At 37.2% G+C, this 72,089-nt stretch overlaps 1 protein-coding gene across 1 annotated transcript; it reads right to left on the bottom strand.

The window, feature by feature from the left end:
- Window positions 1-12,228: 12,228 nt before the first annotated feature.
- TAB2 (TGF-beta activated kinase 1 (MAP3K7) binding protein 2) lies at window positions 12,229-49,098 on the bottom strand (the record flags this gene model as incomplete). The annotated part of the gene is made up of 6 exons (XM_079716242.1): window positions 12,229-12,371; window positions 22,327-22,407; window positions 23,663-23,756; window positions 23,972-24,132; window positions 39,937-41,437; window positions 48,997-49,098. 6 exons carry the CDS (start codon window positions 49,096-49,098, stop codon window positions 12,229-12,231), a joined length of 2,082 nt encoding a protein of 693 aa, XP_079572368.1.
- Window positions 49,099-72,089: the final 22,991 nt, after the last annotated feature.

Genomic DNA, 72,089 nt, shown 5'->3' with positions numbered 1-72,089 from the left:
AAAGCAACTGGGCAACATACAGAGAAGGCATGTGAGAGGCATTCCAGGGCTGTGAGAGATCCCGGGGGACAGGTGGGCACAGTGGTAACTGTAATGCCGAGTCTGTGTCCCCAGAACCCCCAGAAGAGTGCTTGGCACATAGGACTGCATTTTTTGAATGAATAAAAAAGAAATGACATTTCTAAATCAAGGTTTAACTCTGGAAAGCAGAAGCATCTGATAGTTGTTCGGGATTTGTCAGCATAAAATGTTACATGGTGAGTGTAACCAGAGATGTTAATTTTATATACAAGAGAATTACTAGAATTAAACAAATAGTTTAAGAAAAAGGCAGTCAGAACTGGGAAAGTTAAACATGGGTCGCTCCCTGAAGAACATCTGTTTGTACTGCAGAATTCAAGCTGCCAGAAGGCCAGAGGCTGTGTCCTTGGGATGCTGAGGCTGTGTTCCTTTATGGAACATCCAGTGGTGGCTGCATGGGAGTGAGGACCACCAGGACAAGGCAGCTCTTCCCTCCCTCACAAAGAATGATCCTTTGGAAGGACCTGAGGACTCAAAGTCCTAGGACGGCACTGATCTTGGTGCACATGTGGCAGAGTTCACCCAGCCGCTTTCACAGCGTCCTCACGGTCACTGACCTCATGCTGAGCTCCCAGAACAGATGACAACACGAAGCTTCTCAGCACAGGTTGACCTCATCTTGCTTAGCATTAATTCAGGCAATGGTTTGAGAACAAAACTGACCAGGTATACCGATTATCTGATAGACAGTGGTGATAGCTTTCAGAGGAATTCATATATACCCTACTACTATGTACCTGTAAGTAAGACACAAGTTAGTGACAGTATAGATAATTGAAATTCTCACATAGGGTGATGTCTGTGAGTCTTTAACTTCAGATGTGACAAGGTTTCACCTTATAGCTGATAATTACTAAGAGGGCACCTAGCTGGCAACTTGTTTTGTGTTTCTGCTTTTCCCCTTATTTGTCTTTCTCATGGGTGTTTGTTCATCAGCTTTCCCCCCAAGGTATTAAAACCGATGTTTCCTCCCCTAAAGTTTCTTTTAAGATAAATGTATTAATTTATTTTAATATGTACTGTTTTAATACAATAAAGTACACTCACATAAATTGTGTAATTTTTATACAAAAATCCCCATTTTTAAATGAGTTTTGACAAATGGATACACCCATGTAACTTTGCCACAATCAAGATGTAAACACATCCATCACCCCAAAGGTTCCCTTGTGCCCTTTTCAGTGAATTCTATCCCACTGCTCTGTTTTCTGTCACTGTAGATTAGCTTTGCTGTTTCTGTAATTTCACAATAATGAAATCATACAAAATGTACTCCCCTGTCTGGCTTCTTTCACTTAGCATAATGCATGTGAGATTTGTCTATGTTGTTGTATCAGTATTTGTTCCTTTTTAATCCTGAGTAGTGCTCCAACGTATATATAGATCACATCTGTTTATCCCTTCACCTATTGATGGTCATGTGGGTTGTTTGCAGCTTTTGGCTATAATGAGTAAACTTGCTATGTGGACTTCTGTTTTCATTTCCTTGGGCAAGTTACCCCAAAACCTTCCATGGCTCATTATTGCCTATTAAATTAAGCACACTCTCAATCATCCTCCACAGAATGGTCCAAATTACCTTTCCTGTCTTTTCTTCCCAACCTGTACTCACCTTTCAGCCAAGCGAGGTTCCCTGCAGATCTCTGCACAGCCCCTGTAGCTTCTAGACTCCACTGGGGCTCACACTGTTTCCCGCACCTGGAATGTCTTCCCACCTCTGTCAGATTCCCGCCTACCATGAGTCCCATTTCAAATGCCTCCCTTTCGTAAGTTGTCTCTGACTCAACCATTAGAAGTCATCTCTCCCATCACTGGACTTTGTACCCCTCTGTACAGCACTTGCCTTATAATTATAGTCGATTCTTGTTATTTATGGTAGTTGTGTTCTATGAAGTCTCCACAAGCACTGTATTAGTGAATACTAAACTCCTACTCCCAGGGGAATACAGGGTTATGTTCCCATGAGCCTCTGGTCACAACGTTTTCATCAACCAAGTAATACATGACCTTGTTTCTATGTGTGTTTCATAGGTGCTCTTGACTCATTGACTCTGACCTCCCTGGCAGCACCATGACTCATGCCTGAACGAGGCTTACCTGACACACCGTCTCTTCTGCTTAGGCACATCCTGGGCTTCCTGAACTCAGGAACACTAGACAGCACTTCAGCACTATGCTTGGGGGTCATCGTAAACAGCAAAATCACCAATAAAAAGCACAAAAATGCAAAAACTATGGCACTAAATAGACCCTAAAAAAGGACAGGTGTTTATAGTAGGACAGCTGAAACAGAAAGGCAGGGTCCTCACCTTGTCTGTCTGACCTGAGTCCGAGTGTCAGGAAACTCAAAATTTTCATCGGTCTGTGCATGTCCATGAATGACTATAGTGAGTAGACAAATTCACAAAGTTTATGGAATTCCAAGAATAATGAGGATTGACTGTACTGATCTCCCTTTTTTAAGCTCTAGGGCAGTGACTGTATCTGCCATGTCATCTAACACAATGCTTGGCCTATGGGAGGAATGTGATATTGAGAAGCATTTGGGGGAAAATGATAGAAAAATAAAGTTACACTAGGTCACCAAATTTATCAGGTAACTTAAAATTTGTTATGCACCTCAAGGTGCCAGGCCCACATGGGGAGCAGGTACACAGTGGTGAACAAGAGACCCTGTCCTCACTCGCAGGAGTAAGAACAGGAAGCCTAGCAGAAGGATTAGCAAAACTTGAAATGTAAAATTTCTCCTCAGATGGAAAGAAGATTCCAGAGACTGAGAGCTGATCACTTACTATAGCTACCTTGGAATAAATAGCAATAAAAATCCATCTGCAAGCCCCTCAGGAGAGCCTGAAGGGAGCTCACTGTAGTGGTTAAAAGCATGACTGGAGTCAGACTGCTCGGTTTTTAATTTTGGTCCTATTAGCTGTGTGACCTTGGGAGAGTTATTTAACCTCTCTGCTTCACTTCTTCTTTTGTAAATGGGAACACCATATCCTCTACCTCTTTGGGTTGTTATGGGGATCGCATGAGTTAATATTTGTAAAGCATTTGGAACAGTGCCTCACGTAGTAAAAAGCAGGTGTTAATCATATTTTGAAAATTACACAGTGCCCAATTCATCTGCCGAAGAAGCAAACCTTGTCAGATCGACGTGATTACCTTTTAAAGAGAAACAGGGAAGTGGAATATGAGGTAGATAATCTCCTGGGCGTCTCATTATCAAGCCGGGAAAGGTGGTCTTGGGCTCTCAGGTGAACTGTGTAGTCTGAGGACGTGTAGAGACGTTCCAAGATGTTATCAGGACTGAGTCACGGTTGGTCCTGAGGCTAAGAATCGTCATCCCATTCTGCTCGTCTCCTGGTGAGTCACATACAAACCTACTGAGAAAATGCTCAGTACGTAGAAAAGGATTAACTTTGGATGGATGGTTAACACTGAAAGAGAAATTAAAGTTTAAATACTATAAAACATTAGAAAAAAAAAAAGCTTCTATAAAAACAGCATAACGAATTCCCTGGCAGTCAAGTGGTTAGGACTCCATGCTTTCACTGCAGTGGCCTGGGTTCAATTCTTGGTTGGGGCACGTGGCACAGCCAAAAAAACAAAACAAAAAACCAAACAAAAAAAACGCAACAGCATAAAGTCAGTAGCCATGAAGTAAAAGCACTGATGGATTAAGAAAACAAAATGTAACAAAAGCAAAAGCCGGAGTGAGTAACTGGGTAGCACAATTCTAAGGCCAACTGAGTCCATGAAATCACCCTGAAGAGCATAGGCAGAGAGCTGTGTGACAAACGCCACAGGAGGAAACCTCCCACATGCCCCAAATGTGTAGCCCAAAGCACAGGACATACAAGTGCCAGAAAACAAGCATTAAGCCCATTTTCTTTCTTATTTTAGTCAATTAATTATTAATTAATTAATTAATTAAGTTTTGGCTGTGTTGGGTCTTCGTTGCTGTGTGTGGGCTTCCTCTAGTTGTGGCAAGCAGGGATTGCTCTTCGCTGTGGTGCACGGGCTTCTCATTGCAATGGTTTCTCTTGTCGTGGAGCACAGGCTCTAGGAGCGTGGGCTTCAGTAGTTGTGCCACGCGGGCTCAGTAGTTGTGGCTCATGGGCTGTAGGGCGCAGGCTTAGTAGTTGTGGTGCAAGGCTTAGTTGCTCCGCGGCATGTGGGATCTTCCCGGACCAAGACTCGAACCCGTGTCCCCTGTATCGGCAGGCGGATTCTTAACCACTGCACCACCAGGGAAGCCCTAAGCCCATTTTCTGAACGAATAAAGATGCCAATGGTTCTATGTCCAATTATAATTCATAAAGCGTGGTAGAGGAAGCTGGGGCCTTAGGAAAGGAAAACAGAGTGTATGAGGAAAGACGGAAGGTCGTTATTCTGTCTAGAGGAGAAAGCTGAAGGGTTACTGAATTGCATTCTTTGAGAACGGAAGGGCATTTTTTCCCTCTGTATCCTTGTAGAAACCTGAGAAAATAGAACCCAATGACTCAATATAGTAACAAAATCCTTTTACTTGTGGACTCATGACTATGTAAAAATGCCATGAAAAATGAAAGCTTCATACAACTCAAGGTCTCAAGATTTCTGCACCGTAGCGAACATAGATGTCAGAGCACATGTGATCAGAGGAAAAAAAATGCCAGTTGGCTGAAGGTTTTCAGCGAGTCCTGCTTATTCTTTACTTCATTTGTCTTGGAATGTGGAGGCCATTTGTTTCATGTAATGTGAAGTCAGTGTCTTTAACTATGGTACGTTAATGGTTGTGAATGGTAGAAAAGAATAAAATTGTGGTTGATAAAGAAATACAGTGACAAGTTTAAAAAACTTTGCTGTATGTTTTTACCATTCAATAGTAATGCAGTTATGCTCTGGGATACTGAACCTGGTGCTTCAGTGAAAGGGTTTGTGAAATAATTGATTAAAACCCCAAAAGATAGTCATTATGATTTCAAGCCAATTCGTGTAATAAAATGTTCCCTTGTTTCATGGTGCCCATCACACAGGCAGTGTCTTGGTTATACGTGCCTGAGTCACAAATATACACCTAGTCCCTTCTCTCTGCTATTGTTCCTTAAGTCGGAAGCCCGTCTTTCCACCCACTTCTTGGGAAAGGGGAGGAGTTATTTCACATTTCACTTTCTTCTTTCTTTTCTCTAGACCAGTTTCCTCAGGAAAAATATTCTCTCATGTCCTTCTCTGCTTCAACTGTGAATTTTTAAAAAACTGATCCTTGTTATGTTTAAGAACAAGCCACGCAAACATCTTTATCGAAGAAAAAGGCAAAATTCAAGCTCTAAAGTGAAATCAGATGTAACAGAATCAGGAGACTCAATTTCAAATGCCAAATTTCTGAATTTTCCAGAATAGCCACAAAGGTCTCTAATTCTCCACCCTCTTCCAGAAACGCACATAGGAGATTTGAAACATTTTCACTTAATTTCGTTGTTAATTTACTTACCCCAATAGTACTGCACCTTATTTCAGTATTTCAAATGCAAAGCATTCCTGTTAATCAGCGATCTGGCCTGGGAACCTCTCACTTATGATATTGGTCCTATGAGAAATACATATCAAGTTCAAAATGGCTGTACCCACTGATTAGCTTGGAATTAAATGTTAGAAATTAACTTGGTCGTCAAGAATCATTACCACCATCAACAATTATTGACTTTTTGCTGTACATAAGGGTATTTACTGTGAGGACACAAAGGGGGTGTGTAACAATACCTGCCCTGTCAGGATGTAAATGGAGAGGTCAAAGTAGCAATGAATGACCAGTGGGCAGAAAATATAGCAAGTGCCATGAGAAGGTGCAGTTTGGAAAGTTCTCACAACCTTGACCCTTGACCTGATGCTTGAAAGGTTAAACTTAAGTAGAGACAGGGGAAATGGGATGGACAAAAGTACATTGGGGTGATGTGGGGCGGTGCAAGATCTCTTCAGGGAAGTGATTAGGCCAATTTAGCTGGAAGAGTATTCTGCTGGAAAGTAACAAACCATCCTGAAAAGACGACAGAATTGTACAAGTTAAGCCCAGTCAGCAATGGGGAAACAGTAGAGGTTTCTGAAGAGAGCATGGAGATGATGTTCTCTCTTTAACCTAGCTGCAGGTGCAAGGTAAGAGGAAGAAGCCAGAGGCAGAACCAATTAGATCACAGTGCGAAAGGCACTGAGCCTACTAGGAACGAATGGGTGGTTTCACAGGTGGGAGGGAGCTTTTTTCTTTCTTTTTTTTTTTGCGGTATGCGGGCCTCTCACTGTCGTGGTCTCTCCCATTGCGGAGCACAGGCTCCAGACGCGCAGGCTCAGCGGCCACGGCTCACGGGCCCAGCCGCTCCGCGGCATGTGCGATCTTCCCGGACCGGGGCAGGAACCTGTGTCACCTGCATCGGCAGGCGGACTCTCAACCACTGCGCCACCAGGGAAGCCCTCTTTTTAAAAAAAATTTTATTTATTTACTTATTTTTGGCTGTTTTTGGGTCTTCGTTGCTGCACGTGGGCTTTTCTCTGGTTGCGACGAGCAGGGGCTACTCTTCGTTGTAGTGTGCAGGCTTCTCATTGTCGTGGCTTCTCTTGTTGTGGAGCACGGGCTCTAGGTGCGCAGGCTTCAGTAGCTGTGGCACGCGGGCTTCAGTAGTTGTGGCTCGCTGGCTTTAGAGCACAGGCTCAGTAGTTGTGGCACACGGGCTTAGTTGTTCCGTGGCATGTGGGATCTTCCCGGACCAGGGCTCGAACCCGTGTCTTCTGCATTGGCAGGCGGATTCTTAACTACTGCGCCACCAGGGAAGCCCAGCTTTTTTCTTTTTAAACTCTCTGGGAAGCATTGCCACGTTGAAGATACCACAGTATTTATTCACTATGCTATGAGGATCAATAAGCATTTTTGGAATGTAGACTGGTAAGTTGTAATGGTTCTACTATGTAAGTCGTCCCTTGGTATTCACGGGGGATTGGTTCCAGGACCGCCCCCAAGATATTCAAAATCCAAGGATGTTCAAGTACCTTATATAAAAAGGTGTAGTATTTATTATGCTTTAAATGATCTCTAGACTACTTATAATACCTAATACAATGTAAATAGCTGCTGGTGCACAGCAAATTCATATTTTGCTTTTTGGAAGTTTTTGGAACTTTTTTCCCCCCCGAGTATTTTTTTCCCAACATTTATTTATTTATTTGGCTGCGTTGGGTCTTAGTTGCGGCACACAGGATCTTCCTTGTGGCATGCGGGATCTTTCATTGCTGTGCGTGGGCTCATTGCGGTGCGTGGGTTTCTCTCTAGTTGTGGCACACGGGCTCCAGAGTGCGTGGGCTCAGTAGTTGCAGCGTGTGGGCTTAGTTCCCCTGCAGCATGTGGGATCTTAGTTCCCAGATCAGGGATCGAACCGTGGCTTTGGAAGGAGGATTCTTAACCACTGGACCACCAGGGAAGTCCCTTCCTGAGTACTTTTGATCTGCGGTTGCTTAAATCCGAAGATGTAGAACCTGCAGATATGGAGGGCTGAATGCAGTTGGGATCAGAGGAAAGATGTATTTCTGCCCTCAGAAGGGGGGGGGGGGGGTGGGAAAGAAAGAGGTATAAAAGAAGTGTATCTGTAAAGAGAGGCTAGAATGAAGTGGACCTTGGGTCAATTTTAGGCTTAAAACAAATATGCAGATGTGCAAACACTGGACTAAGTCCTTTGAAGAAAGTGTTTATTTTCCTAGAGAAATAATTTGCTATTCTCCATCATAAAACGTACATTCTTTAGAGAGCTGGACATGCAAGAGAAATATAAACACACTTGATCTCTAGGTCAGCTTTGTAACCTTTGCAAAGCAATCAACCTTTTGACTTTAAAAGAGGGAAAGAATTATTACAGTGACTGAAATACCAAATTCTGATCGACTGAGATGTCCCTAGACCAATTCAGAGAAATAAATGGTAAACTTACCATTCTGTTCATTAATACTGTTGAGAAAAATGCCTCAAAACCCATTCATACAGAAACATAACCCAGTTTTAGGATAATCTGGTTCCTAGAGAGAAAAGAGGCTGGCTCAGATAGTTTCACATTAAGCCCCTCAACACCTCTGTGAGGAGGTTTTAACATTAATATAATTATCTCCCTTTAACAAGGCAAGGAAAGAAAAGCAAAGGACTATCCCAGGGTTACAGAGTAAATCTAGGGAGATGCCCGAATTGGATCCCAACTGTCCTAAGATTTGAGGGGTTTATCTGGGGAATAAGGTGGCACAGTATTAAAAATGCAACTGCTTTCATAACCTTCTTAAATAACTAGGTAAATTAATGAACTATTGTACTGTAACATGGCAATTCTATTTTTGAACTTGTAATACAGGAAGAAATTTATAGTTGCAAAGACAATGCATTACCAAGCATTTTTAATGACTAACTACACTCCCTTAAAAAACAACAAGAGCAACATCAAGAAACACCAAACAGCCTACTACATATCGAGGGGGGGAAATCCAACTTAACAAATATAAAGCTACAAAATTGTACTTTCTTTAGAGGAAGTCTTTTCTCTCAGTTGCCTAATTATATTTTCAGATGGAAACAATAAAAATTAAAAGGCAGGAGTCATTTCATCTTCAAGTGAAATGGATACAATTATAGTTTCTAAAAACTAGAATCAAAAAAAAATATGTTCACTTGTCACAGAGAAATATAAGTATTTTGTAATATTATATAGGAAACTATGCTAATACCTGGCATGCAGATATCAAATCTGGAATGGCGTTTGGTGCCATTTAATATTATTTTCTAAGGCAACACAGTCAACTTCAATTACTCACAGACTGAGGATTGTATCTCATACCATTTACTTAAACTTATCATTGTTCACTATAATTTCCCATCAACATTAAACCGGGATAGAGGAAACTGATGAAATGTCAGTTAACCTTGCTATTTATACATGCTTTGATTAAAATATAAGTTAAAAGTTAATAGCTAATATAGTTTTGAGCTATCATAGATATGAGTTTATGTACAATTTCAATTCTCCAATATAAAGTCAATTAATATGACACTGTAGTTTGGCCCTGCTTGTCATTTAAAAAAATGGAAAATTTAAAAGAAAAATAAATGTTTATATTTTTTCCACAAAAATTCTCAATACAACGTGCATCTTTGTATAACATACTAGTTATATAGTAGATACTGGCCAACATTTTGTTAAAAATAAAAGTTTGGGGGCTTCCCTGGTGGCACAGTGATTGTGAGTCCGCCTGCCGATGCAGGGGACATGGGTTCGTGCCCCGGTCTGGGAGGATCCCACATGCCGCAGAGCAGCTGGGCCCGTGAGCCATGGCCGCTGAGCCTGCACGTCCGGAGCCTGTGCTCCGCAGCGGGAGAGGCCACAACAGTGAGAGGCCCGCGTACCGCAGAAAACAAACAAAAGACATAGGAAAAAAATAAAAAAAAATAAAAAAATAAAAGTTTTCCTGAGAAGTCCAGTTTCCATGAACCGCTAACTGCCCACCTCCCCTTTCAATATAAAGAATGTCAGCACCCGAGGATGATCAGCAATGAGAAACGAAGTCCATCTTTCCATCTGAGGCTCTTAGTACCTGTAATTCTATTTTAGTGCAATAATTCCTGAAGGTAAGTCTCCAGACCGCCAACATATCCAGACCTCATATTCCCTGGCAAAGAATATTTATGTCCTCCTAGGTTTAAACCACCAGTCAAGGCCAGGCAGAGCTTTCTGTAAGTTATGTCATGACAAGCTCAGCAAGGGCTACTCTGCTCTTTTCAAGCTCAGAAAAACGGAGTCATAATGTTTTGAAAACTCAATGTAAAGGTTCTCTTCAAGAGAAGCACCACCGTCCTCAGTACTTACACATAATACGGGAGAGCAAATAGTAACTAAATGACTCCTCAGGCTAAATGGCCCAAGAAATCACATTTTCAACAACGGGGTAAAGTTTAAAAACCCCCAAATAAAAGAAAAAGCTATAATAAACTCTGAGAAAAGCAATATTCATTTTTCTGCCTTAGCTTAAACATGATTGCTTTCATTCATTAGTTAAAAAGAAGCCTGTGGAAATTGATACAAATAATCCAAGAAATGCAGTGGAATGCCATGATGTCATGAGAAGACTCTAGAGAATGAGTTTTCTCTGGTTTATATTAACTATCAAATGTTCTGCTGGGGCATAAATTAGCTCCTGTCCCACAAACTTTAAAAACAAGTCACAAAATCCACATTAGAATATAAGTTTTTTAATTTTTATAAATAACTTATCTGTTACAAAGATAGTTTTTACCCAGCTAAATCACAAAACCATCAACTCAAGATATCCAAATTACGTTTTATTAATAAAACAAGTAAAAACTGATTTATCAATCTTCACATAGAACTGCAGATGAAGCTGAAAAACAAGGCCTATTTTTAAAACAAAACGCATCAAATGTAAGGGCTTTGAGTTTATTGTCTAATTAACTAGGATTGTCATAGTTCTTCCCATATACAAGATGCAAAGCCTGGAAGTTAAGGCTTTGACATTCATATAGAATCACCTGTAATAATCCTGTTTATTTAAAAATATTCATTTGCAAACATTTACAGTGGGTGACAGTCTACATTACCTCCTATCTTTTGCTACATTTCAGCACTTCCCTTAGCCCCATTCTAAGCACTGATATATAATTCCATAATTGTTTTTTAAAATGCATACTGTTCTTTCTTTTTCTTGATTTCATTTAGTTATATACATTCCTGATCATCTGAATATTTATTTTCCTTATAAAAATATATCATCAAAATAAAGAGATGCTTGAGGTTGCTTCAGTGTTCAAGTTTGCTTGTTTTTCTTTTTTCCAGCTCTTCTTCAGTTGTCCTAAATATGACTAGCCTTGTTTTATAAATATACATGATACTGCCACCAAGTCAGGTTTAGAAACGGATGGCCCCAACAGTAAAGCATTTAAACTTCTCTCCGAAAAAAGGGCTGTAGGTACTGCTGCTGTTGCTGGTTTTGAAACTGTACTTTCCCAATAGTAATCTCTTGTGAGAGTTCTGTGGGACACGAGGCAGATAAAGCAAGCTTAACCTTGTTGCTGTCAGTGGGTTAAAAATATCTTTTGTTTTAAGCTTCCCTGTGGAAGATAAAACACTGTGTTGTGTTACCCACCGCTGAAGTCAGTATATAGTGTGACCTATAGATGTAAGTCTTGTAATATTTTCTGCAATTCACTGTGCAGCATCTGTATGTCTTCACAGAACATCGGCACTCATGAGGGCAAAGTACAGAATAAGTAGAGGAAAGTTATTGTGTGCATAGTTTCATTTCATTAATGCTTTTTTTTATTTTAAGGCGTTGCTTCTCTCAGGTAAGGCTTAAAAAGGGACATGATCGTGCTTAATCACTAAAAGGAAAAAAGAAAATTAGTTAACAAAAGACTATTACGCTATACATATAGAAATACAAGAAAATAATAAGGAAGAAAAGAAATCACTTAAAGCAGACTCGAGAGATCTGTACAGTAGGAAAAGCTTTGGGATATTTCACTCCATGTTTGTACAGACAATGCATGCTGCTTTTCTTTTCATCTTTAGACCCTAGATGCTGGCTTCACAGAGTGGAGACGTTTTCAGGGAAGACAAAGACAAGGCCAAGAGTACCACAGATTTGTGAAGTTCTTCCCCTATCCATTGGCACTTTATGGCAGCAAACAGTTTTTAAATAGTTAAATCTTGTTCCTTTTCTTCATGTTTGTAGTGTTTCACCGAAAGCTTTAAAAAAAAAAAAAAAAGCCATTGTTCTATTCCTTCCTCCTGTCAAAATTCAGTAGTGACATGAGGGGAAAAGGTACTGGGAACACCTAGGTATTAATATATTGAGAATTATCCTTAACGGGCTACTGGTAACACTGTACATGGTTAGGCAGTGGGCAACCAAGTCTTTCAGCAGATTACCTTCATGTGATGAATTTCAACTGCCCATGACATTAGACTGAGGTATTATTAGCTCTGTGGGTTGACATTTAACATTAGCACAACACCATCTTGCCACACCTTCAATTTGACAAAATCCTATGTAGCAGTGAAACTTTTCCCCTGATGACAGACTAGTTTCTTGAACTTCAGATGTGGTTTTAGGGAAGATATAGTGCCTCTTGGCTCAGAAATGCCTTGGCATCTCACACTGTTCACAACGGATTAAGGCTGGATGGTTCAAAAAAGTACAGGCAGTACAATTCCACTGAGCCCCCTCATCATCTTCTGTGTCTTGAGTCTTTGGTGTTTTGATGGTGGACCTTTGATCTGTAAGGAAGCAAAAATCGCAAAGTCATAAATTATTGGCAACTTTAAACACTATTTGTACTGCACAGCATGAAACAGCTTGTTAACCAAGTGAAGCATCTAGCTGAAACCGACACACATGCTTGATCCTTACAACCTGTCTCTATCAGGCTGGCACTTCTCCGCTGGGGAACAGCAACATGTACATGACATAACCACCTCAATATCTCCTCAAAGGGGAAAAGAGCATCATTTCCCCCAATTCATAGCAGGTGAAAAGGGAAATCAATTCATATGGTAACTAATAGCCAAGATTACCATAATGTCACCTAAGAGGAAGAAAAGGTGTCCAACTACAATGCAATACTGCTAGTGCATTTATGTCTGATTAAAGTTTGAGTTTCATTTCTCACTGAAGTAGTATTTATATTTTTGTTTTCTACCAGGAATGGAAGTTTTTGTTAAATGTTCTCTATCTGAACAACGCAAATAAAATATAAAGATGAACTAATTTCTAAAATCTTATTTATTTAACTAAATATCGACAATAGACCTTGGAGGAGTAAATCAGTATAAAATTTTACCAGACTTTATTTCTCACTTTATTTAAAAATCATATTTATTATGGAACACTAGAAAGACTATTAGATTAAGAGTTGTGAGAATGGAGTTCTACTCCTGGCTCTGCTACTAACTCCTAATTTCTTTGCTCTGTGACCTTAGATAATAAATCATGTATCTTCTACATCTAATCTTTCTTATTTATAAAATAAAGTCACTGCAGCTTTATGAAGCCACTGTTCTAGAATGTCTGCATGTACAGAGGTAACTTAAATATAAGGAATAATTATATTCCTCCATGGTTGTATCTAAGATGAAATTACGTTTATGAAACTACTTTTTGGGGGGAGGGAGGTACCATTATAATTTTAGAATAGTATCCCTACAAATTACTGTGGGGACGTTTCAAGTAAAAAGAGCATGCACTGTTGGATCTCTCCAGTCAAGGTTTATAATTTGTAGTTTCCGAACTATGTTAAGACAATGTATATTAATTTGAAAATTCTATCTGCTCCATGGAGTTGATAACTAAATGATACCTTTTCTGCTATTTTAAAAGACAAGCTATTGTATATAGTAGATGAAAATATCAAGTTTCTATAACAAATTTAAAATAATTAAGTAGTGTTTGGTACTTTGTACCCCTTTAGCAGCACTTTACTGTTTGGCGTTAAACATTTATTGCAAAATTCCCCCTTTAAGCATTGGTCAGAATTTTTTAGGCATCACCACAGTTTCTGGCACATGCATGAGCAGCATGGAAGTACTATTTATACAGTAATTTTCTTTAAACCGGATAACTTTAAAACAAGTATCTATTTAAGGTTTACCTAAGTAAAAATATTTGAAACATCAAGGGTCTGACAGTACTAATCAGTATCCCCTAAAACACATTAAAATAAATACAGTTAAAAAAAGTTTGACTTTTACCATCTACAATTATTTCACACTCCATACTTGGGAAACATTTTATAGCATAACTGTTTTAATCTGGGGATAATCCAGTCTACTTACTAGAATTTTGGTCTCAGCGAGGCTAGAAAACATTCCTACCTGGCACATTTTCAGTAAAACCTTGTCTTTCCTTTTTGTTTCACGACAAAGGTTTTTTAGGGAGGCTGTTCAATCTATATTAACACTTCAATCTATTATGAAGTGCCAGAATCTTCTTCATTATTTACGTAATGTCTAAGGTATCAATAGAGGACCTAAATTTTTTTTAAAATGGAAAAGCCTCCAATGGTTTTCTGACATCTGCACAATCTCTTCTGGTACTTAGAATTATGACTCTTTTTTATGAGTGGTATTTGGAAACTAAGTAACCACCAGAATTGAAAAAAGAGGAAATTAGGTGGCACAGGATGACTTGTGATTGCCACACTTCATTTTAGCTGTTAAAAAACCCTGCATTGGGCTTCCCTGGTGGCACACTGGTTGAGAGTCCGCCTGCCGATGCAGGGGACACGGGTTCATGCCCCGGGCCGGGAAGATCCCACATGCCACGGAGCGGCTGGGCCCGTGAGCCACGGCTGCTGAGCCTGCGCGTCTGGAGCCTGTGCTCCGCAACGGGAGAGGCCACAACAGTGACAGGCCTGCGTGCCGCAAAACAAACAAACAAACAAACAAAAAAACCCCATAAAAAACCCTGCATTGTCTGTTGGTGGGAATGTAAACTGATACACCCACTATGGAGAACAGTATGGAGGTTCCTTAAAAAACTAAAAATAGAACTACCATACGACCCAGCAATCCCACTACTGGGCATATACCCTGAGAAAACCATAATTCAAAAAGAGTCATGGGATGGGGCTCTTTGGTGGTGCTAATGGCAGACTCTGGGAGGGCTCACGTCAAGGAGTACTTCCCAGAACTTCTGCTGCCAGTGTCCTTGTCCCCACAGTGAGCCACAGCCACCCCCAACTCTGCAGGAGACCCTCCAACACTAGCAGATAAAGAAACAGAGGCTAAAGATCCGTTAGCAGGAAAGTCAGCACTGGAACTCAGGACTTTTGACTGCAGAGACCACTCACACACTTCCATGTCTTCTGTCTCTCTCAAGGTCCAGCCCTGTCTTCCAGAGAGAGACCGGGTGCTGACAGGGTCTTGGTGCTCTGGCCGGATGTCAGGCCAGAGCCTCTGAGGTGGGAGAGCTGAGTTCAGGAGACTGGACCACCAGAGGCCTCCCAGCCCCAATGTAATATCAAACGGCAAAAGCTCTCCCAGAAATCACCATCTCAACACTAAGACCCAGCTCCACTCAGTGCTTCACCCAGCAAGCTACAGTGCTGGACACCCTATGCCAAACAACTAGCAAGACAGGAACACAACCCCACCCATTAGCAGAGAGACTGCCTAAAATCATAATAAGGTCACAGACACCCCAAAATACACCACCGGACATGGTCCTGCCCAGCAGAAAGACAAGATCCAGCCTCATCTGCCAGGAAGCCTACGTAAACGACTGAACCAACCTGACCCACTGGGAGCAGACACCAAAAACAGTGGGAACTACGAACATGCAGCCTGCGAAACAGAGACCCCAAACACAGTAAGTTAAGCAAAATGAGAAGACAAAGAAATACACAGCAGATGAAGGAGCAAGGTAAAAACTCACCAGACCAAACAAATGAAGAGGAAATAGGCAGTCTCCCTGAAAAAGAATTCACAGTAATGATAGTAAAGATGATCCAAAATCTTGGAAATAGAATAGAGAAAATACAAGAAACGTTTAACAAGGACTTGGAAAAACTAAAGAGGAAACAAACAATGACGTATAATGCAATAAATGACATTTAAAATTCTCTAGAAGGAATTAATAGCAGAATAACTGAGACGGAAGAACGGATAAGTGACCTGGAAGATAAAATAGTGGAAATAACTACCGCAGAGCAGGATAAAGAAAAAAGAATGAAAAGAATTGAGGACAGTCTTAGAGACCTCTGAGACAACACTGGACACACCAACATTCCAATTATAGGGGTCCCAGAAGCAGAAGGCAAAAAGAAAGGGAGTGAGAAAATATCTGAAGAGATTATAGTTGAAAACTTCCCTAATATGGGTAAGGAAATAGTCAATCAAGTCCAGGACGCACAGAGAATCCCATACAGGATAAATCCAAGGAAAAACACGCTAAGACACATATTAATCAAACTATCAAAAATTAAAAACAGGGCTTCCCTGGTGGCGCAGTGGTTGAGGGTCCGCCTGCTGATGCAGGGGACATGGGTTCGTGCCCTGGTCCAGGAAGATCCCGTGTGCTGCGGAGTGGCTGCGCCCGTGAGCCATGGCCACTTGGCCTGCGCGTCTGGAGCCTGTGCTCCGCAACGGGAGAGGCCACAACAGTGAGAGGCCCGCGTACCGCCAAAAAAAAAAAAAAAAAAGCAGCAGGGAAAAGTAACAATTAACACACAAGGGAATCCCCATAAGGTTAACAGCTGATCTTTCAGCAGAAACTCTGTAAGCCAGAAGGGAGTGGCAAGACATATTTAAACTGTTGAAAGGGGAAAACCTACAACCAAGATTACTCTACCCAGCAAGGATCTCACCCAGATTCCATGGAGAAATTAAAACCTTTAGAGAGATGCAAAAGCTAAGAGAATTCAGCACCACCAAACCAGCTCTACAACAAATGCTAAAGGAACTTCTCTAGGCAGGAAACACAAGAGAAGGAAAAGACTTACAATAACAAACCCAGAAGAATTAAGAAAATGGTAATAAGAACATACATATTGATAACTACCTTAAATGTAAATGGATTAAATGCTCCAACCAAAAGACACAGACTGGCTGAATGGATACAAAAACAAGACCCGTATATATGCTGTCTACAAGAGACCCACTTCAGACCTAAGGACACATACAGACTGAAAATTAGGGGATGGAAAAAGATATTCCATGCAAATGGAAATCAAAAGAAAGCTGGAGTAGCAATTCTCATATCAGACAAAATAGACTTTAAAATAAAGGCTATTACAAAAGACAAAGACGGAGACTACATAATGATCAAGGGATCAATCCAAGAAGAAGATATAACAATTGTAAATATTCACGCACCCAACATAAGAGCACCTTAATACATAACGCAAATGCTAACAGCCACAAAAGGGGAAATCGACAGTAACACAATCATAGTCGGGGATTTTAACACCCTACTTTCACCAATGGACAGATCATCCAAAATGAAAATAAATAAGGAAACACAAGCTTTAAATGATACATTAAACAAGATGGACTTAATTGATATTTATAGGACATTCCATGCAAAACCAGAAGATTACAATTTCTTCTCAAGTGCTCATGGAACATTCTCCATGATAGATCATATCTTGGGTCACAAATCAAGCCCTGGTGAACTTAAGAAAATTGAAATTGTATCAAGTATCTTTTCCGACCACAACACTATGAGACTAGATATCAATTACAGGAAAAAAATCTGTAAAAAATACAAACACATGGAGGCTAAACAATACACTACTAAATAACCGAGAGATCACTGAAGAAATCAAAGAAGAAACCAAAAAATACCTAGGAACAAATGACAATGAAAACATGACGACCCAAAAACTATGGGATGCAGCAAAAGCAGTTCTAAGAGGGAAGTTTATCGCAATACAATGCTACTTCAGGAAACAAGAAACATCTCAAATAAACAACCTAACCTTACACCTAAAGCAATTAGAGAAAGAACAAAAAAAACCCCCAAAGTTAGCAGAAGGAAAGAAATCATAAAGATCAGATCAGAAATAAATGAAAAAGAAATGAAGGAAACGATAGCAAAGATCAATAAAACTAAAAGCTGGTTCTTTGAGAAGATAAACAAAATTGATAAACCATTAGCCAGACTCATCAAGAAAAAAAGGGAGAAGACTCAAATCAATAGAATTAGAAATGAAAAAGGAGAAGTAACAACTGACACTGCAGAAATACAGAGGATCATGAGAGATTACTACAAGCAACTCTAGGCCAATAAAATGGACAACCTGGAAGAAAGGGACACATTCTTAGGAAAGCACAACCTGCCAAGACTGAACCAGGAAGAAACAGAAAATATAAACAGACCAATCACAGGCACTGAAATTGAGACTATGATTAAAAATCTTCCAACAAAAGCCCAGGACCAGATGGCTTCACAGGCGAATTCTATCAAACATTTAGAGAACACCTATCCTTCTCAAACTCTTCCAAAAGAGAGCAGAGGGAGGAACACTCCCAAGCTCATTCCACAAGGCCACCATCACCCTGCTACGAAAACCAGACAAAGATGCCACAAAAAAAAGAAAACTACAGGCCAGTATAACTGATGAGCATAGATGCAAAAATCCTCAAAAAAAATACTGGCAAACAGAATCCAACAGCACCTTAAAAGGATCATACACCATGATCAAGTGGGGTTTATCCCAGGAATGCAAGGATTCTTCAATATACACAAATCAATCAATGTGATAAACCATATTAACAAATTAAAGGAGAAAAACCATAGGATCATCTCAATAGATGCAGAAAATGCTTTCAACAAAATTCAACACCCATTTATGACAAAAACCTTCTAGAAAGTAGGCAGAGAGGGAACTTACCTCAACATAATAAAGGCCATATATGACAAACCCACAGCCAACATCATTCTCAATGGTGAAAAACTGAAAACATTTCCACTAAGATCAGGAACAAGACAAGGTTGCCCACTCTCACCACTGTTATTCAACATAGTTTTGGAAGTTTTAGCCACAGCAATCAGAGACGAAAAAGAAATAAAAGGAATCCAAATCGGAAAAGAAGAAGTGAAATTGTCATTGTTTGAAGATGACATGATACTATACCTAGAGAATCCTAAAGATGCTACCAGAAAAATACTAGAGCTAACCAATGAATTTGGTAAAGTAGCAGGATACAAAATTAATGCACAGAAATCTCTTGCATTTCTGTACACTAATGATGAAAAATCTGAAAGAGAAATTAAGGAAATACTCCCATTTACCACTGCAACGAAAAGAATAAAATACCTAGGAATAAACCTACCTAAGGAGATGAAAGACCTGTATGCAGAAATCTAAGACACTGAAGAAAGAAACTAAAGATGATACAAACAGATGGAGAGTTATACCTTGTTCTTGGACTGGAAGAATCAACACTGTGAAAATGACTATACTACCCAAAGCAGTCTACAGATTCAGTGCAATCCCTATCAAACTACATACGGCATTTTTCACAGAACTAGAAGAAAAAATTTCAATCTGTATGAAAACAAAAAAGACCCCGAATAGCCAAAGCAATCTTGAGAAAGAAAAACGGAGCTGGAGGAATCAGGCTCCCAGACTTCAGACTATACTACAAAGCGACAGTAAACAATAGAGTATGGTACTGGCACAAAAACAGAAATATAGATCAATGGAACAGGATAGAAAGCCCAGAGATAAACCCACACACCTATGGTCACCTTATCTTTGATAAAGGAGGCAAGGATATACAATGGATAAAAGACAGCCTCTTCAATAAGTGGTGCTGGGAAAACTGGACAGATACATGTAAAAGAATGAAATTAGAACACTCCCTAACACCATACATAAAAATAAACTCAAAATGGATTAAAGACCTAAATGTAAGGCCAGACACTATAAAACTCTTAGAAGAAAACACAGGCAGAGCAGTCCATGACATAAACCACAGCAAGATCCGTTTTGACCCACCTCCTAGAGAAATGGAAATAAAAACAAAAATAAACGAATGGGACCTAATGAAACTTAAAAGCATTTGCACAGCAAAGGAAAACATAAACAAGACGAAAAGACAACCCTCAGAATGCGAGAAAATATTTGCAAATGAAGCAACTGACAAGGATTAATCTCCAAAATACACAAGCAGTTCATGCAGCTCAATATCAAAAAAACAAACAACCCAATCCAAAAATGGGCACAAGACCTAAATAGACATTTCTCCAAAGAATATATACAGATTGCCAACAAACACATGAAAGGATGCTCAACATCACTAATCATTAGAGAAATGCAAATCAAAACTACAATGAGGTATCCCCTCACACCAGTCAGAATGGCCATCATCAAAAAATCTACAAACAATAAATGCTGGAGACAGTATGGAGAAAAGGGAACCCTCTTGCACTGTTGGTGGGAATGTAAATTGATACAGCCAGTATGGAGAACAGTATGGAGCTTCCTCAAAAAACTAAAAATAGAACTACCATACAACCCAACCCAGCAATCCCACTACTGGGCATATACCCTGAGAAAACCATAATTCAAAAAGAGTCATGTACCACAATGCTCACTGCAGCTCTATTTACAATAGCCAGGACATGGAAGCAACTTAAGTGTTCACTGACAGATGAATGGATAAAGAAGATGTGGTACATATATACAATGGAATGTTACTCAGCCATAAAAAGAAATGAAATTGAGTTATTTGTAGTGAGGTGGATGGACCTAGAGACTGTCATACAGAATGAAGTTAAGTCAGAAAGAGAAAAACAAATACCGTATGCTAACACATATATATGGAATCTAAAAAAAAAAAGAGAAATGGTTATGAAGAACCTAGGGGCAGGACAGGAATAAAGACGTGCAGACGTAGAGAATGGACTTGAGGACACGGATAGGGGAAAGGGTAAGCTGGGGCAAAGTGAGAGAATGGCATGGACATATATACACTTCCAAATGTAAAATAGATAGCTAGTGGGAAGCAGTTGCACAGCACAGGGAGATCAGCTCGGTGCCTTGTGACCACCTAGAGGGGTGGGATAGGGAGGGTGGGAGGGAGACACAAGAGGGAGGAGATATGGGGATATATGTATATGTATAGCTGATTCACTTTGTTAAACAGCAGAAACTAACACACCATTGTAAAGCAATTATACTCCAATAAAGCTGTTAAAAAAAACAAAAAAAACCCCTGCATTGTGAAGCAGAACTGATTTCAAGAACTAAGTAAACCTCCATAAGTGAAACTAGCAACTCCGTATTTTAGCTTTAAGGCAAAAATGACTAATTCTTTATTTCTCCAAAAGTAGCCAGTACACAGGCTTCTATCTTTTGTGCAAAGGTTTTTAAGTACTGGAGTTTTTCTTTTTCTTTTCTTACTTTTTATCATGGGATAACGGTGAAATAAACCCTCAGGCACTTATCCTGCTTCTACAACTCTCAAGACGAATCTTATTTCATCTGTATTCCCCCTCCCTCCTAACCTCAACACGTAAGTACTGGATTATGTTGAAACAAAACAGGATCTTTTTATATGAAAATTTTAGTGGTTTTTTTTTTTGTGTGTGGTACGCGGGCCTCTCACTGTTGTGGCCTCTCCCGTTGTGGAGCACAGGCTCCGGACGCGCAGGCTCAGTGGCCATGGCTCACGGACCCAGCCGCTCCGCGGCATGTGGGATCTTCCCGGACCGGGGCATGAACCCGTGTCCCCTGCATCGGCAGGCGCACTCTCAACCACTGCGCCACCAGGGAAGCCCGAAAATTTCAGTTTTTGAAAGAGAGTAAAAAGATTGTATTAAGGCAACTCATTTAGAGTCTAAAATACCCACTTTGCTTATTTTAAGAAGCTAGGCTATACCACTGTTTTCTTTATTCCTTTATTCAATTAACATCCAAATAGCATCCAATGTTTGAACACTGGCTTCCCCACGTACTATGCCAAATATCCTAATCTCACTTTTGCTCCTTTGTAATAAGAGTTCATTACGTTCCAGCTAACGATGTTTAAAAACATTTAAATTAAAAAATATGAAGATAAAGCTAGGCCTAATTAAATTATACTTGAACAAAAACGAGTGGACAGCACAGGATACTGAATGAGACTATGAACATTCTTGTAACAAACTAAAAAACTAGTAACATACTTGTTTCTTTCTTATTCCCATTTCTATATGTTTTTTAATGCCTGGAGTAAAAAAAACCCACACAAATGTTCCGACATTTCTTAGTTTGGTGTCTATATAGTCTGTGAATATCAGTGATGTAAAAATGATAGTGGGTAATTATTTTAAAAAACCATTCGTCTGAAATTCAGAGTATTTTGATTACAGAGAACTATGCGTAAACTAAATAGGACAGAATACTCATGAAAAATAAACTTTCCTAAGGTGTCTTCCTTAACGTTTGTCTAAAATGTCAAAGAATGCAAGTTTCCACACCTGGTGATTTTTTTTTTTTTAATTGGCCAAGATTTGCTATTTTGGGAGTATATGATGAATCCTTAGGACATGCATATTACGTTTCAAGAGCTAAGTACATTACATTTTAGCACCCTCCCCAATTCCCAGCATGTAAGTGAAAATAAATAATCTTCTGAATGAATCCATCCAAGAATGCCAAAGTTTGAAGCACTTCTAGAGTGGAAGGTTTTCCAAAACCTTGCTTTTCAAAATGCAACAGTTCTCACACTTACTGGACACACTAACCTTTGGGTTTTGGTGGCACAGGACCTACAAATCCAATATTGTCATAAAAGTTATGAATAGCGCTGGGATTAAAATGTGGTCCTGAAATACATAAAAAGTAAGTATATCAATGCTTATAGCTCAAAAATATTTAAAAAATTGTTAAAAAAACCAAATATTTTCTTTCTAAAAAATATCACATTATAAATAGAAGAAATACTTTTTGCACCTCTAATGTCAAATTACATGTCAGGATTTCAAAAACAGCTGAGATAGGTATAATATAGTACCCATAACAGAGGTCTAAGTGGTAAATTGGGGAAGAAGTCAAATTAATGCCAGTAAGACGGTAACAGAATTAGAACTAGACCCCTGTTCTATGTGACAAGATAACTTAAAATTTAACAATTTAAAATACAATTTTAACACGGTCTTAAGCAACTAAATAGCTTGGCTTCAAGTAAGTATAAAAACCTTGTACTAATGTAATACAGTGCTTCAGATTTTAAACAAAAGGAACAAGTTCAAGAATTATAGTTTCTAGACTGGCACTAACTTCCTTTTTCTCTCCAAAGTTAAATTATGGCATTTTCAATGAATGTTTCAAGATAAACAGCTTACTTACTAAAATAAAACAAATCATCTTTCAGTTTAATGGATTTTGGCACATACTAAGAAGTATGATTAAGGGCTTATTTTTTGGCTTCTTCCCTTTCCTGTCTTTTCCATTTTATATATTTCTATTATTTCTAAAGTTCAGAATTAGGTTTAAGTTATAAATATTCCTTTTAGTTGTCTATGGAACTGAACTGTAAACATTTTTTGTTCTACAATAAGCAGTTATTGCTTGTCAATAATAGCTCAAGTATAATAAACTATCATTGTCCTAAAAATATAAGCCGTATTTTTATTTTTGTCTCTATTTTAGCAATTAAGAAAGTACCATTAGGGTGGCGATGCCTTTTAAATTATATTCTTAAAAGCATAATTCTTGAAAGGGAAAAAGGAAAAAGGTTTATGAAGTACGTACATTTTAATCTTAATAAATATTGTAACAGATTATACTAATGCATAACAGCAATACTTTTGACAATACAGCCAGACATACTAATCACTGTCTTCCCTTAACACATGACTAAAGGGGATTTGAAGGTTATACAATGGATCAAATTACTCCTCAACCAAATACATAACTTTGGGGGGGAGTGGAGAGTGAGCGAAAACAAAAATCCAAGTAGCACTATATGGCTCCAAGGTCAAATCTGAAACAGTAAGATTACAATGGATAAGTCTGGTTTTAGCCATGGGAAAAGAGTCGGTAAAAATGAATTTCAGCTGAGTATGCATTGAACTTTACCTCGGGCTTGAAAAAGATCAATTTCTTTGGTTAAGCAGTCAATGTCAATCTGGAGTTGTCTATTACAACTTCTCAATTGCTGCATTTCTTCGAGCTGAAAAATAATTCCATGTGAGAAGGATCTACATTGAACTCTTGTGTTATTAGCTAAGAAAGAGTGAAGTTTTGCAGGGGGAGGTAAGGACAGAGAAAGAAGTATGAATTAAGAGCATTTCTAGAAAACAAGATCAAGGTTTTATACTTATGACAGATTGCCTAGTCTCATGTTCAAGCATAGCAGTCACAACAGTTAGAGAAAGAAAGACTTACTGAAGGTATTTGGGATATGGAATTTGATCTTTTCAGACGCCTTCGAGTTAGATTATTTTCCATTTCATTGACCTCAGATTTTAGTTTATCCAGCTTTTTCTTTTGAATCTCAAGTTCTCTTTGAAGTCGTTCCATTCTGGCCTTCTGATGTACCAAAAGAGCTGCAATACATATTAGTAAATATGAGGACCCACTCAGTTTAGTCAATTAACCTTTAAACAGCCTTGGGGAAACAAAACAAATGACTACTTCTGTGACAAACAAGAGGCTGCCAAGAATCCCAAAGATAACAATAACATAAAATATTGTGAGTGAAACTAAAATTTCAAAATTTTTTACTTGAAAATTATTTTAATTATTTAAGCATACAAATGTCACTCATTTTTTTGGGGGGGGGGAGGTTTTAGTATGGCCAATGACAGCATTTTTGCCTATAACCGCTCAAAAGGTCTACTAGAGTCAATTAACCTACTTACTATTTAATTCAAATTTGACCCCTTGAAAGGATAAGCCCCTCTCCTCCAAAAAGTCTGACATGTTTGGACTATACATAAGGTATCCTAATATAGACATGTTATAGATATTTTAGACGGGAACATGAGTTAGGTTAAATCCACTTTGATGTATACAACAAATAAAACTGATTTCAATTCACATGAATGTTAACATTAAATTCCTCAAACTGAAAATTAAAAACAATACCATTCAGATGAATCAAACACATTTTCTTACATTGCAATTACGTTTTGTGAGAATATTTTCCTAAGATTTCCTAAGGAAAGAAAATAAGCAATCAATCTTGTCGCATGAATGATGAATTGCTAGGGAAACCTTATTAAACCATAAAAATTAGTATATGTTCTTGCCATCTCTGGACAATGTGAGCTTCACTTCTTAGGACACTGGACTGGTAGTGAAGATACCTGAATAGACTTCTACTAAAAGGCAGCTTGGGACGATTCTACCATGAGAAAACAGGCAGATGTGGGAAAATACAACAAATAACCTCTAAAAATGAAAAAGTCAAGTCGATTAAACAGATTAGATTAATGCTAAACAGTCATCATCAATCAAACTTAAATTTCCATGAATCTAAAAAATAAGGAAAAGGCTATAAACATTCAGGCCATTCAATCCAGCAGTGTATTCTAGAAGCAGAATTAGGGTGTGAGGTGCGGGAGGCTAGTTAGGCTCAAGTACTTTAAAATTAACTTTAAACAATACATAATTTTTACCAACAAAAATTTGACACTAATATAATCCACAGGTATTTCCTCTGTAATTCTTCTTTCTTACTTATTGGAAGAAAAGAATATTAGGGCATTATGTTTCAAGTTTTAAAAACCAAGACTGATTCTTGCTACCCTGTCTCCCATTTTAATATATATTCTAAGAACACAGGGCAGTGTTTTTGGAGGTACACATGTTCCTGGTAGAAAACTCACTGTGTCTTTGTACATTCATACCTACCCCAAGCTTGTTTTGTTAGGCTTTTATTAATTTGGTTTATTTTATTTGAATTGCAGACTTGTATCCCTCTATTTCCAAAATATAAGAATTCTGCATTAGGGTTTATTTTATTCTCTTAAAAATGATGAGGAGTGGGCTGTTAATTTTTGAGTGGGATAATAAGAGGAGAAAGACGGAGGCACGAGGTGGGAATGAAGGGCAAGGCAGAGGAGAACCAGGAGTACATAATACACTTGCCTTCATTTCTAAACCCTGACCACCTACCAACATGTCTCAAGTGGCATTAGACATTTGTTCAAATTAATGATTACTTAAAAGCAGTATTTCTTAAAAGTAATGGAGATTTTCTCTCTAAAAGTTTTTTCCTAAATATGTTAAAAAAAAAAACTTAAAAAAAAATACATTTATTATCTATTTATTTATTTTTGGCTGCGCTGAGTCTTTGTTGCTGCACACAGGCTTTCTCTAGTTGCGGCGAGCGGGGGCTACTCTTCTAAAACACATTTACTTAGTGGTTCTAATGATATGTGATAATTTATATTTGTGCTGAATTAGAAAATAAGATATACATTTGTTATATTATTTAATATTATATATGGAGAGGGGATAAGAACAGATTTTCTAAGAAACTGAAACCCAACCTATATCACACACTGAGTGGTCAAAATTCATACCACGAGGGCAGGGAGAGAACCTCAAAGTAAGGAGTTATAACAACTAAATACGAAGAATCAATTATATTAGAGAGGACTTCCATTTAAAGATGATTGAGCGTTGCATTTACATAATCTTCTGCCTCCTGAAACCCCATGAAAATGACAGAGGAATAAAACTAATAGACTCCAACAATGATAAAAAATAGGAAGAAGGCAATAAATGGACGAGAAATTTCAACAAGTTTCTGGAGAATGAAAGTAGATGAAGTGGCATAGGCTTATGAAGGAGAAAGCTACAGTCTCATAGACAAGTACTGTACTGCAAAGAGGCAGCTAACTTGCCTGCAGAAACCTAAAGAGGCTCCAAACTTTGGAGAATGAAGGTAACAACAGAAGGCAGAAGTGAGGAGTGGGCCAGAAAAGGGGGTTAATTGGATATCTCTTTATGGAACAGCTCATCTCTCCCCATCCTGTGGAAGGTCAGGTAGCTATATGCTTATTCTTAAGGCTCCTTCACACACACATTTCTCAAGCTGGTTCCCATACGCAAAGAATGCTAGGTGGTGATAGTGGAGTGTTCTCTTGCAGCAGAAGGCTCTTCACTTATTCCTCACAAAGCAAAGTCTGCCAAGTGACAAGTCTCACTTTCTTAACACAGGGCTTTTAGCCCTCATAGTCCTTTATTCTTAAATATGAAGCAATAGCCAAGGATCACCACACATTTGAGGAACATCTGACATGTGAAAGACCCAGATAAAGAGAGATGAAGAGGAAGACTAAACCCACACTAAGTGAATATAATTGAGTAGGGAGATGAGAGAACTCAGCTTCTAATGAACATCATTAAGAGAGTTCAGACAATGAGCATCCATAAAACAGCAATCTGCTATGAAAAAGGAATCAGAGAACTAGCTCTTAGAAATTAAAAACAGTACTGCTGAAATGAACATTTCATACATGGACTGAAAGAAAATTTAAGGAAATCTCAACTACAAAACAGAAGGACAAGGAGGTGGGATATACTGAGAATATGACAATGAGAAATAAATAGAAAATTGGTCCAGGACGTTAAATAGCTGATTTAAATAAGTTCTGGAAAGAGGCAATAAGAAACTGGAAATCAGGAGATTTCCTGGTCTGAAGGGAGACGCTAGCCTTCAAACTGAAGGGGTCCAATGAATGTAGAAAAATGGACGATTTAAAAAAAAAGAGACCTATACCTAGATACATTACTGTGGTCTATACAGAGTAGTTATACATAGAATATATGTGTGTGTGTATATATATATACACACACACAAGTATGTATACCTTGATAAAATTAAAATAATATCCAATTATATACAAGTAGTTAAACCATAATAAGGCACAGGTAAAGACTATGCTGCAGCTTCATCTGTAATATTTGCATTGTAATAATATTTTAATTATTCAGCCAAATCACATTAATTTTCCCTATTCTGGAACCCTAAATTATTTAAATAGTAATGGAACTGAAATTACTTTTTGTACTAGTTCAAAGGGCATTAAGTAAATTACTACCATGAGTGAAGTGTGAAGGAAGGAAACAAAGGGAATAAACTACGTCAAGAGCTTACATATTATTACTTTGTATTTATAAATCATTTCACACTAAAGGGGAATCTTTTTTTGTTAGATGAGTTCATTTCATTTTTCACTTGGAAAAATTCAGCATTTTAGATTTTTCATGATAAAGTACATTTCTCAATTAAATTGCAATCTCCTTGAGGGTAAACATTTTTGTATCATCTTGTATCTACTTTTAACCCTGAAAATTGTAGGCACTTGATAAATACCTATTAAATGTAAAATAACAACAATAATTTGACTTTGATGGATAGTAAAATGAAATAGAAATGTCCAGGAAGTACTGTTAAAACAAAAATTGGACGTTTATTTTAAAGTCTCCTTGAATGTGTACTTCTAACATGTTTTACTTAGCAAAATTTTAATAATTTTAAAATATGGCAAGACTTTTTTAGGTTGTTGACACTGCAGAAAGATGGCTCTTTTATATGCTAGTTCTACTAAGGAAATAAGGGTTATATTTAACATTTCAATCATACAACGATTTCTTTAGTTTTCCAAACTTGACTATCTACCTTGTCCTTTTAAATAGACAGAAAAGGAGGAGGAATAACAGGTAGAGAAAAAATACTCAGTACGTTTTAAATCTTTCAGTCAAAATTAAATTTTAATGGATAAAGGTAACTTAGGCATGCAACGCCCCCTGGTGGTTGTTAAAATAACTGACAATTAGTTACTTAAAATACATACTAAGGCTCTTAAAACTGCTTCTACAGGCATACTAGATAGTTCACACAGTAATCTCCGAAAACGTAGTCTTTACCGAACTTTGGCCAGCTTTCAATAAACAATGGAGACAATTAGTTACTCAACTTTATTTGTAAATAGAAAAACTCACCTTAAGTTTCAGACAGTGTTAGCTTTACTAATTTTAGGCATTCTATAAGTGTAAATGACATCTAATTTCTCCAGAAGTTAAAAAAAAAATAAGAGAATTGAATGGGCATATTAAAAAAAAGATGCCTTTGCCATTGGAAAACGTACCAGGCATTTATGGATACAAAGATTTTAGGCTTATTTAAAAAAAAAGAGAGACAGTGAAGGAGATAAACTTTATCACTGGAAACATAAGACACTTATTTCTAGTGTCTTTAAAATTTTTGTCTGTCAGGGCAATTTTAAATGCCCAAGTGTGGTGCCATGTGGCCTAAGTCATTGTACCTAAAAAGGCACAATGTCACCTTCTACAATAAATCAAGGTTTTTCTGGACTGTAACTGCTGACAGCAGGGATATTTAGATGTTTTATATACCACTATATAATTACAATCACTTATTTGGTGATTGAGTCACAAGATTCAGAGATGGCAATTACTCTTTAAAATAAAGCATGCTGATGTTTTAATCTATTTTGCCACTTTTAAGGACAGCTTGAAATCAGATCTTGCAACAGTGTTGCAACTGGGCCTGTAATCTGGGCAACACATTTTACAACAAAACCATGAAAATAATGCTTAACCTCTGTAATTATTTTTAAGAAATTTAAATTATTTATATATTAGTATTAATAATAGATGAGTATGGGACCCCTGCTAGACAACTTTGTTGTCATTTATTTGCATATAATTAAGATGCTGCATGTACTCTTACAGCATTATGATACAGATACTGTCTAAAAGCTTTGTTTTAGAGAGAAAGAAAACTGGGGGCTACAGACACCTAAAGAGCCTCAAAGAAATACAACTGGATGAACCATAATAGGAACTGGGAATGTTTATAGCTTAGAAAGGTTTATACTTTAAAAGGGGATATGGTAGTTATTTCCAAGTTTTTGAAGGGATGCCACATGAAAGAGAAATAAGGCCAGTTTAATATGATTTCAAGGAGTATCACTGTAACTAAAGAGAAGATACACACGAGATTTCTGTTCTTTTCTCTCAAAATCTTGGAGTGGAGAAGGGCTTTCTAAACATAAACAGAAGCCAGAGGAAAAAAAGATTAAAAAGTTTGAATGTATAAAAATAAAAAAATTTATAAAACAACAAAAAAATTTATTGACCAAGTTAAAAGTAACAACATATTAGAAAAAACAGACTAGGCACAAAACAAGCAAGTTCACAAAATAAGAAATACAAATGGTTTAAAAATTAATACATGAAAAGACGCTCAACCTCACTCATATTCAAAGATGCAAATTTTAAAACACCAAAACAATATATTTTTACCTATCAGACAGACAAAGATGTATTTTTTTCAATCACCTACATAGTGATGGGTGGGAGAAAGAAAGAGGAAAAGGACATTCTTATAAATATTACTAAAAATGTTCCCCATTTATAAATATGGGAGTATAAACTGGTAGAATCTCTTTAGAGAGAGTCTCAAAATTAAAATTGGCAACATGTACTGAGGCAGTCATCAGTGTCCTTCACCAAATATTTCTGCCTCTCTGCTTTCCAGGTATGTGGTAGAACTGTGCCTCTCCATTCTCTATGAATTAGGGGTGGCTATGTGGACTTGTTTTTTCTAAAGAGTAACAAGTGTCGGAGCAGAAGCTTAAGGAATCAGAGCCGATTTGCTGTGTGCCCTTTGTCTTGCCTGAACAATCACGGAAGCATGGAGATGGAGCTTCCCTTAACCTGGGTACCTAAGTGAGGATGATGTAGAAGAGCCCACCAGCTAATCTATTTGGCAAGTGAACTAGAAATAAACCTTTGTTGTTTAAAGACACAGTTTCTTATAGCAGCATAACCAAGCCTAAATGATACATCTATCAAGATTAAAAATACACATATCCTTTGACACAGCAGTTTTCCACTCCTGGGAATCTCTTCTGCCAACATACTTGGGAGTGGGCAAAATTTGTATGCACAGATTTTTTACTGCAGCAGTTTGTAAAAACAAGACCCTAAGATCTGTCAAAAAAGGACTGATTAGAGATCATGGTACAAAATACTATGCAGTCATTTTTAAAAGAAGCAGATCTGCAATGCCTGACATGGAATACTCTCAAAGAGATAAAAACAAAAACACTGATAAAGACAGAGAGTAAAATACTATGTTTCATTTGTATAAAAAAAGGTATAAAGATATATATATGCTTCATATACAATTTCAATTTCTAGAAGAACACAAAATGAACTGTTTGTGACCAGCTACTGGATGTCTCCGGGAGGGGAACTTTCCATCATAAACCCTTTTTGGTCTGTTTGCATTTTTTAAAAAAATCAAGTATATTTAGAAAAATATTTTGGTGTAATCCCTACAGAATCCTAGCTGACTTCTTTGCAGAAGGTGACAAGCTGAGTCTAAATTATATATGGAATAGCAGGAGACCTCAGAGCCAATCTAAAAAAAGAACAAAGTAGAACTTACCTGCCCCAATTTCAAAACTTACTACAAAGTAACAATAATCAGGGTAGTAATGGCATAAGGATAGACATACAGATAATAAAAAAACCCTGAAAGTCCAGAAATAAACCCATGTGTTTACGGTCAACTCATTTTCTACAAAGGTCCCAAGACCATTCAATGGGAAAAGAAGAGTCTTTTCAACAAATGGTGCTGGACTGCTATGTTTAAAATAGAGAACCAACAAGGACCTACTGTATAGCACAGGGAACTCTGTTCAATATTCTGTAACAACCTAAACAGGAAAAGAATTTGAAAAAGAGTAGATACAAGTATACCTATAGCTGAGTCACTTCACTGTGCACCTGAAACTAACAAAACATTGTTAATCAACTCTACTTCAGTATAAAAAGAAAAAGAAAAGGCCACCTATGGTACAGGAGAGAACTTTCCAGCAACAACACAACAGCCCAAATGGTGATGGGACATCTGGACTGCCACATGCACAAGAATGAAACTGGACCCTTATCTCATACCATTACACAGAAATTAACTCAAAATAGATGAAAGACCAAAATTTAAGCTTTAAAACAATAAAACTCTCAGGAGAAAACACAAGGGTAAATCCTGATGACCCTGGATTTGGCAAATGATTCTTAGATATGACAGCAAAAATATAAACAATGAAAGGAAAAAGATAGCTTGGACTTCAGCAAAATTAAAAACTTGTGCTTCAAGGACACTATCAAAGTGACAGGATAACTCACAGAATGGGAGAAAATAGTTGCAAATCATATAAGGGACTTATATCTAGAATATACAGAGAACTCATACAATTCAGTAATAAAAACAAATAACCCAATTAAATAATAGGCAAAGGAAATAAACAGGCATTTCTCCAAAGAAAATATACAAATGGCCAGTAAGTACATGAAATGATCCTCGACATCATGAGCCATCAGAGAAATGTAAATCAAAACCACAATGAGACACCACTTTACAGCCACTAGGATGGCAAGAATCAAAGAAAAAAGCAACTGTGGTGAAGGACGTGGAGAAATCAAAACCCTCGCACATTGTTGGTGGGAATGCAAAATGGTGCAGCCACTGTGGAAAACAGTTCATTCCTCAAATGGCTAAACACAGAGCTACCACAGGACCCAACAATTCTACTCTTATGTGTATACCTACACATATGTTTATACATATGTCCACACAAAAACTTGTATACAGATGTTCACAGCAGCATTATTCACAATAGGCAAAAAACTGGAAACAACCTAAATGTCCATTAACTGATGAATGAATAAACAAAATGTAGTATATCTATACAATGGCATAATGGGCCATAAAAAGGAATGAAGTCCTAACACATGTTACAAGGTGGATGAGCTTTTAAAACATTATGCTGGGCTTCCCTGGTGGCGCAGTGGTTGAGAGTCCGCCTGCTGATGCAGGGGACACGGGTTCGTGCCCCGGTCCGGGAGGATCCCACATGCCGCGGAGTGGCTGAGCCCGTGAGCCATGGCCGCTAAGCCTGCGCGTCCGGAGCCTGTGCTCCGCAACGGGAGAGCCACAACAGTGAGAGGCCCGCATACCGAAAACAAAACAACAAAAAAACCCCATTATGCTAAGTGAAAAAAGCTAGTCACAAAAGACTGCATATTATGTAGTTCCTCTTATATGAAGTGTCCAGAATATGTAAGTCTACAGCGACAGAAGGTAGATTAGTGACTACTTAGGGCTGAGGGTGGAGGTGATGGGATAGGAGGTGACAGATAAAGGGTATGGAGCTTCTTTCTGAAGTGATGAAAATGTTCTAATATTGGTTGTGGTGATGGTTACACACATGTGACTATACTAAAAATCACTGACTTGTACACTGTAAATGACTGATGAACTTTATCTCAATAAATGTTAAAATAATGACTAAGACTTTTTTAAAGTAAATTAAAAGAATGAAATATTCGTACATGCTAAAATAAAATGATCTTAAGATATGTTAAGCAAAAAATGTATATAATATATCCCCAAAGAGTATGTTTATGTTATATATACTGTAGAGTATGTATATATTATATAATGCCACATATATGTATTTATGTATACCCATATACATATATTGCATTCCCATTTTAAAAAAGTGTGTGAGACAGAGAGAGAGAGAGAGAGAGAGAGAGAGAGGAAATTATAAAGGGAAGGAGGATCAAGAACTGCTAATGGAGATTACCTCTGATAATTAAACGGTGGGATGGCTGGGGGAAGGGACAGGTCAGGGGTCAAAAGGAGACATTTTTATTGTATCTTCCCTTTTTTGGGTTAAATTTCTTTTACCATATGGATATGTTATTTTCATTAATACTTGTAAAAAATTCAGTTTAACATAGGAAATAACTTGCTAGTAGGCAGAACTCTTCAGAAATGGAATGTGCTGCCTTAGGAGGCAATTTGTCCCTCAGAAAGCACTCAGTACACAATGGGTTTATGCTTGACAGGGGTCCTGCAGGACCAACTGCTGGATGGTTAAGTGGACTGGATAACGTTTGTTGCAGAGTTCTTGATGAAACAAGTCTCTTCCAGCCTTGAGATTTATTCCAAATTAAAAAGGTAGGTAGTCTTAAGACCAGGAAGAACCTATGAGAAGTAGGCCAGATTCAAAAGGAAAAAAATTCTTTAAGTGGTTTGAAGTCAAGCTTAATTACTGAGTTAATTTAATGTGGTGACCTCAATGTCAACATAGTGAGTCAACGTTTGAAAAAAGGCATTTCCAATCAGCAGGTGAATCAAAGTGCAAATTTTAAAATTTAAATTAATTTCTAGTTCCTTTTGAAAAGAATATCTAGCCCCCTCAATTTTTGTCATGATTAGCATTTTTATTAAATCTCATTAAATAGAAAGGTGTTGTGATTTGGAGGGAAGTACTGCTGATAAAAATGACAAGGAATGAGAAAGTCCAAGAAGCTAATTTTGTCTCATACATTTTCTTATTTGTATTTCTATTTTAGGTTTAAAGTCATAGCTGCAGTTTGACAATGTAATGGGACCATAAATGTAACTGGAAAAAAAAGTATTAAAGTATCATTAAAAATGCTTATTACTTTAGCTAGATTAATGCCATAGGTGCTTTCTGTAGTGATAACGGAGAAGAAGGAATCATTTTTGGCAGCAATGTTAGTTTGCTAAGAGCCTCTGGCAACTGTAACAAAACACAGACCACAGGCCACTGCCCCCAACCCCCAACCATGAAAACTGGTTTGAATGAGTGAAGCATTTGTTCTCCACACCTACAGAAGTTTCCAGTTTTACAAAAAGCATACTTTTATGAATGGGGGAGGACACCAGAAAGTCTCAGAAGACAGTGAATGATTAAGGACTAAAGTATAATTTACTTCCTTTATAGGGGGTGATGGTGATAGACTTGGTGCTGAGATGAGCAGGGTCACGAAAGAAGTTCCATTAACGGTCCTCTTTTTCCATTCTATAGCAGAGGGCATGTGAAACAATAGATCTTTAAAAAACAAATTCTCATTTTTGAAATTTTTATTGTAGTATATTTCTAATGTTAAATGATAAATGAAAAATAATGTGTTTTGTTTACATTTATTTAGGCATGTTCTCGCCGCAATTTGAGAAAAATATTTTCCAGTGATTCTAGTACTTGGCTTAACTTGCTTTTCTACTCTGAAACAGTATGATTCAGGAGCTTTAGAAAGATCAATTTCACTGCAGGAGGCAGGGATAGTTCTTTTCTCTTTATTACCCACACCACACAAATTAGAGTTCAGAAAAGATCCTTACTTAAAGATCAGTACTATTCGGGTCACCTCATTTAGTGCTGTGTAAACTGTAAAGCATTACACATGTATAAGTTAACATCGCAAGAGATGCATTTTGCTGGAAAGAACAGTCCTTTGATTTGACTAGAACCAAGTCAATGAAACACTAGATCAAGATTTTGACACTGGATGATACAGAAATCTTGGTCAACACCAGTTCCACACTAAACAGAAGGAAATGAGATAAGAGGTTGCAGAACAGCACCCACCCCAGTACAGTGTGCACATGCAGATAACACAAGGGTACACAGCCATACGAATGTCAGAAAATTCCTTACGTATGTAGGTATGCTTAAAGAAAGTGATCACGGTTGTTATAGCTGTCTGGAGGTTGTTCAGTAAAGAGAAATAATTTGAGTGGCCCATTCTGGGGAAACCTGGTTTTTTTTGGTAGGCTTTGAGCTCTCAAAACAGAGCCCTTATTCATTAGCAAAGTTTTTTTTACCTTCAGGTGTCTTTATAAGGTCTTCTGGGACTTCCCTGGTGGTCCAGTGGTTAAGACCCTGCTTCCATGGCAGGGGGCGTGGGTTCGATCCCTGGTCGGGAAACTAAGATCCCGCATGCCACGCAGCGCGGCCAAAAATAAAAGAAAAAAATAAAAAGGTGCTTCCTACATCTACCAAGGGTATTACTTTATTGTTTCAAGTTCTTTCAAATTATATCTATATATTATCTATATTGTGATTTCTTTTGTGATAGCTGCCTGTTTTTATTTATTTTTATTGAGTGATCTTCTAGCTCCATGCTTCTCAAACTGAGGTGAACACAGCCCCTACAGTGGTGCACCAGGGGTTATATGAAGGTACAAGATAAACCTGAAGCATCTTTCCAGAGGGTTTGTTTTGAAAATCTGGACAAACAGTGCCGTGGGCTCTGTTAACTGCCTACGCGATAGTCCTGACGCCACTACTTGTCCCTCGGCTGGTATTTAACCTATCCGTCCCTAAGTATTTTAAGCTGAAAACAGGACTACTACTAGTGCCTATTTTATAGTTGGTTGTGAGAAATAAATGGGCTTTCAGAACAATGCCTAGCACATTATAAGCTTTCAGCAGGTATTAGCTGTTATATATCTTAATATTAGATTATTCATTTCCCTGTTGAGCAAATATAAGCAATGATGGAGAGACAGGAAATGCTGGGGGGTGGATTCAGATAGGGAGATCAGGGAGAGTCTCACTGAAAAGGTAGACTTCTGAGTAAAGACTTGAAGGGAGTGAGGGAGTTAACTGTGGAGTCAGGGAGAAGAGAACTTCAGACAGAGGGAATAGCAAGGACAGAGGCCCTAAGGTATGCCTTCTATGTTCAAAGAATAGTAGCATGAAGGCCAGCTGGGCTGGAACAGAGTGAGGGAGGCGGTAAGTAAAAGGAAAAGAGACGGGGGAGAGGCAGTGGATCGCTGAATGAAATAGGTAGTGATCATGTGCAGAGGAGTCATATGATCTGACTTTGGTTTTTAAAACTGTATCCCAGTGGATGCTGAGTTAAAACAAGACCATAAGTAGGCAAGGGTGAAAGCAGGTAGGCTACTGCAATAATTCTTCTAAGAGATGACAGTAGCTCAGGCCAGAGTGGTGACAATGAACGGGGGTGGTAAGAAAAAAGAATTCTTGATATACTTTGAAGGTTAGAGTTGACAGGATTTATCGTCAAATTAGATGTGAAATGTGAAAGAAGGAAGGAGTCAGTGGTATTTCTGAAGTTTCTGGCCTGATTAAGCCGCCATTGATGGAGATAGGAAGAGTAAGTTCGGGGCAACGTCAGGAGTTGTTTCAGACATAGTAAACTTGGGATGCCTAGTAAACATTCAAATGGACATGTTAAGTAGGCAGTTAATCAAACTGCTTGAAATTCAGGAAATAAGTCCAGGTTAGAGCTACAAATTTGGGAGCTGTTAGCATAGAATAATATTTAAAGTTATGAGGCTGACTGAGATCATCTAGGGAATGGTAAGGACAGAAAAAGGATTGAACCTTGAGGCTTTGATCTCACTTCTTTGAACAAAGAAGTGGAAGAACAAAGAGGTGAAAGGTCAGAGAGATGAGGGAGAACCACCAAAGAATAAAGGGAGGGGTGGAATCCTAGTGTACTATCCTATAGTAAGCCAAATGAACAAAATGCTTCACAGAGAAGGTGCTTGACGGCAGCAAACGCTACTGATACAGATCAAGGAAGACAAGGGCTGAAAGACCACTGGGTTTAGTAATGATGCTGTCACTGATGACCTTGACAGGAGCAGTTGTGGCTGACTGCAGTGGGAAAAATCCTGACTAGAGAAGACTCAAGAGAGAATGGGAGAGAAGTTGAAGTTAGCACATTTAAGCAACGCTTTATTTTCACACTCCAGTTAGTGTACGAATATCTCACATCTACTTTAAGCAAAAATTCCCCTTATCAAGTGATCTTCATAACATAAATTACTCTCTGGGGGTGGTGGTGGGAGGAGGAGAGACACAGATGAGGGAGATTAAGAGGTATAAACTTTCAGTTATGAAATTTTGAGTCACAAGCATAAAATGTACAGCATGGGGAATATAGTCAATAATTACATAATATTTTTGTATGGTGACAGATGACAACTAATCATCGTGATCACTTTGAAATGTATAGAAATACTGAGTCACTATGATGTGTACCAGGAACTAATACAGTGTTGTAGGTCAATTATACTTCAAAAACAAACAAAGAGACATCAGATTTGTGGCTATCAGAGGTGGGGGGGCGGAATTAGATGAAAGCAGTCAAAGGTACAAATTTCTAGTTATAAGATAAATAAATACTAGGGATGTAATGCACAACACAGTAAAGATAATTAACACTGTTGTACGTTGTAAATGAAAGCTGTTAGGCATAAATCCTAAGAGGGACTTCCCTGGTGTTCCAGTGGTTAAGAATCCGCCTTACAATGCAGGGGATGCGGGTTCGATCTCTGGTCGGGGAACTAGGATCCCACATGCCACGGGGCCACTAAGCCCACATGCAGCAACTACAGAGTCCACACGCTCTGGAGCCTGCGCACCACAACTACTGAGCCCACCCGCTATAACTGCTGAGCCTGTGCGGTCTGGAGCCCGCCCGCCACAACTAGAGAGAAGCCTGCACGCCGCAACAAAGAGCCCATGTGCCACAAAGAAAGATCTTTTTTTTTTTTTTTTTTTTTTTTTTGTGGTACGCGGGCCTCTCACTGTCGTGGCCTCTCCCGTTGCGGAGCACAGGCTCCGGACGCGCAGGCTCAGCGGCCATGGCTCACGGGCCCAGCCGCTCCGCGGCATATGGGATCCTCCCAGACCGGGGCACGAACCCGTATCCCCTGCATCGGCAGGCGGACTCTCAACCACTGCGCCACCAGGGAGGCCCCACAAAGAAAGATCTTGCATGCCGCAACTAAGACACGATGCAGCCAAAAAAATAAATATTAAAAAAAAAAAAAGAATAAATCCTAAGAGTTCTCAGTCAGAAGGAAAAAATATTTTTAAAATCTATTTCTTTAATATTGTATCTATATGAGATGATGGATGTTCAGTAAACCTACTGTGGTAATCATTTCATGATGTACATATGTAAATCAAATCATTATGTTGTACACCTTAAGCTTATACAATGCTATATGTCAATTGTATATCAATAAAACTGGAAGAAAAAAATTACTCTCCATTTAAGAATCAGTAACTATCCAAACATAGGAAATCTGTTATTTTGATGGAAGGAGAGTAGAAGAAAGGACTTTGAGGGAAGAACAGGAATTAAGTATCAGTGGAAAAAAATACTGTTATATTAAAAATAATTTACTGCCAAAACTAAACAAAAATGGTTCCAGTTTAGTCACAGATATATGGAAAATAAAGTCTCAGCACAATTTCTAGTGAAATCAGAATCACCCATGGAGCTTTAAAACACACACGAGCACCCATGCACATGTGCACCCAGGCTTCACCATTAAGAAGCTCTAATTGAGCAAGTGTGGACTGAATCTGGGCGTTTTTATGTTTTGAAAGCTTTGTAGGTGATTAAAGAATTTGAAAGCACCACAGCCTAGCTTGGGTTGTGAATCACTAGAATATAATTGTTTAAAACATAAAATAAACCAAAACAATCAGGCTCCTCTAAGAAACTCAGCAGTAAAATCACTACTTTTAGAATTTCTAAAAAGGACAAGTGGTACTAGTAGTAGTAGGAGGCTACATGCTGCATGGAGTGATGATGTAGTATTTTCCAATCTATAATACTTAGAACAATTCATTGGCGATATAAGTATGATTGAGATACATCCTTACTCTAAAGGACTCCAGCTAATTTACAAAACCTGTGTCAATAGTCAAGACAAACATCCTCTCCTTTTTTATCTGAATGAATTTAACAGTTTCCTACGGAAGATTAAATAACTTAAGGGGTCAGATAAAATGTGATATGATAGAAATTATCTCTAATTGAATTAATATAGATATAATTTAGTATTATGCCAATATTAACTAGTCTATTCCAGAAAAGGACAATCAAGTGAGATAGATTTAAAACTAATGTCCTCATTCACAATTCCAAACAAAAAGAAAGGTTGCACTAACTGATGTTTAAGGGAGATTGAAAGAAATAAGTATCGGGAATAGGACTCAAATTTCTCTTTGAGTTATTCAAGAATTCACAGCAATTTAAACTTTGTTATAAAATAAGACAAATAATGTTGTATTAGAAAAATGAAGAACAGAGAATTCTTCTGGTCAAAGAAGGCAGATTTACTATATTAGTTCACTAATCTCTTATTAAAATGTGTTTTTATGAATTTTTATTTGAAGAAAATTTAAAGGGAAAATCTGCATCACTACAGGTGACAGTTACTGAAAAGAAAGTTTTATAAACGTTAAGAAAACAAACAAATCAAGGGTTGATTACTCTGAAGATCTGATAAGGCTATCATTCAAGCTTCAAGTTATAAGATGAAACTGATATTTAAAATTTATATGAATACTCTCAAAGGTTCTTAAGGTAGTATTATTTCAGGCAACATTTAAAAGATAAAATGATAGTGATATCCACCTCTGCAGTGAAATCAAATGTACACCAATTAAGTCCAGAATGGAAAATGATCCCATTGCCAATATTATTATTACCTTGTGTGTAGGCAGCATCATCAGATCCCATACTCAACTTCCGTGCTTCACTTATTCTATCCACATGTGCTAAAGCAGGGTCCGTGAGGTGCTGAATATTCTCTGTTTCTACATAATGATCAGGATGGTTCAGAAGATTTGTAAGTTCAAAGGTAGGGGACACCACCCCTGGTGAAACTGCAGGGGGTTTATTGGGAGAAACTGTAATTTTGAAAGTATATTTTGTATTGGGTTGAGTGACCACCACTCGAGGAGAAGTTGCAGAGTTATTGCCTATTGCTCGGCTTTTGGGAGGGTGGTGATGAATAAAGGCAGGCCCCATGCTCACTTGCCCGGACATATTCCTGGAGGCAGCAGATGCTCCAGAGTTTGTGGATATGAAAAGAGTGGGCTGATTCCGCATGACCTGCTCATCTCCTGTGGTGGCATTAGCTGAAATATAGACCTTAGGTTGACTACGGGACATCACCTCATCGGTATTTGGGGGACTGGCAGCTATGTAAACAGTGGGCTGATTTCTGTTTAAGGTCTGGCTGTTGACCGAAGAGGAACTGCTGGAGGTTCGAGGTCCAGAAGAACGCAGTTTTGAAGAACTGCTTCTTTGCGGGGGTTCAAGTTTGATTTCAATCTGGTTTTTCCGAGGTCCTGTTGAAATATTCTGAATGTTATATTGGCTATGGGCAGAAGACTGTGAGCTCCCAGACGAATGAATTGTTGGTGGTTGTGGAGTAGTAGGTGAACTGATGGGCATGTAGACATGAGAGGTCTGGTGGCCTTGCTGATTTGGCTGCTGGGCTGAGGTATGTGGCAGAGGAGTAGATGCAGGATATGTAGTCCAGGGACCAGGTTGTGAAGGTTGATAAACTTGTTGAGGGTTCATGGGATTAAACTGAGATACCCAGCCAGAATGCTGTTGTGTCTGTCGAGTTGTACCACTAGGAGTTGTAATGTAGGGCCTAATATAGATAGAATTTCCCTGTGGACTGTTAAGTACAGGTGGAGGTACACCATGTATGTGCAAAGATGTAGGAGTATTACGACCAGTCTGGATATTTGGGGCTAAAGTTACCATAATGGGATTAAATCTTGGAGTTTGTTGAGAAAGGTTAGATGTTCCTTTGCTGCCTAAGTGAAATCCAAGATGTGGTGCTGAATTTGAAGCACCAGATGTACTGGACATTCCAAAAACATTAAAGCCTTGAGGAACTTGAGCTGGTGCTGTCTGTGGCTCCTGCTGAAATAGTTCATTATTGGACTGACCACCTTGAAGCTGTCCATCACTAATGCTGTGCGTTAGAGTCCTACTTCCATTCATTCTATTTCCTTCTCTTCCATGGTGGTAAACATTCTGTGACTGCAAGTCCAAGTTGAGAGAAGTCATGTGATTGCGTAGACCAGAAATTCCAGAATCATCCGAAAAATTCAAGTCTCCTTCACCGTAAAGATACCTTGTACTCTCCTGAGAGAGAACTGCACAGCAGGCATCCAGGTTATTATTATTCTATAAGACAAAATAAAAACAGCTTGTGTTGACAACCAGAAGCCAATGCATATACTCTCATCACTACTAAAATATCACACGATTAACAAGAGATTAGTTAATACAATTATAACAGATACACTTGAGCTCCTGAGAAGAACTAGTATTTATGCAAATAGTTGAATTAAAAATTCTCACTACTAATGTAAGGGAAAAGTTCTCTAACTAGCAATAGCTAAAAGTGAACCAAGTCATTATTCTGTTTTAGGAGTTATTTTATAGTAAAATGGATTCATGCAAATATAGTAAAATTACAACTTAATTAAAAATGCAGTTTGAATTTTGAACAAAATATAAGCATTCAACTTAAGCATATAATACTGTATAATATTTTGCATATTCATGTGCTATGTAATTCTTTTAAACCAATGACCTTTTAAAAACTATTATTTGTGGTATTTAAATTAAAAAGTTCTAAAATTCATAACAAAGGCATTATAATTCCTTATGTGCTTCCTCTTGTGTTAAAAACAAACAAACCACATACATATACATATGTAATGTGAGATCAAGGTAGCCTCCAGAGTAACTGAGTTCATGTATTTGCCTTTAGATAGCATCATATAATTCTACTCCAGAGAAATGAAAAACAAAACAAAAAAAAATTAGACTGTTTCTAAAGAATTCTCAAAAGAAACTAACCACTACTTATAAATAATCCATAAAAATATTTACTGAACACCTACGATACGTACATCATTCTGTTTGAGACGTGGAAGACTCAAATGATGTACAAAACCAGACTTTTCCCTAGAAGAGCTTGCAACTCAATTAGGGAGACAAACCATGGATTTATGAAAAGGTAACATTATTAAAACATGAATATATGTCAAATAATAAGTGGTATTGAAGTTCAACAGAGAGTTAATACCGTAGGCTACTGTAGAAAGGACTGTGTTAATGAGGGAGGTATAATCTCATGGGTTTCACAGTATATGTAGGACTTGGATAGGAAAAAAGGATTCCTGGTGAAGGGAATGGCATGCCTAAAGACAGACATAAATGTGATAGTAAGGAAAAGTATGTTCTAAACAAGGTGACTGGAGCAGATCTGGCTGGAGTTAAAGCTTTGTATTGGAAATTTTGTGGAACAAATTGTTAGAAAAGCAGATTGCGGTTAAATAATTGGGGCTTGTTAAAAATGAGTTATACTAGGGCCTCCCTGGTGGCGCAGTGGTTGAGAGTCCGCCTGCCGATGCAGGGGATACGGGTTTGTGCCCCGGTCCGGGAGGATCCCATATGCCGCGGAGCGGCTGGGCCCGTGAGCCATGGCTGCTGAGCCTGCGCGTCCGGAGCCTGTGCTCCGCAGCGGGAGAGGCCACAGCAGTGAGAGGCCCGCGTACCGCAAAAAAAAAAAAAAGAGTTATACTAGAGTTTGGGCTTTAATACAGGCAATGGGGAGAGCCACTGAACATTCATTAACAAGAAGTGAAGACACAAAGGGTGTTTGGGGAAGATAAAGAACTCCACTGATACTTAAGATGAAGAGGAAAGGAAAACTTTTTGACAAGAAGATCGGTTAGAAGATATGAAATAATGACTGATGGTGGAAACAAATTATGAAAGACTACAAATAAACAGTCAACACAATTTGGCTATAAGGGAGAAAGAGAATTCAAAGACAACCGGAAGACAAGAGCCTGACAGAAAGGGGACAGTTTTAGACGTAAAGAGGATGAATATAGCCAAGTTAAAATGTCTACAGGTGGTTTGACATGAGATAAAAACTTATTAGAGAAAATGGAACTAAAAGGCATCTCGAAGTCTTGTTAAGAAATGGCAGTCCAGAGTTTGACCAGATAATACGAAAGAAAAGATTAGTGAGCAACATTTGACTTTTTTTCTTCCCCAAATGAACACTTCAAATCTCTCATGCTATAAAAATCCTTTTATCCTACACATAACTCTGAATTGATATATACTAGTTTTTCAAAGAAAATTTAAAAATTCATCACAATCTTTATCAATTGATTACTCCTTATCATAGTTAGACCTTATCTTTTGCCAAACCTAATTGGTGCTTTTTGCTTCAAGCTAAGTTTATTGATATTCTTAGTAAATTCTTCTCCCTCCTAAGCCAAAGCTCACAAAGACCTCTTCTTCTCATCTCCTTTCCGACATTCCCAAATTAAAATGTATATTCCCTACTAAATCCAATCCCACACTTCCTTTTTAAAAGCTGACACTCCTATTTAAAAAGTCTTCTTCTCTAATTCTCTTGAGCTCTCAAAAATCCTTTCAATTCTTTATAATCTCTCATTATTTAATATGTCCTAGTCCCAGCTGTGCCATAACTCACGTGTCCTTAGGTTTTTTACTCTCTACAGACATTAGTTTCTTATCAGCAAAACATAAAAGAACTTACAGGGATTTTACAAGGCTACAATAGGATAAAAGGAAACGTACTTTTTATTAAACATTTCATTTTAGAAAATTTTAAACATGTATGAAAATAGAGAGTAAATATGACAAACTCTCCTATATTCATCATCCATCTTTAAAAATATCAATATATGGCAAATCTTTCTTCATCCAATGTGTATGCCCCAGCTGCTCCCTTCATCAAGCTAGATCAAGTCTGACATTATTTCATTTCCATCTGTAAATACTTCAATATGTATCTTAAAACATAACCACAATGCCATTATCATACCCTAAAATAATCAACACTTAAGATCGCATAATATCCAAATAGTGTTAAAGTCCCTTGATCGTCTCATAAGTATCTTCTTAGTTAGTTTAAATCAGGATCTAAGCAAGGTCCACATATTTCATTTGGTTGATATGCCTCTTAGATTTCTTATAATAATAATTAATCCTCCCCTCTTTCTCAAATTTTCTAAGCCATTTGTTTTTTGAAAAATGATCATTTGTCCAGCAGATTTCCCATCTGGATCAGCTGAATGCACCCTGTGGTATCAATATTTTCTGTATTTCACTGTGAACTAGAAGGTACAACTAGAGGTGTGCGCAGGTTCATATACAAATTGTTAGCAAGACCCTGTATGGGCTTTATTTCATAGTGTATCACACAGGAGGCACAATAATATATCTGCCTGTCTTTTTGTGATCTTAAGGCTGATTGGTAGGTTCTGATGTTGTCACAGCTTGATCCAGCTAGTGATTTTTTTTTTTTTTTTTTTTTTTTGCGGTACGCAGGCCTCTCACTGTTGTGGCCTCTCCCGTTGTGGAGCACAGGCTCCAGACGCACAGGCTCAGCGGCCATGGCTCACGGGCCCAGCTGCTCCACGGCATGTGGGATCTTCCCGGACCGGGGCACGAACCCGTGTCCCCTGCGTCGACAGGCGGACTCTCAACCACTGCGCCACCAGGGAAGCTCCAGCTAATGATTTTTATCAGCCAATGATAATCACCGTTTAGAAACTTTATCTCATTAGGGGTTGCAAAATGGTGCTATTGGTGATATTCCAAATATAAGATTCCTTTATCATGTATTAGCTGCAATTCTTCCTCATAGAACTTGATCTCTTTAACTATTTACTTACTCTTTGCACAGAAGAGGCAGGATAAATAAGTTCTCTTTACTGGTTTTTAGAATAATGAATTGGTGCCCTAGCAACTTCCAAAGGTGACACTTATTTTCAGTATTATTATAAACTCCTGTATCTTTAACATTTTGATATGTGTCAACTGACTGTGGTCATTATATCCTATCTTCAGCCTAGTGGGAATGACTCCAAATTGGCTCCTGTGTACATATGACATGAGCTCATTAGTCTTTCATAGCTTCCTTGCTTTCTAATATGACAAGATGTCTAAGATCATCTTGTACACTTCTTATCCCAGACCTGGGACCAGCTGTTTCCCAAAGAAGCGCTGGCTAATTTTAGTGGGAAACTGTATAGAACTCCATTGAAGTGTATCAAAAGAGATGGGATGAGTTTTTAAAAGGTTGAAAAATCACTGCTTTTTTGTATATATACAAATCTGCATTCTTTTCAAAACCACTAAAGAGTCTGAATCATTATTTTCAGTTCATCTTTCATTTTTCCCCAAGCTTCTTGCACAGAGACATTACAGACAATATCAAAGTAATCATCCTTCTCAAACTCTGATTCATTCACTCTTTCAACCAGTATCTACTGAGCATCCCAGTAGGATGTAGAAAGGAATATAATTGCTGCTCTTAAGGATCTCACAGTCCAGTGGAGGAGATTAATGTGTACGCAAATAAATATAATGTACAATGGTAGGTGTTTTAATAAAAATATGAATAAGGATTATGGGTGGAGGGTACCTGAGAAGGCTTCAATTAAGGATATGGTAAGTAACACATTACTTTGAAAATAAATAGCAATTTTAAACTTACAGATTTAATTGTCATATTAAAAGAATTAAAAACTAGTGAAAATTTCAGTTAAAAAATTAATGTCAACTATGCAATATTTTTACACTATTCTAAGTTATGATTTAATTACCAAATTTTAAAGATATGAATTACATCCACTGATAACATAGCTATCTTAGAGAATCCACAGCACAAAGAAATGATGTGAGTAGTTCCAAAAAGAGGGGGCTGAACAGTAAACAAAGTCAGGAAGAGAACAGAGGATAGATATTTCTGTTCTCCTCCTAAGAACATGTATACAAAGTGGTAGTGTGACATGATCCTTTAGCTACTAATTTTCAATATTCTATATACTTTTTTTTTTCATCTAGAAAAGTTCTGAACCAGTATATTATAGGGAGGATCTCTCCAGAGAAAAGACAGCCAACACAACTGAGAAAGGGAGAGCAGCTCCCAAAAGACAGGCTGTCACCAAATAAGAGGTGTTTATACTACATTTAGAGGTAGCTTATTTGCTGTTACAGTTTAAAAGTAACTCTAAATTTGGGAAAACTTACACCTTAGTTGTATCCCCAGAGGAGTCCTCCCCATTCCTTGCTTGTCACATTTTTGTTATATCAGCTAAAAGGGACATTATTCGAATGATTAGCAACTCACTTTAAAGAGAGTTGGGTGTTGGGAAGCATGTCATATGGAGGTTTGTTTTTGTAAAACCAGATTAACACAGTGAAGGTTGATACAACTGGGTGCCCAAAAGAAATTCTAAATCATCTATTTTCTATTTTTTGGTAAAGTCGAAAACATGTTTACTTATTTTATTTTTTAAAAAACTAGGTTAATTCATTTTAAAAAACTGGGTAATTCATTTACAAAGATCAAAACAATATTAATAGATACACGCTGAGAAGTCTCACTCCCATATGGCCTGTTCCTCCTTACCCACCATGGGTAACCATCTTTTATTAACTTTGTTTTTAATCCTTCTAGTATTTCCTTATGCAAACAGGGGCAAACATACATACATGTGAATATTTATTTATAGATGTATTTACATACATCTATATATACTGCTCTCTATTTTTTTTTAACTTAATATATCCTGAAGGTCATACTGTGAGAGTTTCTCTCTCCTCCCTCTCTCCCCTCCCCCTCCATGTTCTGGACAGTTCTTTCAGTAGCAAATCTTATACAATCTTACTGAAGAACCTATAGTATTTTTGTATTTTTCAATGACTCACTGAACATTCTCAGTATAGTCTTATCAGAAAATGCTATTTGAAAAATTAGGAAGAGGTACCTGAGTTCTAGGGGAAGATACCTTCCCCTCACTATCTCTGCTTCTTCCCATACTCTCTTTAGCTTCTGACTCCATTTTTATTACCCTTTTTTCCTCTTTCATTTCACTGCACATCCGATATCAATACGGACTACTGATTCATTCACCAAATATTCATTATGGGCCTTCCACTATTATTACTGTTATTCGTATTGGTTGCTAACATTTATTGAGCACTCATTATGAATCAGGTATCCTACTAGTTGCTTTCCTGCATTATCACATTTAACTCTCTGTGAACTTTCTTTATTCCCATTGTACCCCTGAGGAAAATGAGGGTCGGAGAGGTTAATTCAATTGCTGCTAATAACTGTCAAATCTTGAACTCAAGTCTCTTTATCAGCAAAATATATACTATTTGTTATTATTTAAATTTATTTCCCCCTACCTTTAAACTGAGGTATGATTGATAAATAAAAACTGTATATATTGTGGTTGTACATGATGTTTTTTAAAGGTATACAATGTGATGATTTAATATACATATACATTGTACAATGGTTACTACAATTAACACATCCACCACTTCACATAGTCAACTCTTCTTTCCTTCCTTCCTCCATCCCTCCCTCCACCCTCCCACCCTGGCTTCTTTCTGTCTTTCTTTCTTTTTTGGTGGTAAGCATACTTAAGATCTGTTCTTCTAGCAAATTTCAAATATACAATACAGTAGTATTAACTCAAAACATACGCTCTTAAACAGTATACCACAGAAAGAGCCAGACATGTTTGGAGAATTCCAATCAGTTGAGGATGATTATAGCATAGGGTGTGGGGGAGGAAGGACTGGGTAAGAGATCATGCCGCAGAAGAAGGCAGGATTTTAGATCACAGACCTAGTATGTCCTAGTCAAGATATATAAACTTTACTCTGAAGGGTATCAGGAACGACCATGAGGTTTTTAAACAGGTAGATGTATGATAAAATCTGCATTTAAAAAGACATTTTTAGCAGAAGTGAGGAGGATAGATAGGAGAGACCAAAGCTGGGTTAGACTAAAGGTGGGTAGACCAATTAAATGTACAGATAAAAAGATGATAGGGTGTGAACAAAACGTAGTCACTTGCTATCAAGTACAGATATTAAGCCTTTAAAGTTTCATATAATTTCAAACTTTAAAAATCATTCATCAAGAATAAATATGTCTGAAACCAAATCACTTTTTTATATCTCCATTTTTACAAGCTGAAAAATAGTTCTTGATAGAAAGATTTCCAGTTTAATCAAATGAGAAGGTACACTATCACTAAATATTTAGAATTACGGATTTCTAAAATTGTACATACTAAGAAAAATGTAAAAATTTATTAGATAGTGGTATTAATTGGAAAGCTTACAGATTAAATTAAAAGATATAAAAAGAAACATTTTTCTTCTTTAGAATTGGGACTTCAGGCATTGTCTAGTCAAATTTCCTCATTTTACAGATAAGAAAACTAAAGTACAAAAGAAGGCATATTACTTGTCAAATATGTTTAGGGTGCCCATTTAGGATTAGATCCCAAGTTTCCTGATTCCTCCTTATTGAATGATTTTCTCACTTTCATATGAAGACCTGGAATTTTTAAAAGTTCTGGCAAAATGGGGAAAGGGGGCAGTGAAGCAAGCTCATAGTAAGTGTGGACCATGTATCAGTGCTTTATATTGAGATCTCGTTTAATCCTCACATCTACTTTACAAGGTAGGTATTATCCATATGACAGATGGGGTACAGAGAGCCTAATAACTTGCTAAAGGCCACATGACTATCAGACACCAAAGCTCATCTCTCCATCATAGTACACTAATGCCAAAGAAGATAAAAGAGTTTTCTTTCAGTGTTTAAAAAAATACCAAGTTTGTATTAATAAATTCAGAAATCATTGAACACTGACCTGTAACATGCACCTGGATACAACAACTTCAGGTACTTCAGGGAATTTTTGTCGCAGGTCATGTAAAACCTGAAAATCAATTTGGTGGCTTCCTTGGGCCATTCGTATATTGCCTGATCAGGACTATTTGTACAGTAGGCAATTCTAGGCCTTAGTGGAAACAGTACTCATCTCTTCTGTCCAAGCATTTTCTGTGAAAGAAAGAAAAAAAACTTTAATGAGAACTGTTATAGAATGAATATTGTTGTGGATTCAAAATTTCAATACAAAAGGGTATGTGCTTTAGTACCTAACATTTAATATAAACTATAAAAATATTATTTAGTCCTATAATGCTTCCCATATAGTTATACTGTGTTTTCAGTTTATAACTACTGGTGGCAAACTTTAAAATGTTCTAATTCCTATGTATTTGTATGCTTTATAATGGCTGTGCCAAAAGGCATTCAAATAAGAAACTGTCACGGTTGTTTTAAAAGGGAAAACTGAGTAACTTTACTGATTTTTTTTCTTAATGATCAGAGGACAGCCTAAGGTAAGTAATCTTGTTTATTCTACTTAAAATTTTTAAAGTTTGGATCCTGAAAAAGTTTGGCCCTACAAATAGCTTTGCCTGCTTTGTCTAAAACTGATCTGTAAATCAAAACATTTGATATTTTGCCTTAATTTTCAGATATACTTAATCTTTAAATGTGTAATCAATTCATTCTCAGGGGCTTAGCAGCATTTGATTCCCTCTGTTTCTATAAAATCAATATTTTAAAAATACTAATGCTTGGGCCCCAACCCCAGAGGTTCTGACTTAATTGGCTGGGAGCAGCATGAGCATGTGGATATTTAAAAGCTCCCCAAGTGATTCTAACGTATGGCCCAAGTTGAGAATTACCTAACTTACTTATATTCCTAATGTAAACCGTGTTTAATCTTGAAAGCCTCTTTGGGATATAAATAGTATAAAGTATATTAAACCTAAATAACATATTAAAATATTTAAAATCATTCCATTTGCATAATAATTAAAATACATTTCATTTTAGTATAAATTTGACAATAAGACAATCTCTTTAAAACAAATTTCTTATCTGTAGTATTTCTCTTTTCCATAAGCTTAAATACAAGTCTGTAAACTCTATGAATATAGGAATTAGGTCTCTTTTGTCCATTATTACACACCTAGAGCTCTGTAGACAGTTTTCAGCATAACAGTAGATAGTAAAACACTTTTGAGTAAAGTTAGTTATGATAGGACTCCCGAATCCTCAACACAATAAAAGTTCATTGAGATATCATGTTTGGTAAAGACTCTCAAGCTTTTTATTATCATTTGGTTAATTTTTCCTTAATTCTTTTGTCTGTGTGACTTCAGCTTAGTTACATCTCACAGGTAAAAGCACTGCCAAACCAAGTTATCTGCATTACACATTTCTCAAATGTATTTCTAAAACACACACACACACACACACACACACACACACAATTTTTAGCACTCAATGTAGTGTTTCTAGAAATGGGTTGCAGGAGAAAAGAAAAGTACTGGAAATTAGTAAAGATATTTAAACATAACAATAAGGGGCGATAAACAGGCTGCAGTACTGCTCATCTTGAGAAAGTCTCCTTGACTTCACTCCAGCTATCAGCTCATTTATCTGCCCATTCCCTCTTTTGGGCTAAACTCCTTGAAAGGGTGGTTTATACTTTGTCTTCATTTCCTTCCTCTTATCACTTTTAAATCTACCCCAGTCAGGTTTTCATAGTTTTTCTCCACTGAAACTACACTTATCAAAGCTGTCCTGGATCTTCAGGTTGTCAAACTTTACAGTCACTCCTCAGGCCTCATCTCACCAGACCTCTCTGTAGCTTATGAACTAGTCAACCACTCCCTCATTCTTTAAATAATTTCTTCACTTGGCTTCTGAGATCTATACTCTTCTGGATTTCCTCCTACCCACTAGCAGCTCCTTCTCAGTTTTCTTTGTCAGATCCTCTTCCCTTTCAGAACATCTAAATGTTGGTGAGTTATGGAGTTCAGATCTAGGGTTTCTTTTCAGTTACACCTACATTCCTCTTCAAGGTAATCTCATCCAAACACACTACTTTAAAGAGAGGCTTTGCAAATCTGTACGTCCAACTCCAAGGGAGCTCTCTCTCCCTTGAGTTCCAGACTAATATAACCAGCTGCCTGCCTCACATATCCTTTTGGATATCTAAAATTCACTTCAAACTTACTATGTCCAAAATTGAACTCTCAATTTTCCCCCATCCAAACCAAACCTTTCCCAGTCTCTTTCATCTCCGTATATGGTACCACCAGTCATTCAGTTGGTCCTTTTCACATGCCATATCTAATCCATTATAACGTTTTGCTGGCTGTTATCTGCAAAAGAATATTCTGAACCTGACCACTTCTCCCCACCTCTATTACTGCTCTTGTCCAAGCCGCCATCATAGTTCCCCTAGACTACTACTGTGAAGGTCTCTTAACTGGTCTCCTCCCTGCCTTAACCCTTTGCTCTACCCCCACCTCCCACTCTATTGAACAGAGTGATCTTTGTGAAAGTAAATCAGGACAATCATTTCCCCAGCTGCAAAATCCTAAACAAGGCCCCTGGCTAACTATCACCCCTGGGGCTTTGTCTCCTACCACCATCTTTATTCCCTCAGTTCCGAACTCAGTTCCCTCACACCGGTTAGTTTCCAAAGAGAAGCCAATCTCATTCCTCCCTTAGGGCTTTTAGACTCCTTGCTCCTTCTGCCTGGAACACTTTTCACTCAGATACTTGCATGGCTCTCTCTCTTACTTCATTAACATCTCTGATCAAATGTCACTTCCTCAGAGACTGCTTCCTTGACCAATCTCTCTATCTAAAATAATGCCACACTTGTTTCCCTTCCCTCCCTATCACATCCTCATACCTTGCTTTTACTTCATAGCATTTATCAATATCTGACATACCTACCTACCCACCTGCCTATCCCTAAAGCATTAGCTCCACAGGACTAAGAACTTTGAAGTTCACTGCTGTATCCCCAGGATCTAAGTCAAAGATGTAACATTTTTTTGATGAAATAAAGGTTTTACTGTATGGTTTCTTCATACTTTTTGCTTCTAAAATGCATTTCAAATAATCTAGGTTGAAAAGTGGAAAGTACATGCTGGGGTACGTGCAGGCTCTGAAAATAAGACAAGGCAAAGTGAAACCTGTCATCCTCACCAACAACTGCTCAGGTTGAGGAAATCTGAAACAGAGTATTATGCCATGTTGGCCAAAACTGGTATCCATCTACAGTGGCAATAATGTTGAATTGGGCACAGCGTGTGGGAAATACCAAAGAATATGCACAACGACTATCAATGAGCCAGGTGACTCTGATATCATTAAAAGCATGCCAAAAGAGATTGGTGAAAGTAAATCATGCAAAATTTTTCTATAATAAGACTGGCCAGAGCCTGTTTTAAAAACAACAAACAAAAAGATCTTGATCAAGAAGATCAGTAAACCCTCAACAGGAAAAGCCAAAGAAAACCACACAGAGGCCTAACAGTTGAAGTGCTGAAAACCAAAGAAAAAGAAAATCTTGAAAGGAGCCGAAGAAACGAAATATAGGGAAACAACAATTCAAATGAATGCCGACTTCTCATCAAAAACAGTGGAGTCCAGAAGATGCTGAAATGACAAAATTTAAGTGCTGAAAGGGAAAATAAACAATGAATCCACATTCTGCATCCAGCAAAAGTAAACTTTAAGGACAAGGCAAGATAACTATTTTTAAATATAGCCTCTGTGGGTGAGTGAATAAGTTTTACAACTAAACACATTACTGAAACTAACAGGTATTTATTTAATTACGAAAGGAAAACCAAGAAATACTTTATAACTTAATCTGGAAAATTATTTCTAATAATAAACAGAAATATATTTTCTATGGTTAAGATGCAAAATGACTGCTCTTCTGAGAAAATAAAGAAGTCATACTTTATAGGTATGCTTCTAACAGTAGGTGCAAAATTTTGGCACCTAACCTGCCACCAGCTCAAATGATCTAGGAGGAATAATTTCTTAAGGATTCTAAACAGTAGCAGAGTATACACAGTACTACAAAACCCAACCGTAAATATACTGGAAAGATTTACAAAATGTGCCATGTTCTTTCCTTTCTTAGAGTATGTAAGCAATTTATTTCTGACCTCTCAATATTATGACAGTGCAGAGTACTAAGCGTCAGTTAATGGCTCACTCAGACTTCATGTTATGATAATTATCAAGTCTTCATTTTCACTATTGTTTACCATGGTGAATTCTTCCAGTACTGTAAGAGTATAACACAAATAACGGTTTAACTGTACTCACAAGAAGAGACCACAGTCTTCAGATTAAAAAACGATAAAGAAAAGCAACAGGACTTATAGGTCTGATCAAAATTTGAGCATTTATGAGGTAACTGGATATTTAAAATTAGACTATCATCACCATCCACAACCCATGAATTTAAGGAGTGCCTAGTATGCAGCAGATACCATGTTGGAGATACAAGTATTAGAGTCTACACCCTTGCTCTCCAGGTCGCAGACATTCCTGGATTAAAGGCACATCAAAACAAGCTCATAATTTAGGTAACTATTTTAACTTGTCCACTATTTTATCTTCTGTCTGCCTCCTGCTACCAGATCTGCTGCCTGCTATCTCAGGCCACCTTGTTGCTGACACAGTAATCTTTTTCATTCCTTTCACATCATTCAAAAACAGACTGGAAGGGCGTATATGAGGAAAAACTATAAAGAGCAGCAGCAAGAAAAAGGTAGGGGTCACATTGTGAAGTGCCTTTTGAGCCATTAGAATTTGGAGGTTTTAGCTTCAGGGTAATGGGAAGCCACTGAAAGATTTAAGCTCAGAGGCAGGAAAGGTGACATGATGAAGAAGACCTGTATGTATGAAGAGTGGCTATAGTACAGAGAAAAGGGGCAAAAGTATATATGAGAAGACCAGTTAGAAAAATGCTGTAGTCTAGCCATGAAATAGTTAATAGCTTGTAACCGCAGAGATAGCAATGGACAGTGAGTAGAAGGAAGATCTTCAGGGATATTTAGGAAGTAAAATTTAATAGAACTTTGAGGTGGATTAGATATTGGGGTAAAGAAGGAGGTATAAAGGTTGCTTTCTTATTTGCTCAGATGGTGGTCCCATCTATAAACTAGGGAACAACAGAAAAGGTCCAAGAAAACAAAGGGGTAGATTCTAAGTTTAGTTTTGAACATACTGAGTCTAGGGTACCTTTAAAACCTCAAAACAGTGATATCACAGAGGGAGTTGGGATATATGGACCTGGAGCTCAGAGGTAGGCTGCAGATAAACATTTGAGAGGCATCTATGGTGCTGGCATTAATTAAAATCTGAGCACAGATGAGACAATCCTACCATATAACTTAAGAACACTCAAAGAAATATATTCTTGGTTATATTATGTATAAAACATTATACAGTCATTATTAATTTTTTCCCTAAAGGCCAACATTCCTTCCAGCCCAAACACTGAACATTATATACAAAAATTGATTTTAAAATATCTTAATTTTTTGTTCCGGAACTATTTTAAGGATATACCCTGTAATGAAAAATTAAATAAAAATTTAAATAAGAAAACATGTACACAGTTTTTTAAAAGCCAAACAGTACTACAAAGTTTATCGAGAAACCAGCAATTTCCCTGTCTCATGCCTCTCCACTTTTAACCTATTCCATATTCCACTGTCAACACTGAGCTGTTTCTCCACATTCCTACAAAGATGATTATAGGGCTATTTCTTGATTTTTCAATTTTATGCATTTTCTATGGATTTCCTACCGTGGAAAATGAAGAGTTAGCTTTATAACTTAGTTCCCATCCCATAATATAACCATGCTTCTTCACTCCTATGTCCATCTGCCCAATACTTATTTCACAATTTTTTCCTTAAATCCATATTCAGTATTTATATTACTTTTTCCTGTAAATACTGTTAGTCTAGCCACTTAATCTATTATGAGGAGTGGATTGTATCGCCAAGGTCCTTCCCCTACTAGCATTTTGGGAAGAAAAGTGTGTGTGTTGTTAATGAAAAAACTGTAGAATATTAACCATATGTGACCAAAAGCTGGCTTTCCATCAAGTCCAAGAAAACAGCAAAGCTCTCGCAATTCTAACCCCAGGAGAAATGGGGAGAAATGAGAGGGGAGGGGATAGGGGTAAACACTACTATTCTACTATTGAAATTATAGATGTAGATGAGATGTATTACTCTTAAACAAACTTTGATAAGAGATTAAAAACAAACAAAACCACCAAACTATGACTATACAGATATGTAAAAGATTAAAGTTTACTGCTCCTGACCAGGAGGTACCATACAAAATAAATGATGGAGGAAAGCAAAATTCCCAGAGATCTAACTTTTAAGAAAAAAGGAGTGGACTTCCCTGGTGGCGCAGTGGTTGAGAGTCCGTCTACCAATGCAGGGGACACGGGTTCATGACCTGGTCCAGGAAGATCCCACATGCCGCGGAGCGGCTAGGCCCGTGAACCATGGCTGCTGAGCCTGCACGTCCAGAGCCTGTGCTCCGCAATGGGAGAGGCCACAGCAGTGAGAGGCCCGCGTACCGCAAAAAAAAAAAAAAAGAATCAATCTGACAATGCAGGGGATATGGGTTTGATTCCTGGTCCAGGAAGATCCCATGTGCCACGGAGCAACTAAGCCTGTGTGCCACAATTACTGAGCCTGTGCTCTAGAGCCTGCGAGCCACAACTACTGAGCCCGCATGCCACAACTACTGAAACCTGCACACCTAGAGCCTGTGCTCTGCAACAAGAGAAGCCACCGCAGTGAGAAGCCCGTGCACCACAACAAAGAGTAGCCCCTGCTCACCACAACTAGAGAACGCCCGCGCGCAGCAACGAAGACTCAATGCAGCCATAAATAAATAAGTAAATAAATTAATTAATTTATAAAAAAAAAAATAAAAAAGGAGTAACTGGTAATGTATCATATAAACTACTTAGATTTATGTAATTTAAACTTGACAAAGTGTTGGCCTTTATTATTAAAGTCTTATTAAAAAAAAGAAATCAAAGAATAAATTAAATGTAACTCTCAGATAAGCTTAAAACTTTCCTAAGCAGTAGAATTTCAAGAAACAATACTCTAACCATCTGTTTCTAAAATTTTCTGGCAAAAGAACATGTTAATAGTTAAAAACAGAAATAACACTGCTAAATATTTCACCCTCAATTTCTACATTAGTGGGCATTGTTTCATTTAATAAGATGAGACAATTAAATGGCTGGTTAAGTATAAATTCTAGGATTCTATAATTTGTGCTCATTTATTTATGAAATTTAATCTGTCACTTACTTGCAGTGTCTTCTTGGGCAAATCATTAAACTCCTCTGTGTCTCAGTTTCTTCACCTACAAAATGGTGATGACAGAGTAGCTACCTCACATGATTTTTAGAATTAAATGAGTAATACACATAAGATAATAAAAAGGAACACAGAGCAAGCAAACAAGTAAATAAAATAGCTTATGTAAATGGTAGCCACTAACACTATCATTTCTTCCTTGTAAAATGAAGGAAACTCCAAGAATTTACAGGAGTAGTGATAACACAGTGAAAATTAATGGTATTACACTTGCCTGGCCTGTAGCAAAAACTACAAACACTAGTAGTAATAATTATTTATTCTAAATATCATGAATTTCCACAAAGTACAAAGGAACAAAACCTTAGCAAACACAGCTACAGGCTACTCTGGCTGAAGAATATTGAAGGAGTTGACTGAGCCTTTGACGCCTTCCTTTCCCATGTATATGGGACAAATAATTTGTTTTAATTGGGTAACTCAGATAAAGCTACCTGAAAACCAAATATTAGGTTGCATATAAGTGCCAGATAAGTGATATAAACTGTGCTATAGGTGTTTAAAGGGCTCTCTGGGCTGAGAGAGGGTGTGGGAGGGTCTTGAATCATGGGTACTCAAATAAGAAGGTTAAAGTATGAAGCAAGGCAACCAAATACTGGGCAGGTTCTGGAGACAATGAGTCAGTCACCTGTCTGGCTAAAAGAAGGAGGGACATGAGGAAAGGGAATTATGAAGAAGGAGTTTGGGGTGGTGAGTATCTACAAGAGAAGACGAGAAAGGCCAATGAAGGCTGCAAGTGTACAGTGGCCTTTATTATAGAAGATCTTGAGTTAACACTAACGGTTTAGTATTATTATGTAAACTGGTATACATATTTTATCTCTGCCCAGTTTGTACATGGTTGAGTTTTGCTGGAACAAATTTAATTATTATAACAAAAAAATATAGTTCATGTTGAAATATCACAGAGAAATAGGATGAAATATATAAAACTAAAATTCACTTCTCAACTGCATTAGGATTCTCCTTTAGCTTACGGACAAGAAGGAGGTCTTTCCACTTTAACCATATATACCATCCTAAAATTTAACTCTGATTCCCATAGTGACTTCCAGAGACAATAATTTTTTCTATAACAATGGAATCTTGAGTTGGATAGAACCCTAGGAAATTGTCTTGTAAAAGTATATATATTTAAGAGGTTAGAGAAAAGCCTTGCTGCCCAGTAGACTCTTTTAACCAGACTTCCTCTTCCATTCATCTATCCAATTTTACCTCTTAAAACTAACCCTTGACAACAAACAGAAATTTTTACACAAGTAATATTAGTTTCAAAGTGGAGAGAATACCTTGTTCACTGCTGCTGTACCCTAAATACTTAGAAAGTGTAAGGCAAGTAGTAGATGTTCAAAAAATACTGTTGCAATAAATCTCTAAATACAGATCAGAATACATCTAGATTAAAGACTACTATAAAAAATGGTAGCTATCCCTCCACACTAAAGTGTTTGCCTTACCCTCGGCTATGTCAGTGCTGCTGTAATACTTGTTTTGAAACTGTAAATTTGTTTCAATGCAATTGATATGTTAGGGAACAATTTGAACACTAAATGAATTTTGCTGTGATTTCATCTGCCAGAAACGCTAGGTGAATGCAGAAAACCATACTCAGCTGAAACAAGCTGCATGTGAATACACAAAATTTAAATGTGAACACACCTCAAACATCTGCCAGCTACCTCAGCTCACTGCATCTTCGTGGAATCAGTCACACCCATCCACAACTTGTGTTCAACTTTCCTTGTGATTTCAGAAAACACTTCTTCAACCACTTCACAATAACAAGCTTCCACAACTATGTGGAAACTTCTTTTACAAGGCAAACTTCAGGAGGGTTTAAAAGCAAAGTACAATATTTATTTGTACAAGTATTTACATATTACATATTTCTTAGCCACTTAACATGTGTAAAACTATACTATCATGTTTTTTAAGGTTCCTATCTTTCTAAATGTTCACTGATGACATTTTGAGTGTTGTACCCCAATTCCATGTTTCCCGTAAGTCTTGTAGGGTTTTGTTTTTTTATTTTTTGACTGCATTATTTTCCACAGTATGGTGTTTTTTAGGAACACATATGTCAAATTTTAACAGAACCATTTGTACTGCAAAGCCCCTGACCTCAACAACTGTTACTCAATTGCCCCGGATGTCTAATTGGAAGGTAGAATGTTTCAACTTACATATTTGGTTGTCAATATGATGTTAACAGTTTCTTATTACTAATTTTAACTTGTGTCTCTCTGTGGACTGGCTGACAGGATCAGACTGTGCAGTGAGTTAACTATAACTTTTTTAAAGTTAAAGCAAGTTTTGAAACTTTTTGGCCTCAATGAAGATTTCAGAATTAAACTTAAAAAAAAAAAGTATTACCTTCTTAATTATATACACTATTTAAAATACCTTTTTCATTATTGGTGTAGTATAAGTATCTCATCAAATGCCAAGTAGGTAATAGTTGATGCACTTCACATCTGATTAACTTTAAAAGAATTTATAAATGTCATTAATTGAATATGAAAAATCTCAAAATTAACAGCAAATTTTTAGAACTGTATTTCTTGGAGCATGATATTACATCTTTATTAAGGCAAAGCAAACTCTCTGCCCCCAAATTCTTTAATATCATATTATTTTCCTAAGATTTAAAATGTAAGAATTATAGCTATGGCAATTAAAAATCTAAAATTCAAATACTATCATCATTTACAATTAAAAACAGGATAAGTATAATTCACCTGTAGCATAAACTTTAGCATAAAATAGCTGTAATACTGAATCATTTTACATAGATATTTGCAAAAATAAAATAACAGAAACACACCAAGTTAGTCACCTAAATGCTACTTACTTTAAGTTACCTATCATGTTCAGATTTAGTGTTAGTTAAAAGCTTAAAGGGAACAAAGGATTATGTTACCAGAAAATGTATTTCTCAACTTTATAAGCCTACAGTAATTTATTTTCTAAAGAAAGACAGTAAATATTAATAACTGAAGTAACATATGATCCACATTACCTCCTCTTAAAAAAAAACTTCCCAATTTTCTCATTTAATACACTGCCTCAAGTTCATTGAATGCTGACCATTTCTTATAGTTAAAAGGCTTACCAGTTATAAGTTCCTCTAAAAGGAATGTGCAAGTCAGCCACACTTGGCAATTTATGTATTGTGGTTTTGTGGTGAGTGCTACCATTTTCTAAGGATCAAGAAAAGTGCAATAAATCTAAGGCAGAATGGTTATAATCCATCAAAACATATTATATAACTAACTACCTTGTGTGTATTTTCCAATTCATACCCCATTATTATCTTTCAATACATTAGGGCTTTAAGATGGAAACAAAGTTACTTCTGAATGAGCCCCTTTTAATGTTCATGCCCTGGTCCCGGAAGATCCCACATGCCACGGAGTGGCTAGGCCCGTGAGCCATGGTTGCTGAGCCTGCGCGTCTGGAGCCTGTGCTCTGCAACGGGAGAGGCCACAACAGTGAGAGGCCCGCGTACGGCAAAAAAAAAAAAAAAAAAACTCTCCAGAAAGTGGGCACAGAGGGAACCTACCTTAACATAGTAAAGGCCATACATAACAAACCCACCGCAAACATCATTCTCAATGGTGAAAAACTGAAAGCATTTCCTCTAAGATCAGAAACAAGACAAGGATGTCCACTCTTGCCACTATTATTCAACATGGTTTTGGAAGTCCTAGTCAAGGCAATCAGAGAAGGAAAAGAAAAAAAGGAATACAAATTGGAAAAGAAGAAGTAAATCTGTCGCTGTTTGCAGATGACATGATACTATACATAGAGAATCCTAAATGTGCCACCAGAAAACAACTAGAGCTAAACAATGAATTTGGTAAAGTTGCAGGATACAAAATTAATGCACAGAAGTCTCTTGCATTCCTATGCACAAATGATGAAAAATCTGAAAGAGAAATTAAGGAAACACTCCCATTTACCATTGCAACAAAAAGAATAAAATACCTAGGAATAAATCTACCTAAGGAGACAAAAGACCTGTATGCAGAAAACTATAAGACACTGCTGAAAGAAATTAAAGATGATAAAAACAGATGGAGAGATATACCATGTTCATGCATTGGAAGAATCAACATTGTGAAAATGACTATACTACCCAAAGCAATCTACAGACTCAATGCAATCCCTATCAAATTACCAATGGCATTTTTTACGGAACTAGAACAAAAAAATCTTAAAATTTGTATGGAGACACAAAAGACCCTGAATAGCCAAAGCAGTCCTGAGGGAAAAAAATGGAGCTGGAGCTATCTGACTCCCAGACTTCAGACTATACTACAAAGCTACAGTAATCAAGACAATATGGTAGTGGCACAAAAACAGAAATACAGATCAATGGAACAGGATAGAAAGCCCAGAGATAAACCCACACACCTATGGTCAACTAATCTATGACAAAGGAGGCAAGGATATACAATGGAGAAAAGACAGTCTCTTCAATAAGTGGTGCTGGGAAAACTGGACAGCTACATGTAAAAGAACAAAATTAGAACACTCCCTAACACCATACACAAAAATAAACTCAAAATGGATTAGAGACCTAAATGTAAGACCGGACACTATAAAACTCTTAGAGGAAAACATAGGAAGAACACTCTTTGGCATAAATCACAGCAAGATCTTTTTTGATCCACCTCATAGAGTAATGGAAATAAAAACGAAAATAAACAAATGGGACCTATTGATACTTAAAAGCTTTTGCACAGCCAAGGAAACCATGAACAAGATGAATTGACAACCCTCAGAATGCGAGAAAATATTTGCAAATGAATCAACGGACAAAGGATTAATCTCCAAAATATATAAACAGCTCATGCAGCTCAATATTAAAAAACAAACAACCCAATCAAAAAATGGGCAGAAGACCTAAATAGACATTTCTCCAAAGAAGACATACAGATGGCCAAGAAGCACATGAAAAGGTGCTCAACATCACTAATTATTAGAGAAATGCAAATCAAAACTACAATGAGGGGGCTTCCCTGGTGGCGCAGTGGTTTAGAGGCTGCCTGCCGATGCAGGGGATACGGGTTCGTGCCCCGGTCTGGGAAGATCCCACATGCCGCGGAGCGGCTGGGCCCGTGAGCCATGGCCACTGAGCCTGCGCATCCGGAGCCTGTGCTCCGCAACGAGAGAGGCCACAACAGTGAGAGGCCCGCGTACCGCAAAAAAAAAAACCAAAAAACCAAACTACAATGAGGTATCACCTCATACCAGTTAGAATGGGCATCATCAGAAAATCTAGAAACAACAAATGCTGGAGAGGGTGTGGAGAAAAAAGGAAGCCTCTTGCACTGTTGTTGGGAATGTAAATTGATATAGCCACTATGGAGAACACTATGGAGGTTCCTTAAAAAACTAAAAATAGAACTACCATATGACCCAGCAATCCCACTACTGGGCATATATCCAGAGAAAACCATAATTCAGAAAGACACTTACACCCTTATGTTCACTGCAGCACTATTTACAATAGCCAGGACATGGAAGCAACCTAAATGCCCATTGACAGACGACTGGACAAAGAAGATGTGGTGCATATATACAATGGAGTATTACTCAGCCATAAAAAGGAACGAAACTCTGTCATTTGTAGAGACGTGGATGGACCTAGAGACTGTCATACAGAGTGAAGTAAGTCAGAAAGAGAAAAATAAATATCCCATACTAATGCATATATGTGGAACCTAGAAATATGGTACAGATGAACTGGTTTGCAGGGGAGAAATAGAGACACAGATGTAGAGAACACATGTATGGACACCAAGGGGGGAAAGTGGTGGGGAGGGTGGTAGTGGTGAGATGAACTGGGAGATTGGGATTGACATATATACACTTATATGTATAAAATGGATAACTAATAAGAACCTGCTGTATAAAAAAATAAATAAAATTCAAAAAAAAGAACGATGATATGAAAAACGAAATGATCACAAGATTATAATTAAAAAAAAATAAAATAAAGAAGGCAACACCTAAGCTGGGTCTTGGAAGATAAAAATGTGTTCGCTAGATGGTCAGGCAAGAGGGAAAGAATATTTCAAACGTAAGTGGTTGTCTGGGAAAAGACTTTAAATACATGGCAAGTTTGGGAAACCACAAGTAGCTGGTTAATGGTGAAGTGCAGGGAGTGAGACTAACAGGGAGAAAGTGTGATAAAGGATGAGGCTGAAGAAGTAGGGTAGGCACAGGCATATCATGGATGATCTTAATTGCTTTCCTCTGCACCATATGTGCTGAATCCCACAAGTCAGCAAGAACATGCCTCTCACTTTCCAGATTCAGATAATTTATCTCTGAAGTTCCAAGCCCTGCCTGGTTCTGTGACATTCCACCAAGTCCCAGAGGTGGGCATGCATTCATTCAGCAACATTCGCTCTGTGCCATTTAGCGGTGTATAAGCTGCAGTGGAGATCAGGAGGAAGTGCCTAAAACTTAGGAATTAAGGAGAGGCAGGAGGAACTTCACAAAGAATGTAGTGCTTGAACTTAGTTAGCCATTACAGATGAATCAAAAGTCTTGCAGGATATCACTGACTACTGTTTGTGTTGCGGGAAAGACCATGAAAGAATAAATTTGAAGAATTATAGCTGTAGTGTAGAAGGGAAGTGAGACAAGGCTAAAAAGGTGGAAAGTTTTCAGTGAAAAATGTACAGATTCTAGATAATGTAAAAGATCTAAGAAAATTCTACTGGCCTGGAACTTTCTCATAAATATGATCTACTTTTTGGTTCACCTTGATATCTGGGATCCATTCCACAAACACTGCCCACTATAGGCCTGGTAATGTGCTCTAAACATGCAAAGGTGAATAAAATATAGTCCCTGCTTCTGAGATTATACATTAGTAGAATTCAGATTTATATTGGACTTCTTACAGCATATATTTGTTATCTTACTTCATCCTCCCCACATGTGAAGCAGAGAAGACAACTGGTAAACCATTTTTTTTTCTTTTTAACTGAAGAGAATCATGGAAAGACGTATTAAGAGATATATCTATAGTTCCAACTAAGTCAGTAGCAGAGCAGTATTCTAGGCCAGCAGCTCTCAACTGTGGTGTCACTACCCAGTGCTAGCGCAATCAGTTGTAAATGAAATTTGTTACTGATCGTTAAGTACCAGAGCTCTATCTATAACAATATAAAGTATCTAACGTATGGACAAACACATGTTTTAAAGAGGAGCATATAAGGATGTCACTTCAGTGTATATTACTAAAAGAACAACCTGAATGACCATCGAGGAATGAATAAATTACTCTATAGCAATACTAAAGAACATCATACAACTTTTTTTTTTAAGTTGAGTAAGAAATCCAAGTAATTATATGCAAAGACCTATAAGACATTACTGAATGAAAAAAGATGCAAAACCCATGTATAATGATACCCTTTGTGTTAAAAAAAAAGGATACAAAAAAATTTTTAAACAGATTATTTTTATATGAACGCACAGGAAATGCTCTGAAAGGATACGCACTAATGAGAGCTGGCTGGGTAAAGGGACACATGGATGGAAGATGGACCAAGGAGATTTAGTCATCTCTGCTATGTTTTAACTTTTTGTAAGGATATATATTCATGTATTACTTGTATAATTAAGCATAAACAATTGAGCTTAAAGCAGAATATTTTCCCTATAAAGTTATTTCCTACATATTTCCCCATAACGCTACTTGTATTCTGATATGTGGGTAGGAGAGTTAAGAGCAGAATAGAAAGAATTATTTGCAAGTACCTGAACTGAGCCAACTCAACGTACTTTCAAATAACTCAAAGCCTATGTTATCAATGCTGAAACTGTTACCGATACAGTTAGCAACTGCAACAACGCTCAGTCATCAGGAGTCTTGACAGATGAAATTTAAACGTCCATACATAAAGGTGGACAAGAGCACCCTCCTCTGAACCTATAGCATAATCACTCTGGTTTAGCACACACTACAGGTTGGGCTCTGTGATGAACGCTGTTAACCTGTATTATTTCAATTACTTCTTACAACATTCCTGTAAGGATTAAATGAGAAACTGCAGGTAAAACTCTTCACACATAATGCCCAATCACATAACAGTAAGTGTTGTCCTTTATAGGTGTTCCTACTGCCTCATCTCTAACCTTATCAAGTTTCAGCCCTCACTGTACGGCAGTCAGCTTTTCAAAAGCCTCACTGACTTAAGTGTGCCAATGCTAAGAAATCTGCAATGGATTCTCATTACCTACTGAACTAAATCCAAACTCCTTCATCAGACATTTGAAAGCATGGGTGAAACAGCTCCATCACCCATCATATTCCTTCTGTACCCTACTATTCTGTAGGCACATTGGAGCGCTCACAATTTTTAGAATATATTATATACTTTGACTTCCGTAACTTAGGAATACTCTTGTCACTCTCGCTAAACAGTTCTATCTACTTTTCAAAGTTCTGTAGAAATATTACCTTCTCTACAAAGTTGATTCTCTCTGGCACTCTCAATTACATTGTTTGTACCTCTATTATGATACTTTTTTTGTATTACTTGTTTGTAAACTGACTGAAAGCAAGTTTTTTTTATTTTTACATCTCTACTGTGCCTAGCACAGTGTTTTATACACAATTTGCATTTAATAATGTAGAAAACTTTCACCATTACTCATAGCCCCAGTGATAACCAGTACAACTTGAAATTCAGAAGCAATTCTAATTTCCCCTTCAATTCACCTACCAGTGGTGATGACCCTATAGTAACTCTGGTAGTAACTCTTTCCAGTCCTAATTCAACACTCAGTGAGATATAATTATTTCCATACCAAACAAATGAAGTGGCACATAATCAGTGACCTAATGCTGACAAGATTGGCTGACATTAAATTCATTATGCATTAACACTGGAGGAAGGAATACAAAGCATATGCTAGAATATTAGAATCATCTTTTAAAATCACAATTGGGATATAAAATTCCTCTGTTCAATTTTGGGTAATCTCTAACCTAACTGAATTGAACTTTAAAATCAAAGGATGTGTAAGGTCATCTACCTATTTAGTAAATAAAGTCACCTTTTATGGATTAATTATTTCTAAATCTATACAAATTGGTAAAAGCAGTAAATGTCCTTAAAAGCTAACTGACCTCAGCCCTCTAACCACTCGTAAGTGGTTTTTTCTCGGTTAAAATCTAAGGTAGCAAGAAACCTTAGTTTTTAGTTTTGTTGTTAAATTTCACGACATTCCAACTACTAATGACTTTGGTTTCTTTTGAGCAATCAAGTAAAAACATAGCAAATACTAGTTATATACTTATATTTAAAATATAATTAAATTCTTCAGGCAAAAGTATTACATAATACGTTACTTGATTCTATCCAGGAATCTTACTTCTTCCAATTTTTGAAAGCCATATTAACTCTTTATGTGAAGGCATTCGTAGTGTAGAATAGTTGAGGATCTCAGGACAGAGAACTAGTTTCATTTAATTCTCTAAACTACTTGTACCATATGTGAACCTCTTAAAGGAAGACAGTTTTATTGTTACTGTTTACTTTTCAGTGAAGACCAGAATACTTTTTGGAGATTTATAGGGCTTAGCTCAATAGCATGTCAAATTTATTTTTCTTAAATGGTTTTTGCATTAGTTTGCTACTACTAGCAAACAAGTTAAATCAGAAATATTCAGGCAAAGGTACATTAAAGTCAATACTAGCTGCATGTTATCTAGGTGTTAGGGATGTTACCAAACTTTAAAGCAAGATGACCACAAGTTTTGAAAGTAAAGTTTTGGTTATTATAGATTTCATAGTAAGGCAGTTACATGGCTAAGCTTGGCTGGTACCATGGACTTTAGCATACCTGGAAATAGAAAAATTCAAATGGTAGCTGTTCTTGATTGGCCCATTGCCATTTTTGCAGCTTACAAATTTTTAATTAAGTAACTGCAGTGAGCTCATCTCTACTGGATACTTCTTTTCCAGGGCAGGTCCAGGAACTGGGTCTGGAGCCTTGAAAGCAGAAGAGAAACTAGAGTAAACTAGAGGTAGGCAGAACAAGAAACGTGACCAGATAACATTGAGATCTAATAGCAGTGAGGTAGTCCCCAAAGTCTCTCACATGAAATATTCTTAAGTGGAAAAGAATCTCTTAAATTACAAGTTACCAGAAGATGCTATTTGCATTAGTTCAGTCATTGTCTTAATCTACACAACTCCACTCGGAACTCCCAATTCTAGAAACTAAAACAGTAGCCTTTATGAAATCTCTATTGGCTTTTAGCAATAGACTGTCCAATATGGGACCACAGAGTATAAAAGAACGAGAAAAACAACAATAAATTCATTTTCATTGGTAAAATTGGAATTGTAAAGTCCTCATTTTCAGGTCACTTTTCTCTTTTGCTATCTTATTTCCAATCATCTTCTAATTATTCCCCTAAATTCCTACAATCAATTGTCAGAGGTTTCTTAAGAAATGCTTTAGATATATCCAAGCAATGAACTGAATTTCAAGTTCCAATTTTTAAAAATACTTCATAATTCTTAAAGAGGGAGGCAAAGAACAGCTCATAAGATGTGGTTCTTAACCACACTGGAAATTCTTTTTTTCCATTACCAAAACAGATTCAATGATTTTTTTTTTTTTTTTTTGGTTAGGTCCACATTATTTAAAAAAACACACACACGCAAAACTTGCAACTACAAAGGTTACAGAAATGGTAGGCTATTAAAAATGTTAGACTGTTGTACTAATCAGATTACTAGGGCCTGGAAATGATGTCCTTATGTGTGGTGAGCTGATACCCTTAGGAGTCTCTCTCTAAGAAACGAATCAATCCCACAGCAGTCAAAATAAACTGAACCCTCTGCTGCTGTCAAATGATGGCAGATTGTGAGAATTGTAACAGGACAAAAAAGTAGTGAAGACAAGGATTCAAAGAACTTAACTCCCTGCATTTCTAGTAACTAGAAACACAACAAAGCAAAATAAAATGAAAGTAGTTTTTAAGAAAAATGTCAATTTTCCACCTTTTGTGATGGCATGTTGCAGGTGAAAATATTTGGGTAGAGAAAGATCTAGGTTCAAATCTGGTTCCAGTATAAACTAAAACTCTGCAGAAGTTTCCGGTCTATTAAATAGGATACCATCCCCCACCTCACTGGATTGTCATGAGAATTAGCACCTAATGACCTGGCACACAGTAGGTATTCAATACATTTTTCTGCATAATGGAATGTTATTTTTTTGTTCTAAACATATGAGTATACCTAAGCTTTCATTTTCATAAATGCTAAAGCAACAGCTGTGTAACAAGCTTTAGGTTTAAATAACTCAACTGTGTCACATCCTAAGAGATATAACTGATTTATCAACACTTATTTCAGAACAAAGCAAATGTAAGAACGCTCAGTTCTGAGAATTGATGATAAATAAAAATATAACAATTTACATTTAGGATATAAAGAGAATTAGTGGTAAACAAGTAAGTAGACATGTAATTCTTCCTCCTCCAAGTAAAGGAGAAAATACTTTTGTCAACAGGTTAAAAGGTTATAGATCTGGGATACGGTGCCTTTTAAAAAACAAAAGGAATCAATATATGATCTAACTCGGTCTTTAAGTCAGGAAATGCTTTAAGGGCAAAGAAAAGCCTTACATTTGAGCAACAATTTTCCTCTTACTGATAGAACAGTGGGTTCCACACAAAATTATTATTTACCAAATATGGTTCAAAGATCAGATTACACCTTCCCTGGCATTACCAAGTAATAGAGCATTATCGCAGGCCACAAGGAATTTTAAAAAGAAAAAGAAAAAAAATTCTCCTTAAAGTTACTCGAAATGTATTCACTGCTACAACTTTATTTCAAATAGTTTTTAAAAGTTAACATGGAAAGAGTCTTAATCAAAAGAGATTGCAATTTACTTAGAGATAATAAGAGTAAACTAAATTTTGGCAGAAGGCAAAAAAAAGAAAAAAAAGTATTTAAAAATGAGGATTCCTATTCATTAACCCATATGGATAGACTTTCAGTTTAAAGACATCAAGAAAAACACTTTTATAGACAAACCATTAATTTTTGTTTTTATTTTATAACTACTATCATATTGAAATCTCATTACTCAAATAATGTTTTTTGGATTTTCCAGATATAAAATGTCATCTACAAATAAATGTGCCTCCTCCCTTTCAATAATTACACCTCCTATTTTGTTTTTTGGTGTAATTATATTGGCCAGCATTCCCAAGACAATGTTATGTAACAGTAATGCTGGCCAGACCTTTTTTGATTCATGACTTTTAAAAAGGAATTTAGTATTTCACTAAATACTAAAATAGGAATTCTAGTATTTTACCATTTCTAGTAACAAAATGCTGGCTTCCGGTCTGAGATATATAAAATCTTGGCTATGTTCATTCGTTCTTGTTTCACTAAGCATTCTTATTAGAAATAAATGTTGATTTCCCTTTTTTTTGATATCCCTCGAGATATTCATAGCCCCTGTGACCTACTAATATAACTTAATTTGATTTATCATTACATTCCTAGAGTGAATATTACTCAGTTATAGTATTATTCTGTTAATGTAATGCTAGATTCCATTTGACAGTTTTATTAAGCCTTTTTTGCACCAACTTTTGTGAGACTGATGTGCAATCTTTTATATTCATATTTTATGTTACGCGGCTTTATAAAAAGAACCAGGAAGCTTACCTTTTCTTCTCTATATTCTGAAATACACAGCTAATTATCTGGTGCTTTTTGCAGGAAAGAGTCTCATATCAGCTAAGACCAGCATTTTCATTTGTGGCTCCAGATCCTATCCTTTTCTTTCACATTTCCACAACACCCTTTCTGTTCAATCTCTCACTTTAACCTACGAACCTGTTTAAGTCTTAACCATCTTAAACATACATCCATGAACACATTTGTACCACAAAAACTTTCCTTACCAGTTAAGTCTTGTTCAGCAAGTATTTATTCACGAAGCTATTTATTAAAACTGCTACTCTATTCAAGGAACTGAGAATGAACTGCAGTTCCTGCCCTCTATTCCTAATCTAGTAAGGAACACAACCGTGCATACAAAAAACTGCAATAGCAATGCAAAGAACAAACAAGCTATGCTAGGACATCTCTCTCTTACCATCTGTGCCTTGCCAAACTTCTCTACTGAGTAGTTATGTTATGGTCTCAAATTTGTTTTAATCTGCCTTCAAGTTTCGTCCCTTGATAAGTTTTATTCAAATCACCAAATCCAATAACCTCTTCAGGAGCCTTACCCACCATTTTGCAAAAACTTTGCGGCTTGATTCATATTTTTTTAATAAATCCAATTAGATCTTCAAATGTACTGTTAAATTTTGTTTTTTAAAAGGAAGTTCATAGAATATTTTGTTCTTTAAAAATTTATTTACTTATGGCTGCATTAGGTCTTCACTGCTGCACACCGGCTTTCTCTAGCTGCGGTGAGCTGGGGCTACTCTTTGTTGCGGTACGTGGGCTTCCCATTGCGGTGGTTTCTCTTGTTGTGGAGCATGGGCTCTAGGCGCACGGGCTTCAGTAGCTGTGGCACACGGGCTCAGTAGTTGTGGCTCGCGGGCTCTAGAGCACAGGCTCAGTAGTTGTGGTGCACGGGCTTAGCTGCTCCGTGGCATGTGGGATCTTCCTGGACCAGGGATTGAACCCATGTCCTGTGCACTGGCAGACGGATTCTTAACCACTGCACCACCATGGAAGTTCCCATAGAATATTTTAAGTTTTACTAGGCACTTTTAATTCACCATATCATTTGATGCTCATGAAAAACCACCCAGTACGGCTAGGGAATTATTACTCTCATTTGCAAGGTTCAGAAAAATACACCAATTTACTGATTATCAAAACTCCAATAAGCAGCAGAGTTAGGGCCAGAGATGTATTTGTGGCTTTCTAACTCCAGGTCCAGGGTTCCCTCCTCTATATTTTATTACCTTGATTGATTAATTACTAACTTGAATACTTACTGATCATTCTCTTCTTTAAAACTTTTCTGGTCAACACTGCATATTCTTCTAGCATCCTAGGTTCCTTATTTTGGTACTTCTTAATGTTTGTCAAAAGGATGTATAAGTAAAAACTATGACATTTATTCTCTCACTTCTTGCTCTGGCATCTCATCTACAGTTACAGCATCATCTAGGGAGAAGCTCCTTTAAATTGTAGTTTAAGCTTCCTGTTCTACTTGATGAAACGTAAGCATTCAGAATCATAGAATTTGATGTTGAAAGGAACTTAGAGATTATTTAGTCCAACATTTTTATTTAACAGAAGAAAAATATAAAGTTCAACTCACACAAGTCAGTAGCAGAATTTGAATAAAAGTTTAAGCAAAATTTGCCTTTTTAAACTTATGAATCATAAAACAAATATATACATACACAGTAAATAGAAAGCAACTAAAATTTCAAGAGTAATTACTGGCCCGTTTCATTTTTGTTAAAGATACTTGTCCATATTTCTAATATGACAATACTAATGTATGAGTCCACTTATCAAAGTAATTTTTTTAAAAGAACATGGAATGGCAATAAAGTTAAAACCTACTCAATTTTATATATTTGTGCATTAATTATCTATCTTCCAGACTTTTAGAGTGAATTGGGAATCAAAATCACACCACTACCTAGCCTAATGCTTCCTACCTAGGTTGATAATCATGACCTAGTCTACAAGGCAGGAACAGATACCACTAGACTGTTTGCTGAACACTGCTTAGAACAGTGCCTGGTACATGTATTAAGCGCTGAAAATGTGTCAGCTACCGCTGCTTCTCCACCAAAAATTACTACTTCTGAATATATTCATATGATTATAAATATGGCCGTATTAATGATTCAGCCATACAGACAAGCATCCTGAAGACCAGTATCTCACTCTTCTCCTTTTGGTCTATTGTCCAAGTTTTATTCTAGTGAGCAGGGCCACAACCCTTAGTTATCTAGGAATACCTTTCCAACAACTCCCAAGCTAGAAGTACTTTAATATCTCAACATCAGAGTCTATAGGCTCTGAAAATTAACAGCTCATTTTAAAAGGAAATTTTCTACTCCAACACTTCTAAACTTTTAAGCTCATTTACCCATGATACAGAATGCATGAGAAATAAAAGGGAATCTCATGTGAAGCAGGAAGATTTTTTTCCCTCTTAATTGTGCTTAAGTTTAAACTTAAACTCTTCCCCAAACTAGCTTCCCCTCTTCAACTTCCCATTTTTATAAGAAATAGCAATTTTCTTGTTAGCCTGAAAACTGAAATTACCTTAACTTTTCTCTTGCCTTCCTTTACCTTTCTCAACTTCAAATTTCATCCATTTAATAACTAACATTCCTCAAAACACAACTCCTGAGACTCTCCTCACTGGATATTAGTCAGTACAGTTCACAGTCACTTCCACAGTTCTGAAATCTAAAAAGTTCTGAAAAGATTTTTTATGAAGCTTCATGTCAAAACTCATCTGGTAGTGGCAAAAATCTGCTTTGAACTGACGTGAAGCTACTTATAGGCTTTATTTAGCCACTTACTGTAAACATTTCCATTTTTCACTGCAGAGATACTAGTGTTTAACTACTGGGTGATGCCTC

Source organism: Hyperoodon ampullatus (genome assembly GCF_949752795.1).
Source record: "Hyperoodon ampullatus genome assembly, chromosome: 12".
Taxonomy (NCBI): domain Eukaryota; kingdom Metazoa; phylum Chordata; class Mammalia; order Artiodactyla; family Ziphiidae; genus Hyperoodon; species Hyperoodon ampullatus.
The sequence above is the reverse complement of the archived record's forward strand: the minus strand, read 5'-3'. Positions and strand labels throughout refer to the sequence as shown.